Source organism: Amaranthus tricolor, chromosome 14 (genome assembly GCF_026212465.1).
Source record: "Amaranthus tricolor cultivar Red isolate AtriRed21 chromosome 14, ASM2621246v1, whole genome shotgun sequence".
Taxonomy (NCBI): domain Eukaryota; kingdom Viridiplantae; phylum Streptophyta; class Magnoliopsida; order Caryophyllales; family Amaranthaceae; genus Amaranthus; species Amaranthus tricolor.
Window position 1 is genome coordinate 20,917,084 of NC_080060.1, and position 72,089 is coordinate 20,989,172.

A 72,089-nucleotide genomic window follows, 5' to 3' on the forward strand; every position below is an offset into this window, starting at 1 on the left:
TGCAGAGGTAGGTAGATGAATTAATGCAAAGAGGATATGTGAGGGAGAGTTTAAGCCCTTGTGTTGTACCTACTTTACTGGTTCCAAAGAAGGATGGTACATGGAGGATGTGCATAGATAATAGAAGTGTTAATAACATTACTATTAAGTATAGATTCCCCATCCTAAGAATTGATGATATCCTAGATGAGTTGTCTAGATCACAGTGGTTTAGCAAAATAGATTTGAGGAGTGGATATCACCAGATAAGAATGAAGGAAGGTGATGAGTGGAAGGCAGCATTCAAGACCAAGTATGGGTTGTATGAATGGTTAGTTATGCCCTTTGGTTTGACAAGAGCACCTAGCACATTCATGAGGTTAATGAATGAAGTTTTAAGACCTTTCTTAGGCAAGTTTGTTGTAGTTTACCTTGATGATATCTTAATATACAGTAGAGAGTTGGGGGAACACCTAGATCATTTGAGACAGCTTTTTGAAGTGTTGAGAAAACAAAGATTGTATGGGAAATTGGAGAAGTGCAGCTTCCTCCTACCTGACGTGAGTTTCTTAGGTTATATTACTGGAAGAACAGGAGTGAAGGTAGATCCCAACAAGGTGAAAGCTATACAAGACTGGCCTGTACCAACCATACTGACACAAGTGAGATCTTTTCATGGCTTAGCCTCATTTTATAGGAGATTCATTAGGAATTTTAGCTCCATCATGATTCCCATCACAGAGTGCACTAAGAAAGTAAAAATTGAGTGGACTATAGAGGCACAAAAGACTTTTGAAAACATCAAAGAGCACATGTGTAGGGCACCTGTTCTTAAGCTACCAGACTTCACAAAACCATTTGAAGTAGAGTGTGATGCATGTGGGACTGGAATTGGGGTAGTGTTAGTTCAAGAGGGGAGACCAGTAGCCTTCTTTAGTGAGAAACTCAACAAAAGCAGGATCAACTACTCTACCTATGATAAGGAGTTTTATGCTATTCTTAGAGCACTAGAGCACTGGCCACACTACCTTAGGATCCATCCCTTTGTTCTTTACACAGGCCATGAATCTTTGAAGCACATTAATGGACAACACAAACTCCGTGGAAAGCATGTCAAATGGGTAGACTTCTTGCAAACCTTTGATTTTGCAACAAAGTGTAAAACAGGGAAAACCAATTTGATAGCTGATGCCTTGAGTAGGAAGTACAACATGCTTAGTATACTAGGAGCCAGAGTCTTAGGGTTTGAAATGATTCAAAACCAATATAAGCAATTCCTGATTTTTCTCATATGTACAAGCAATGTCAGACTGAGCCCCAGGGAATGTTCTTTGTGCATCAAGGTTTTTTGTTTAAGGGAAATAAGCTATGTATACCAAAAATACCATTGAGAACAGTTTTAGTGAAAGAAGTCAATGAGGGAACCTTAGGAGGGCATTTTGGGATACAGAAAACCCTTAATACGATAACACAACACTTTTATTGGCCAAGGATCCTAGGAATAGTAGGAAAACAAATCTTGAGGTGTGAGACCTGCCTTAAAGCCAAGGTCACCTTTCATAAGGGAGAGTATCTACCTTTACCAGTAGTTAATAAGCCTTGGGAGCATATTAGCATGGATTTTATGATGGCCCTACCTAGGACTAGGAGAGGTAAAGATTCAATCATGCTGTTTGTGGATAGGTTCTAAAAGATGGCACACTTTATAGCTCGTTCTAAAGTTGATGATGCACAAAACATAGCAAGATTGTATTTTTCAGAAACTGTAAGACTACATGGAGTCCCTAAAACCATTATATCTGATAAGGACAGCAAGTTTTTGAGCTATTTTTTGGAAGACCTCGTGGAAAATAATGGGTACAAAGCTCATGTTTAGTACTGCTTATCATCCACAAACTGATGGGCAAATTGAGGTGATTAACAGGACCTTGGTCACCCTTCTTAGGGTCTTGGTCAGTAAGAACCTCAAGGATTGGGACTTAAAGTTGTGTCATGCTGAGTTTGCATATAACAAGAGCCCCAGCTATGCCACCAAGCACTCACCCTTTGAGTGTGTTTATGGCACAAACCCTTTATTACCTATATCACTAATTGACTTTCCTTGCTTGGACAGGATGAATACTGATGCAGTAGCTCAAATCAGAGACATGGAGACTTTACATAAGCAGATACATGAGCATATAACAGAAACCAACAGGAAGTACAAGATGAAAGCTAATAAACACAACAGGGCTAAGCAACCTATCAAGGAGGGAGACCTTGTTTGGGTGCACATCAGAAAGGAAAGATTCCCACACTTGAGGAAGAAAAAAATCATGCCAAGAGCCATAGGCCCCTTCCCAGAGATGTAGCAATATGGGAACAATGCCTTCAAAATAGGTCTGCCAGATGAGTACAATATATCCCCTACATTCAACATAGGAGACTTGACCCTGCATTCTCCTACTGAAGAATTGAGGACAATTCTTTCCAAAGAGGGAGGAGTTAAAACAAACATGGTTGTTTCAAGTAAGGATACCAGCCCAGCCCCAAATACAAGCCAAGATTCCAATACATCACAAGAGGAAGAGGAAAACAACATTCTGTCAGAAACAAAATACACTCAACAAAGTCCCTGCCATACTACCTTACATGGACTAAAAACGAGGGGAGCAAGAACTTTCCTGATCAATCAAAGGGGAATAGAGCTAGATTGCATGAAAAACTACAAGGGAGAGCAATAAACAAGGAACAGGAATAAAAGCACGTGATAGAAAACGTGGGCAAAGGAGCCATGTCAGACAGAAATCAAAGCCTCCTGTTTCTGTTGTCTTTTTTCTGTTTTATTAGTTTAAACCACGTGTATTAGGCGTGATGACTTGTAACGGCTAGTAATAATTCATAAACCTTTATAAATACATAAGTTCTCATTGTATGAACACTCAAGTTTTTTAATAAAATTTCAGAATTCATTTCAGAACAAGTGTTCTTGTGTTTAGGAAGTATTGTGTGTGCAATCTTCTTCAAGAGGTGTGGAGCATTTCATTGGGATTCTTTTGATTGTAGAGCAATCACCAGAATTTCAAGAACCTATACAGCACAAGGGAGTGACCTTGAATTGTATAGAAGGATTAGGGAGGCGTGGTGAGTGAAGCCAAATCTGACTAATCCACAATAAGCAGCCAAGAATCAGTTTCTTGGTTTTGTTTGTGATTGACAGTGGCTATATTGATCAGTCCTTAAAGGAGTTCATTGTGTTTCAAAGCCATTGATTGGGTTAATTTACATCTATGCAATTTAAAGGATCTGATTTGCTTTAAATTTGCATCAGAGCTGCTAATGTCAACTGTATTTTATTTTAGTATATTATAAAGATTTGGTTGAAACAACTTTGTTGTCAACTACTGGTGGACAAAATCGAATTGGAATTGAATATTTCATAATCCAAAACCTCAATTAATCATCGTTAAATTATGGCAGTGGATCTATTTTTTTATTAAAAAAAATAAAAAAAATAAAAAATAAAAAAAGCGATTAGCTAAAAACAGTGGCTTTCCTCGAACTACGTAGTAGGCAGCAGCATACCGCAATTAACTCTTCACAAGTTTCATGCACCGTACTAGGATAGTTGACTCGTTGGAGTACCAAATTTCTCAATGTTCAAATTTTCTATTCAACTTAAAAATCATTAAAAATCAGCCACGTAGACTATACTTATTCTTTCTCAATTATTTTCTTTGTTTTTAAAAGATTGTCACCATTTTTTTTTATTTTCTTATGTTTTTTTCAACTTGTAACATTTTTATTTTAGGCTATGTTTAAATTATTTTTTAAAAAAAATTTCTATATATATTTTCTCACTTTCCATCACTTTTAATTTTATTTTCACAATTTATTAAGATTTTTTTTTCTTGGCAATTGTGTCATTGCACATTGTTACGGTACACTTCTTTGAATGGATTAACACAAAAGTTCATTTAAATTTTACAGTTCACATGAATGTAAGAAGAAAATGTTGACATTTGATTTAAAATTAAAAAAAAAATATCTAGAATGATCTAATATTTTCATGATTTTTCTATAATAATTACACTGATTGATTAAGCATGAATAATCCAAACTTTAAGAAGTATTTTTCTAGAATAAACTTGAGAACCGGATGACTTACTATAGCAAGTTTTATCTTTTTTTTAAAACAATAAATGTTGAAGTGTTTTTCTTGAATATATGAGATTTTAATAATGAAAAGTAACATTTAATCACTATTTAATTTTGTAAAATGATATAAAACTATTTTAGTATACTTACCACTATTATAATTAGAAATATTGACTTTATTGAAAATTATAAGTTTGACTTGTTTTAAAACTAGACATATTGATTTTTGTGACATTATAAGTTTTATTTGTTTTATAAGTAGAATGTTTATTTTTGCAAATCTAGTAAATTTACTTATTTTTCTAAACTTGAAATATTGATTTTTGGTGAACTTGTAGATTTTGAAAACTTGACCAAATGATGCAATTTTAACTTAAATTTTAATTAGAATATTTTTTTAATTGAAAAGTTGAAAATGTTGATTTTGAGAACTTATTTAAAGAGAAATACATTTTAGTTGCTACTTGTGAGAAATATTGGAGACTATTAATAGAATATTAAATTATTAGTGTGAATTTAGTGAACTATTAAAAATAAAGTTATAAATAAAATTTAATGTGTAAAAATTTAATAATGAATGTATAAAGACATAAAGGTTAATTTTACGTTAACTTAAGTTGATCAAAGTCAAAGTCAAATTGTAGTAATATAAATATGATGTACTTGTGTGAATGAATATTGATTGAATGACACTGATAGTAAGGTAATGTCGAACCATGGATCGACATGTAAAATCTCGCGCCCGTGTTGGTCGGCACATAAAATGCGGAGTAAGACAGCGGGTTAGCTACCTATCCTGTAGAGCTCAAGCATAAATTGTATTGGAGGGGTGACGACTCCTACAACAATTAGGGTTTGAGACTACGGTCCTCACCTAACCAAACCCTTACATATCTGGTTTCATATTGTTGTCCTTGTTGATCAGTGATAAACTTGATTAGTGTTAATGCAATGATGCATGGTACGGTTATGAGTTTTAATCAAATTGACTTACTTAAGTGTTTAGATGGCCACCAAGGAACGAGTACAACAATCACAAGTACCAAATAAGGCCCTTTTGACTTGGAGGTCTTGTGTGGTTGGGCACCCTGCACACCTTCAAAATCGCCCCTGGTTGGAGCATATCTCAGACCCCAACACATATTTTTCAAAAATTCTATAGACCATGACACTCCGTATGGATCCTAGGTGGTTGGATGTCAATTCAGTTCGAATCCGCCCTAATTCGACTCGATTCCAGAAATTTAATTTGATTCGAGTCCAACAAAAACTATTCAACTCTGAATCCAATTATAAAGTTCGAGATGGATCGGAGTTGGACATCATAAATAATCCAAACTCCAACCCGACTCCGACTCGACTCGACACTCAACTTCGAATTTAAATTTAATCTAATTTTTAATTTGAATAAATTCGAACTTCGTATTATATAAAATGAAAATAAGTTGTCCAAACCAAATTTACATACTTCACATCGGAGTCATAGATTAAATTTCAAATTCAAGTAAAAAGTTTAAGCTCAATTTTCGTTTCATATTATGTTAAATTGTCAAGTGCACAAAACATATGTTTTAACATCAGTTAATAATATAATACTTAAAGTTTTAAACACAATTTTTGTTTTCATAATTGAATATTAAAAGAGACATCACATAAATTATAGCAAATGTTGTTAAAAGTGTGAATTTAACTTAAATCAAAAACAAATCTAAGAATTAAATTGTTGAATCGAATCTTATAATAGAATGATTTATGAATTTTGAAAAATAAGTTGTAGTTGCTTACGTATATTGTTTAGCCATTTTTTACTGTAAAAGACACTTAAAATATTCATTTAATATTTCAAAAACTTTGTTATTATTAAAAAATACATATATATACTTCTTATTTGTTTTCTTTTTTCTATTATTTTTATAAATTAACAAACAAAAAAAGATATACACTAATCATGTAATTACTAATTTAGTAAAACAAACACACCAAATAGATACAATAACAATGATCCTTATTAAATTAAGCAACGCCAAATAGAATGGTCTTGTTATTGGTTTTTCATAGATACATTATATTGTAATAGTTTTTAAAGCCCTAGCAATTTCATAATAGTAAATGAAAAAACTTAATAATATTCACAATCAATAACTCAAAATGTATCAATTATAAACACTAATTCAATCATTCAAAAAACAGCTTTAAAGTAGCAAGATTTTTCTTTAAAAAGTTAAGAGTTTCAACTTTCAAGTGTGTCATTCATAAAATAGTCATATCATAGATAAAAGTCTCAATTTAATCACTAGAAAGCATAAAAGTTGAAATTAGGGTCTAGGGACATAGTTGATTGGGTGGGCTAAGTCCCAATTTTTCATTTTTGTGGAGTATTTTTAGTATCATGTAGATACAAAATCGTACAATTCTACTTGCGATCTAAGATCTATACAATTCTAATGATTGTAATTGTGATTCTAGAATTCAAAGGACATATTTTATTTGTTAAGTAATATTTGAAAGAATACTCTTAGTTTTTTATGCGTATAAATCATTAGTATAATATCGCTAAGAATAAAGTTTGATAATAATCCAAAGTCTATCAGAGGTCCAAGAGTCCGAGTCAGAGCAAAGTTGGAGTATTCCGACTTCGAGTGAAGGTAGACTGAAAAACATAATCTGAGTTTTATTCGGAGCAAAGTCAGAGGATAACATAATTTGAGTTGAGTCCGGCCCGTAACCATTCCTACTAGGGGTATATATGAGTGAATGTTCATAGAGATATATATATAGGTATATTTTGTGGCCTTTATATTGCTTTTTTATTTTATGATTTTGTAGGTCATGTGGTGAATATGAAACTTTTCATGTTGCTTACACTTTTCAAAATAAGTTTGTATGATACCTAAGAACTCGAATATCATCATCATCATATATACCCAGTGTATCTCGTTCATAGGAACTATAATCAGGGTCGAGAGAGGGAAGAAAGACGGCAACCCATATTTCAACTACCCGCAAGCCTTCAACTTACAACACAAGTTTGACCCTTAACAATAATTAAAAATAAAAATAAATAAAATACATATAAATAAATAATAGAAAATTAAAACAAGGAGGTAGAAAGATAAAAAAACAAAAAAATAAAAAAGCGCGTGAAAGAACGATATTTAAATGGGAAAGAATACAACAGGTAATTGGGAAAGAATCAGTAGTCTAAACATGAATTAAGACTCTTCCAACTACCCCTATCCCAAGTTAGGTCCTTAGAGATGTGTTACTCATACAAGTCACTTTTTATCTAATCCTCCCATGTTCTTCCAGGTCTTTTTCGACTTCTCTTACCCTCCACTATGATGCTTTCAATCCTTCTCACGAGGGGTCATAAGTCTTTTTTCGCACATACTCAAACCATCTCAATCTATTTTCACGCATCTTTTCAGAGAGAGATGCAACCTCTAACTTCTCCCTAAACTCCTGGTTCCTAATTCTATCCATGATTGTGTGACCACACATGCACCTCAGCATATGCATTTCTGTAACTCCCATTCTATGTTCAAAAACCTTCTTCGCAGGCCAACATTATGTCCCATACAACAAAGCAGACCTGATTGCAACTCCATAAAATTTACTTTTTAGTCTACTTGGAAACTCTCTATCATAAAGCACCCCGGTTTCTGCTAGCCACTTGAACCATCCGTATCTATTCGATGAGTAACATCTCCATTAATCTCCCAATTACTCTGAATTATCCTTCCCAAATACTTGAACTTCCCAAGCACCCCGTACATGCAACAATTTCTCCACCTATGGTCACCTCTTGCTCACATATCGGTTTTTTCCCACTAAAGTCACATCGCAAATATTCGGTCTTCATACAGCTTTTGTGCAACCCTCTACCCTCTTAAACTTCCCTTTACTCTTCCAATTTACTATTAACCTCTTCCTTAGTTTCTCCCCAACATGATACCGTCAGCAAATAGCATGCACTAGAGTACAATTTCCTAGATAGATTTAGAGATTTCCTCCATAACAACCGTAGAAATAAAAGGACTTAGTGTTGATCCTTGATGCAGTCCAATTTTAACTGGGAAACACTCTATTATCTCCACCGGCGTATAAATGTTAATCGATACTCTGTCATACATATCTTGTATTGCCTCAATGTACCTTTGTGATATACCATTAGCCTTGAGGCTATCCCAAACGATGCCTCGTGGTATGCTATCATACGCTTTCTCCAGGTTAATGAACATCATATGCAAATCCTTCTTTTGCCCCCTATATTATTCCATCAGCCTCCTCAAAATATGAATAGCCTTAGTGATCGATCTTTTTGGCATGAAGTCTAATTAGTTCTCTCTGATCATTGTCTCTTGTTTGAGTCTCCTTTCTATCACTCTTTACCACAATTTCATTGTGTGGCTTAGAAGTTTGATACCTCTATAGTTACCGCATACTTGCGCATCGTATTTGTTTATATATAATAGGATAAGTGTGCTGATCCTTCATTCTCCTGGCATCTTATGTGTCCTCAATATAGCATTAAACAGGTTAGTCAGCCAACGAATGTCCTCTTCTCCTAAACCCCTCTACATCTCAATCGAAATGTTATCAAGTCCAATTGCCTTAGTTCAATCCATCTTTTATAGAGCTTCTCCTACTTTCTTTGTGGTAATATCACTAGTTGACCCATAATCAAGTGTTCTCTGGATGTCAGAAGTACATCTTCCCTTCTCCTTTACTTCCCTAGTCTCATTGAGTTGTTGGAAAAAATACCAACGCTACCTCATTTTGATGTCTTCTTGTCTAAGGAGCACTTGTCCAGCCTTATCTTTGATGTACGTCACTATCCCTAAGTCTTGCCTATGCCTAGACCTAGCCTTTGCTAGCTTAAAAATATGCTTCTTCCCCTCTTTGGTATAAATCTTCTGATAAAGGTCCTCATACGCACAACCTTTTGCCTCTACTACTGCGTTCTTTACCACCTACTTTGCTTCTTTATAACTCTTTTTCTTATGTATCTTATTCTCCTCCTCCATGAAAGCTATAATTTCCTTAAATCTCCTATTTTTGCCTTTTATCTTCTTTTGCACCTCCTCGTTCTGCTACCACAACTCTTTATAAACTTTGATTCTCCCGTTGACACCCCCAATGTCTCTTTAGCCACTTTTTGAATGGTTTCAGCCATATTTGACCCATATTTAATTTGCATCATTAGCTTGACTTGGGTAGCCCCACAAATTGATCTTACTTGACAGGGTTGTGGCCATATCCCCTTTAAGTCTACCCCACATGATCGTTTGCCTAAATTCAATCTTCTTCTCACTAATTTTCTTTCTCATTCAAAACACCAACACTAATAACCTATGCTAGGTAGGCATCTTTGTACCCAACACCACCTTGCAATCCAAGCACGAGTTTCGTTCCTCCTTACGTGCTAAATAGTAGTTGATTTGGGTTGCATACTCGCCACTCTTATACGTAATAAAGTGCTCACTTGTCTTTCTAAAGATTGATTTTGCTATAACCAACTCTTTGGCTAATAAAAACTTGAGCAAGTTCTCTCTACTCTCGTTTTTTATATTGTAACCAAAATATCCATGAACCAATTTATAGTTGTCTGCCTCCTTGCCTATATGCCCATTGAAGTCTCGTCATATAAATACTTTTTCATCGACTAGGATGGTCCCTAGAAGGTCTTCTGTGTTAACCCAAAACTCACGCTTCACTTACTCATCAAGCCCAACTTGGAGCCCATAAGCACTAATGATTATGACCTCATTCCCACCACTATTCTAACTAGCATAATCCTTTCATTACACCTCCTTACTTCTAACATTTGCTTTAGGATATCATTAGATATAAGAATATTGACTCCGCTACGCTTCCTGTCTAAACCTGCATACCACAAGTCCACAACTTATATTCCTTTACATTTCTTGCTTTTTGCCCGTTCCACCTAGTCTCTTGAACACATGCCACACGGATTCTATATTTAAGCTCTGTCGCCAACTCCAACGACTTGGCTTATAGGGTACTATGTTCCATGTCCCCACTCTCAGTTCTAGGTTCTACTTGAATTGCCCCCTTTGACCCCTTCCATGGACCTGACTCAGGTTACCAACCGTAAAAATTTTACCTGAATATAACATCCACACTCAAATGACAGAAATAAAAAACTATTTTTATAAACTAAAAAAAAATAAACTATAAGAAACAACAAAAGTAAAAAGACTCAACTATCCTACAATTTCGTAGATCAAACAAACATGAGAAAACAAAAAACATAAATCGCAACAGATAAACAAAACGGATCTAAAAAATAAACAACACCAAACAAATACTAATTGGAAGCAACAATTTACAAACCCAAAATTGGACTATGCCAAAAGTTAAGAGATATTTAAAAATAGAGAAATTTGCAAATAACAGCTTTCAAGTTTAGAACTTTTGTGAATTACAAGCCTTAAAGTTTGTTTTTTTTGCGAATTACTGCCTCAAAAGTATCAAAGTCTGTACCATTCAGGCCAAGTGACCATTGACCAACCCAAATGACCTTTGACTAGTCTAAATGACCATTGACCATCACTAATAACATTTGACATTCGTTGACCATCCATAATCACCTTTGACTTTCCTAATTACAATAGTACCCTTATGTCTTAGCACTTTGACGTCGTTTTTACCCATCATAACGATACTTTTTCAAAAAATGAACGTCACAATTACCCTTATAGGATAACTCTTTCGGCAATCTGCTCTAAACAAATACTTATTTGTCTATTTCCCGATTCGTAGACTAAAAAAGATATTTAACGTCGTTTTTACCCATCATAACGATATTTTTTTTAAAAAACGGACATCGTGACTACCCTTATGAGATAACTCTTTTCGAAATCCGGTCGAATTAGTACTTGTTTCGACCCACAATGGGCCCCACTACTAATTAAAAAATATCCCCATTTTCCTATTTTTGACCCACAATTTATAAATTTTAAAGACTCAAAAAAAATTAAAATATACCAACATTCAGTTAAAAAAATTCTCATTAAATAGACACCCATTTTTCTATTTTTGACACACTTCAAAACTTCTCTTTTATCTGTAATTTCATAAAATTAGTATTCAAGTAGTTTAATGTTTACATTATTAGTAGAGGTGTTCATTCGGTTGATCGGGTCGGTTTCGGACGGGTGTTATTCGGTTCGGTTGCATTTCGGATCGGTTATTTTTCGGCTGTGTGTTACAACAGGTCACACTCGGGTCGAGTCGGTTAGTCACGGTTCGGTTAGAGATCGGTTATTCAAGCTATCGGGTTAGCGTCAGTTCGGTGTCGGTTGAAGTTCTTGTCGAGTGTCAATCGGTCTCGGGTTGTCATCGATTACTAATTAGTTCGGTTTTTTCGGGTACAAATCGGGTTCGAGCTTTATTTTTCGAGTAGTTATCGGTTACAGATAACTATTGATCGGATCAATATCGAAATAAGTTAATAGTCAGGTTTTTAATTGATGTATGCTCATTTACTTACAAAAAATAATTACCGATTGTTTTATCAGATATAGAAGATAGGGGTGTCAAACATGTCGGGTTGGGTCATTTTCAGGTTCGGATCATATATAAATGGGTCAATAAACCCTTAACCTGAACCTGACCCATTTAATTAATGGGTCAAAAATTGAAACCCCGACCTGATCTGTAGCAGATCGGATCAACCTGCTAATGACCCATTTAACCTACTTTTTTTTTTAGATCCTTAAATTCATATATTTCAGGTCATTTGACCCATTTAACCTTAATTAAAGGCTTCCTCCAAAAATAAACGTATGCCACTTAATGCAGCGAGCACACGGTATTCTTTAGTAAAAGGCGAAAGAATAGTTCGCTTTGTGCTCACGGCGTGGCTGCGTAAGTTGGTATGAGATCTGTGGAAGTGATTTAAAGAATTTTTCTTTTATTAGTATCTTTCATAGCCGATGTGGGACAACTTCCTTTGTTATTGAAAGTCATGTTCAGCTGACAAATCCCTTAGCCGATGTGGGACAACTTCCTTTCTTATTGAAAGTCATCTTCAGCTGACAAATCCCTCAATACATGGTAATTGGTATTATCTTAGTTTTACGAAGTATTTGGCAAATGTTGATCCGTCTTAAATTTAATAAATGGGTTAAACAGATTTTTTACGGGTTTAAATATTCAACCTGAACTTAACCCATTTAATAAACAGATCAGGTCGGGTTGACCCATTTAATTAATTGGGTCAAAAATCTAAACCCAAACCCGCTAATTTCGAGTCGGTTTCAGATCAGGTTAGCAGGTCGGGTCAGCTTTTGCCAGCCCTAATAGGCAGATCTATTTCAATTAGTTTATATATATATATATATATATATATATATATATATATATATATATATATATATATATATATATATATATATATATATATATATATATATATATATATATATATATATATATATATATATATATATATATATATATATATATATATATATATATATATATATATATATATATATATATATATATATATATATATATATATATATATATATATATATATATATATATATATTCTGTATGCAATCTCTTCTGTATAGAACTTGTGTTCTTCCTTTTTCCGTATTATTAGAAAATTGAAATTGGACTTAATTTGCTAAAATTAGGTGAAAATTTGATTCGGATTTATAATAGTTCAATTTACAATCCGTTCGAGTTTGTATCAGTTCGGGTTAAAAACAGTTCGATTAATAATCGATCGGGTTTGTATCAGTTCGGGTTAAAAACAGTTCGATCTTAATCGGTTTTAGTCAGGTTACATTCGGTTACGTGCATAATTCGGGTCGGATTTGACTTGGGTCGATCATTGTTCAGTTCGGGTAATATCGGTTAAGGTTTATATGTCGGTTATAAAATTCGGTTGCAGTTCGAGTTCGATATTGCCCTTTTCGGTTATCAAACGGTTCGAGTGAAGTATCGGTTCGGGTAATTGCGGTTCGGTAAACCTAAAAAACTTACATTTTTTCGGGTCGGATAATTTTCGATTTCGGGTCGGATTTTCGGGTCGGGTTTGTTTTGAACAGCTCTATTTATTAGTTTAATTTTGTTATTTTTAATTTTTTTGTTGTATTGGTATTTTGTCTTAATAATATTTTATGAATTACTTTTTTGTCTTATTAATATTTTTGGAAAAAGAGAGAAAAAAGGTGGAATAAAATATAAAATAGGAGAGAGTGGTGAGGAAACTTTTTTTTCCTCATGAATGGGATAAAGTTTAATAGCAAAAATTTCCACATAAAATGATGATGTCGATGAAGGAAAAAGTGTAGAGAGAGATTGGTAAAGATATTTTTTTTTACATCATTGAGAGTGCTCTAATGATGTTTCCTATATTATTGACTTGCTTCACATCGAATGTCTCAAATGCGTAAAATATAACTTTTGAAAAGAGGCACAATTCAAGATCTATTTTGAGCGCTAGATTATAATTCTCTTAAACTATGGATACATAGTTTCTAAGAGATAATTCTGTAGACATAAATCCATTACAAGCAAAATTTGACAAACAAATTTGATTTTTGAGTTAGCCGAGAATAGATTGATTATGATTAGTTTGCGAGTAGAGAGCAGAAAAAATAATTCTTAAGAAAGGGATTTTTCTGGTATGCTCGAAATGGTAAGTTTTTTTCTTCAATAAGTAACATGAACTTTGATATGTCTCTAGACCGGACATAGTTAGGAACACTAATCCAACGAGACAATCTAATTGCTCAAACGCAACTCGATCAAGTTAAACTTGAGCTACCTCAAATTGAACTTAAAATCAATTTGAGTGTTGAGACCTTAATCTTTTAATGAGACTATATTGATATGTTCAAAACTCAACTAGAAAATTCACGAGAAACTCAAATAAGAAGATAAAAAATTATAATACTTAAGTTTGCAGCAATGAATATGAAATCATAATCAACTCAAAATATTTAGTAGTTCAATTCAACTCTACTACATATTAACTCGAGCTTGTTTAAATCAGGTTAAAAATTTGTCGAAATGTGTTAGAGTATATAACGTATCTTGGGGCCTCAACCATCAGCTTAAGCTTTTGGTTGAGTTGGTTCCTTAACATGGTATCAGAAGCCAATGTGACAAAAGGTCACGGGTTCGAATCTCAACCACCCCTCATTCAAAGTGGAATATTGAGCACCATGTATGAGGAGAACATGTGTTGCATCCACACTTCTAGCCCAAAGGGCTCTCGTGTGAGGGGGCGTGTTAGAGTATATAACATATTCTGGGGCTTCAACCATAAGCTTAAGCTTTTGGTTGAGTTGGTTCCTTGACAAAATGCAACTAAAAAATGAGACTAACTCAAATCATAATCAACCCAAAATATTTATTAGTTCAATTCAATTTATGCACAAAATCTTGATTATGATTCAACTTATTATTATCACTCTTAATTGCTAATTCCTACGTTTTTTCGAAGGCTAAGTTGCCGGCATTTTCATTGTGCGGTCATTCTTTATATATTGAATTTCCAATATCGTCCTTAATGAAATTTCATAACTTTATCTCTCTAATTTCTCTCTAAAAACTCCTTGAACTAAAATTCAACTTCGAAACACTATGGCAAATAAAAATGATTACCAAAATGATTCGGTAAGCATCAATAACGATCATTAATTTTAAAAAATAATTAAAAAAATTGTTGGTGCTGAAATTTGATGCATGCCCGCTCTTTTGACTATAACGTTTGCTAGGAAAATCATACTTCCTGTGTTCTGTATTAATGCTACATTATCATGGGCACACAAATTAAGAAATCTCCTCACCTACAGTGTAGCTTACTGTTCACATTATAGGGTATAATATTTTATTGTTGTTAATTGAAAAAGAAAAAGGAAAAATAGTTTAGATTAAAAACATAATTTCAGATTAAGTAAGATTTCAGATTCATTTCCCCCGAAAAAAGATTTTCCCACCCAAATATTAGAATTTCCTCCAATATTACAAATTTTTAGCAAAAGTACAAATTTTTACACAAAAGTCCACATTAATTTTTCGACGCAGTTGATTTGTCTATAAATAGATCAAACTGTGTATAAAATTTCAACACTTCTTCATTTCAATTCCTTCATTTGCTGTCTTCCCCTTTTAAATTGTCCATAAGAATTTGGATCCAATCATATTTCTTTCATTAAGTCTACAAAACCAACAACAAGCAATCAAAAATAACAAATGGCTGAGGTTCAAATTCAAGAAGAGGAATTCATTAATCCTGATATTGAGGTATTTATTTCACAAAAAAAAAAACTAAGCAAGTTAAACATCATTCATCATTCCAATTTTCACTTGTGTACGTTTATTTAACTCTCAGATTTAACGATTAACATCATTTGAAATTGTGCAAATGTAGGTATTTCAGCCTCATCTTAGTGCTTGAAACGACAATGAGACAAAACACATTAACCATTGCGAAATCAGTAACTTTATAAAGTTTCAGCCTCATACCAAGAAATTGGTGTGGCGATGAAACAACATCAGATCGCAAGTTATACATGTGTTAATATCTCCTGCTCGTGTCAAGTAATCTAAGGTGGCAATGAAACACACTACTATGTACACATTTCATCAAGCAAATAACAATCATCATTGAGAAAGCCAACAACACAACATTTTCGATAAATATAAACATCATCAATAATAATTAAATAAAAATTAGAATGCTCATGAGTTAATAATAATTAAATAAAAGTTAGAATGCTCATGAGTTAAGACCACGGATTGTCGTCTTGCGTGGCCGCTTTGGCTTAGGTTCCACCTTATCAAATAATGCATAATCCTCCTCATCTGGTAAACCGTAGTACCAAGGTGGGGGTTCTTGATCAGGATCATCAATACAATTTAATTCCCAACAATTCAAATAATAATGATCATACCACGAACTAAAGGTATTATCATATTTCATACATTCTCTTTGGACATCAGTTAATGAGTCGCACGATTTTTCCTTTGTTTCCATCTCCAAAATAATCTTATGTAGGAACAAAAAACAGAACAGAGGAAGTACACATAATAAAAATCTTATCAATAGTAATAGACATTAAAAAAAAACTTATCGGAACTCAACCATGTACATTAGTGTAAGATAATAAATTAATATTGATTAACAGAAGTATTAGTTTACATAATAAAAATCAGAATGTGATTTACAGAAATAGGAAAAATTTGATCAATGTTAGTTAACATAACAAAAATCAGAATGTGATTATCAGAAGTATAAGTTAACATAATAAAAATCAGAATGTGATTATCAGAAGTATAATTTAACATAATAAAAATCAGAATGTGATTTACAAAAATAGGAAAAAAATTTGATCAATGTTAGTTAACATAACAAAAATTAGAATGTGATTATCAGAAGTATAAGTTAACATAATAAAAATCATAATGTGATTATCAAAAGTATAATTTAACATAATAAAAATCAGAATGTGATTTACAGAAATAAGAAAAATTTGATCAATGTTAGTTAACATAACAAAAACTAGAATGTGATTATCAGAAGTATAAGTTAACATAATAAAAATCAGAATATGTGATTATCAGAAGTATAAGTTAACATAATAAAAATCAGAATGTGATTAACAGAAATAGGAAAAATTTGATCAAAATTAGTTAACAAAAAAAAAAATCAGAATGTGAATATCAGAAGTATAAGTTTACATAATAAAAATCATAATGTGATTAACAGAAATAGGAAAAATTTGATCAATGTAAGTTAACATAACAAAAATCAGAATGTGAATATCAAAATCATAAACGTATTAAAATAAACATGAAATAAAAAAACAAAGCAGATCAAAGTTTTAAAAAATCAAAATAAGAACAACATGCAAGAGTATCATTAATGAAAACAGATTAGATCAAGTACTAAAACCAGATCATCATTTTTGGAATTTAAAACAAATCAAAAACATAATCAAAAAAATAACATAATCAAAATCATAATCATATTAAAATAAACATGAGAAAAAAAAACAGAGCAGATCCAACTTTAAAAAAATCGAAATAAGAACAACATGCAACAATATCATAAATGAAACCAGATCTGGTAAAGGACTAAAACCAGATCATGATTTTGGGATTAAAAACAGCTCAAAAACATAATCAAAAAAATAACATAATCAAAATCATAAACGTATTAAAATAAACATGAAATAAAAAAAAACAGAGCAGATCAAAGTTTAAAAAAATCAAAATAAGAACAACATGCAAGAGAATCATTAATGAAAATAGATCTGATCAAGTACTAAAACTAGATCATCATTTTCGAAATTTGAAACAAATCAAAAACATAATCAAAAAAATAACATAAACAAAATCATAATCATATTAAAATAAACATGAAATAAAAAAAAACAGAGCAGATCGAAGTTAAAAAATATCAACATAAAAACAACATGCAAGAATATCATTAATGAAAACGGATCTGATAAAGTACTAAAACCAGATCATGATTTTCGGATCAAAGCATACCAGATGACGATTAAAGCGAAATATAGATCATTGTAAAACCGAAATGGATCAAAGCAAAGAGTATAAATAATATACCAGAAGAACTAGAGAAATTTCGGAAAACCCAGATGTAACGCTTTAACCAAATACAAAACCAAAGATCAGAAACAAAACCAGATTTAATCCCTCTTTTCGTCAAATATAGTGAAAGAAAACCAAAGAAATGAAATCAGAAACAAAGCCAAAGAATTGAAATCACAAACAAAGCCAAAGAGTTTAGGGTTAGGAGTTTTCTGAGATTTGTTAGAGAAAGAGAGAATGAGAGAGATAGAGAGGGGGAAACGGCAATGGACGGGAAATGTGATTAGGGTTAGGAGTGGGTAGGGGTTAGTTTATATAGGAAATTAATCAACGGTTAGATCAAGGCCAAACAAAATCCAACGGTTGATACCAATCCCACCATTAATAGTAGGAAGTTGCGAAGGTTGGTTTAAATGGGAGAAATAATTAATTGAGATAGTGTATTTAAATGGGGGAATAATTAATTGGGATGGTGGGTTATGAGAGATTAGGTGAGTTTTTAATGAGAATAATAAATATGGAGGGAATATTAATTTTAATTGGGAATAGATAAAGATTAAATAATGATAGGTAAAAAAGTTAAAGAGGTACAGAGTAGGATAAAAATAGGGGTAGGTAGAATTTTAAATGATTGTTTTATTACTAAAATGGAAATGTAGCAAGTAATATGAAATTGCCAAAAATGGAATATGTAGCAAGTATTATGGAACGGAGGAAGTATTAATGCAATTATTACAACATTAGAAAAGAGACTTCAAGATCTTTCCAATGATATATTATATACCCAATTCCGATAACTGAGCGAGAAATGAAGATCAGTTAAAGTTTGCTTGGGCTAAAATTTAATACATGTTCACTCCTTTTGCCATAACGTTTTGTAGGATAATTGCATTAATGCAAAGTTTGCGATATTAGAAACTATATTTCAAGAGCTTTTACACAATATATTTTATGGTTAATTCCAATAACCTAGCGAGAAAAAAATGCTCGTTTAAAGTTTGCTTTGATTTTTATTTCACCCAGTCTCACAAAACGCGCGACTAGACCGCTATAGAGTCACGTGATACATCGTTTGATGTAGAGTCGTGTAAAACATGCTACTGGAACGCGTTTCAGTCGCATGTTTTATGTGACTATACCGCGGTCCAGCTGAATGTTTTAACTGCGCTCTAGTCGCGCGTTTTGTGCGACTGGATGTACTAAAAATCGGTGCAAATTTGAAACGGTCGATACTTCACTCAGTTATCGGAATTGGGAATATAATATATCTTTGGAAACCTTGTGAAGAGTATTTTCTAATGTGGCAAACCTTGTATTATGTGATTTTCCTATAAAATGTTATGTCCAAATAGTAAACATGTATCAAATTTCTGCATAAGCAAACTTTAAACAATCGTCGTTTCTGGCTCAGTTATCGAAATTGGGCATATAATACCTCATTGAAAAGCTCTTGAAGTCTAGTTTATAATGCCGCAAACATTGCATTAATGTGATCTTTTTATCATGAGTCATGGCAAATACAGCGAATATATATCAAATTTCACCACAAAACTTGCGACTAGGTCTATTTTTCAATTGGTTTAATTTTTTTATAGTTAATATTTTTAATTTTAAATAAATTATTATTAATATTTTTAGTTTAATAATAATAATTTTGATTTTATAATTAAAAATAAATTTAAAGGCATTTTTATAATTTCATTAAAAAGTGGCAGCACAATAAAAAAGGTGACGAGTTTTGAAGAATGAGTTTTTGAATTTACCACAGTAAATTAACTATAATGAAGTACTCCATTTAACATGTAATAAATATTATATTATATTTAAAAAAATAAAATAGTTATTGCGCCCTTCATAATAGCAGTGGAACATAGAATATATAGATCGAAAAATACGAATGCACGCGGCTGATAATGTAAATTGCGCGCTGCGGGATTTAGAGTCCTGCGTGTTTATAAACCAGTGTGCTAAGAAAGTTTTCAAAATTAGATTGAAATCATTTTAAAAAAAAAGGATTTATTTAGAAACCCAGGATGTACCACACTATTCTCGTACTCCAAGTGGCAAGTAGTATGCTCCTTGCTTAAACAATGCCATGATGATGTCATATGGTCAACACAACACATGTGCCTTATGCCTCTACTGTCAACTGATGCTCTGCTCGTATTATGAAACTAATATTTCTATTTTTTTTTCTCTTGTTTTGACTCTTGTTTACCTAATTTTTAAACGACCCATCATTTCACATAAAATTAGATGTAATAGAAAATAATACTATAAAAATTTTTATTGTATGAAATTCATCGCAAGTGTTTTATTTACTTTTTGAATACTATTTATCTCTTACTTTTACTTTATATTTTATTATTAATTTATAAGTTAAACATAATCAAGTAGGATCTTGTTTTATTCGTCTCAATGTAACGATTATTTATATCAACTTTTCATAATTTTTAATTATGCACAATTAGAGATATTAAAGATTGAATAAGTGCATTGGATATGGTGTATAAAGCAAATGGTTTGACACTTGTGGTGAATTGTCTTTTTTATCGAGTTTTGAGTTTTGGCCTTTTGGTTAATCAACAAACCAACAAAGTGTTCGATAAGTCAAATAAAAAGTTGACTTTTAAATCAATAAAAACTCACTTGATTATTTTTTTAATAAACAGCTAACGAACAATACATAATTATATATGATAGCTCCTTAAACAACTAGCTAGCGTAAAAGGGATCGAACAAAAGAATCCAACAATTTCATCTATTAAAATAAGCCAACTGAAAAGACCAACAACCAACAAACTTTGCCGAATGCCCATTTTATAAATTTAGATAATATTGATATTTGATAAACTTTTTTATGTTATTAAAATAAAGATAAGCATAAATACATATAAATTTACCTAAAAAAAATTTTCAACAAAGACATTCCCCATGTGTAATAACAGTTGACTAATTGTGTATTTGATATTTATCAATATTTATTGAGTAATTTTCATTATATATAAAATAAACACCCTTATTTTCATGTGGATCTAGGGGATCATATTTTTTTTCATTTTATTTTTCACAAAAACGATTCTAATTAGACCTTTCATAAGAAAATCAAAGCTAAAGAATGAATTTTTTAAAAATAATTAAAATGTGAAAATTTTAAAATAGAATCATCCAACAGTAAAAATTTTAAAAATAAACTTTTTTCTTTTTTTCATCCACTATACGATGTCTTTTCCTCAATACACATCACTTTTATTTTCCCCTTCAATGTATTTTAATCTTCAGTACCATTCAACAATAATATACTAGTACTAGTAAATCTGAATATATGTGCTACAAGTTTAGTGGGATAAACAGCAAAATAACCCAAAAGTGTATATTAAGCATAATACTATAGCTCATATGACAAAGTTTAAGTAATTAGGGTCGACTATTCAGAGTAGTGGGGGTGATCGATGGTGATGTAACACATCAAATACAAGCGGGTTTGCTCAAGTGGAGAGCACCCATTAGTGTGTTATGTGATAAGAAGTTTCCCAATAGACTAAAAGGTAAATTCTACCGAGCTATCATTAGACCTGCACTATCATATGGGATAGAATGTGAGCCTATAAAGAAATTCTTTGAACAAAAGATGGATGTAGCGGGGATGAGAATGCTGAGGTGGATGTGTGGATACATAAACATAGATAGAATTAGGAACCAATAGTCGAGAGAAAGGTTAGGATCGCTCCTTTGTTGGAAAAATTGCGCAATAACAAGCTGAGATGGTTTGAACATGTGAAGAGGAAGATTGAAGACGCCCTTATAAGAATGGTGGAAAGCCTAATAGTGGAGGGCAAGATAAGTCGAGGTAGAGCCAAAACAACGTGGGGGGAGCAAATAAAAATTGACTAGCAGGAGTTGCACCTCTCTAAGGACCAGAACGGTGAAAGAAGTTGCTGGAGGCCAGCGTAGTATCGACATTTTAGACTTCTTATAGTTTTGACCTAACTTTCTTTCTCTTTTAGAGTCTTACTTAATTTTTTTTCTTATTTACTTTATACCTCTCATTTGCTGTTGTTATCTTGACTTGATAACAATTTTAGTGTGTGAAGGGAATGACAGGTGTCTTTCCCAAGCATGTTGGGTATCAATCACATTTCTCCTATATGATCCTTATCTTTTTGGGGTAAAAATTAAGTGCACGCATTTCTCCGTGCCATCTCTTTGTAAAGGATATATATATATGATATATTCGCTATCTTCTTTTCCTCCGAGCCTTAACTTATGTAAAATACTAAATTGTTGACTATAACTATAAATAGTTGTAAATCTCAAGAAAAAATACCCCCTAAACAACTTTCTCTTAGCATTTGTAATAATCTTGGGGAAAAAGTAAATGTCTTTAATTATTATTCATATTATTACCTTTAATCTGAGCAAGGCTTAAAAATAGTAATTTTACAAGTGGATTACCTACCTACCTATAGTATATTTACATAATACCCCTTTGATTTTGCAAAAATCACTATTTTTAGAGGTCTCATCAAATATACAACATTTTTAAACAATTCTCTCAATATTTATTTTCTTTTCTTTCCATTTACTTAATCCCACTATTTCCCTTTTTTTACATAACAAAATTTAACTGGCTTTATTCCCATCACAAATTGCAACCATTAATTTCCATTCATAAAAGATACTCCCATCAAAACCATAACCATAACCGCCCCTTGGTTTAAACTTCCCCTTCACCAAGAAACCATTTCCTATATAAACCCTTCTCACAATCATTTCCCTCACATTCCAAATAAATCACACACAAAATTTCAACCCGAATTCAACACAAAAATAACCATATTTTCTCTTTCTTACAAAAAGATCCATATTTTCTCTCTCTTGCAAAAAACCAAAAAATGGACATAACAATGGGTTCCATGGACACATGCAAACCCATGAGCAACAACATATGTTGCCCAGCGAAAAACGGTGACGTCACTCATCTCCAACAATCGGCTCCCCACGCCGCGCCATTAGCTCCACCCGACTCAACACTTGGACGCCACTTAGCGCGCCGCCTTGTCCAAATCGGCGTGAATGATGTCTTCTCGGTCCCTGGAGACTTCAATTTAACACTCCTTGATCATCTTCTAGCTGAGCCGGGTTTAAACTTAGTCGGCTGCTGTAATGAACTTAACGCCGGATATGCAGCCGACGGCTACGCTCGCTCACGTGGAGTCGGCGCGTGTGTTGTTACTTTCACTGTTGGTGGGTTAAGTGTATTGAATGCTATTGCTGGTGCTTATAGTGAGAATCTTCCAGTAATTTGTATTGTTGGTGGGCCTAACTCGAATGATTATGGTACTAACCGGATTTTGCATCATACCATCGGGTTACCCGATTTCAGTCAAGAATTAAGATGCTTTCAAACTGTTACTTGTTTTCAGGTATTGTGTAATTTTTTTTTTATTCCCCCGTTTTTTCTTTTGATTCCGTTTCAGAACACCTTACCACCTTATAAGAATAACAATCAAGTTTTAATAGAAGATTAGTTATTATATATGTTAAATTTGAAATAATATTTGCATTAATTGATTGATTATAGAAATATTACATTACTTTTAATTAAATTAAATTATTTGTTCATAACCAAATTACAAGTACAATTTGATCAATGTAATTATTTTTTTCTATAAAGTTAGCATAAAGCATTGATTATTTAAGTATTTACCGAAATAACATGAAATTTGGAATCTGTAACAAAATTACAATTTAGCTCGGTGTAATTAATATGAATATCATTTATTGTTTTGTAATTTAATTTCTCCGTTTTAATTTACTTAAATAAATAGTGTCATTTAATCGAATGTTGCATATTTAAGAATGAATATGAATATTCTTATCTTTCGTTTGTTTTCGAATTATTATTTAGGATATATCATTATCCTAATTAATACTTTACTTTATTTTCGTCTATTACGATGTCTTTTTCTTTATTTTTTGTGAATTTTATAGTAAGTTTTTGATGATGAAATTAAAAAAAAATGTAGGCTGTGGTGAATAATCTTGATGATGCTCATGAGTTGATTGATACGGCAATTTCGACGGCGTTGAAGGAGAGTAAGCCGGTTTATATTTCTGTCGGTTGTAATTTACCTGCGATCCCACATCCGACGTTTAGTCGCGAACCGGTGCCGTTTTCGCTTTCCCCCAAGTAAATCCTTTTTTTCTTGGTCTTTTTAATTATGAATTTGGTTTATTTTGTCAGAAATATTTTTCTGATATGAAGTTTATTAGTTTTTTGGGATGTAATTCCTTTTGATGCTGCTGGATTGATGTTTTTGATTGATCTCTAAGGGTTCTTTGAATGCTTACAAAATATCCCTAATTAAATTGGATATTTTCAAATTACCGACATTGTTGTAAGAGATCAAAATGTAGGGGCGGAACAACAATACAATTATTTAGGCTTTTCTTCTTATATATATATATATATATATATATATATATATATATATATATATATATATATATATATATATATATATATATATATATATATTTTAAAAATAATTGGGCTAATGATAAGTGATTGTACCAAAATAATATTTATTGGGCAAATATATGATCAAGCATCTTACACATAAGATAACCCCATCTATTAATGAATGCGTTTCAATCAGTTTTTCAAAATTCATGGGGTCTTCATGAATTTTGTTTCAAAAAATTAATGATGCAACTTATGATGCAGTGTGATTGAGGGAAGAGGGGAAGATTTTCTGTTATTGGTTTTAGGTTAATGAATGACAGTGATATACAAATAAAATTTGTGAGATACAATCATTATTTTACTTTCTTACTATATTTGATGTTGCCAGTTTTGTATCATTAAACACCAAGTTTCTGGGTTATCTTCAGTATTATGATCTGATTCTAAAATATTTCGCAAATAATGTTATTTTGCCCAAATATGGATAAAAATGAGTGCACTGTTAGTAGAATGTCTGAAATAGTATTAAATTGATTATTGGGTGGAGACTAGGAGTACTCCTTTTTTCTTGTAGTAGTTATATGAAGTTGTGCGGAGAGAATACGTGCTTTTGTGTTCTATTGGATCAACCACAAGTCTACAAGTAGAAATCTTTGTTTTTTGTTTTTAAACTTTTTTTTGGTTTTAGTAAATAAGTCAAAAAAGATTGAATACAGGGGTGAGAGCTGGTAAAATAGTATGGGGTCATAGCATACTCAATAGAACAGACTGGAGTTAAAATATAATAGCAAATGTAATGAACGGCGACGTTGCAGCATAACATTAAGAATGTTCAGGATTATAAAATGTTGCGAGTGGATTTGGTGCATTTTGTTGGATCCTAGATCGGATTGCTTCAACAATCTAGTCCGTGCTTTAGGTTCCCATGTGATTTGCCGAGTATCTTCTTTAATTTACCAATAAAATACACTTATTTAAGGTACACTTGGTCTAATAGTTTGTGCGTTAGTATCCGTAATGTCCCACACGTGATCTTGTTATGTGCATTACATGTTTATTGTCCATGGTGCTTATTTGGGTTGGTTTAAAGATACGTCACTTAAAATTTGTTCGGCATTTCTGGTTGAGTTATGTAACGTTTTGATTTTCCTTCCGAAATTGATGTTTATTTAATCAAAATAATGCACGCTAAAATGCATTCAATCTATCCTGCGAATGTGACTTAGTATATGTTGTGATAGCCTTGTAGTTGTAACTATTGTCGCTGATCATTAGTGGACCCAATTGAAGAATGCACCGCAATAGTTAATTTTTAATATAATAAATATACTTAATCTTAGATTCGTTATAGTGTATATGAAATATTAAGTAGAATATCAAGGGACTAATTCAAAAAGAAAAATGAAAAATATATGTCAATTTATTAATATAGATGTATTTTCAAGTATGAGTGATGAAACAATTGAACAAAGTCTTGAAAATTTGTGAACTTGGGGACAACAATTGTAATACTTTACATAAATTTCCTCTCAATAAAATGTAATTTGTAATTTTCACTATATTTCTAAAATTGGTAATGGTTTTGTGTTGCATGTTACTTATTAAATATTATTGCACCGCCAATGTAAAAATCATGTTGCTGATATAACCTTATTGTTTTTGTTAGTCTATTTTCTATATTATATGATCTTCATTCTGCTTTAGATGAATTGTCTTTTGTTAATTTGGCCTTCTTGAAACCAGAAATAATCCTACTGCAAATACATTAAATTTGGTGTTTTACATGTGTATTCATGCGATGCAGGTTGAGTAATCAGATGGGCCTTCATGCTGCAGTGGAAGCTGCAGCGGAATTCCTCAATAAGGCTGTGAAGCCAGTCATGGTTGGTGGGCCGAAACTGCGTGTTGCAAAAGCTTCTGATGCTTTTGTGGAACTGGCTGATGCCTCGGGTTATGCTTTGGCAGTGATGCCCTCAGCAAAAGGCCTAGTCCCCGAGCACCATCCACATTTTATTGGGACTTACTGGGGAGCAGTGAGCACTGCTTTTTGTGCTGAAATTGTAGAGTCAGCTGATGCATACCTGTTCGCCGGCCCAATTTTCAACGACTACAGCTCAGTTGGCTATTCACTGCTTCTCAAGAGAGAGAAAGCAATCATTGTGCAGCCTGATAGGGTGGTGATCGGAAATGGGCCTGCATTCGGCTGTGTCCTGATGAACGACTTCTTAAGGGAGTTGGCTAAAAAGATCAACAAAAATGGCACTGCATTCGAGAATTACAGCAGGATATTTGTACCCGAAGGAAAGCCTCTCAAATGCGAGCCTAATGAGCCCCTTAGGGTGAATATATTGTTCCAACATATTCAAAATATGTTGACAAGTGATAACGCTGTGATAGCTGAGACGGGTGACTCATGGTTCAATTGCCAAAAGTTGAAACTGCCTGAGGGTTGTGGGTATGTTTTTTATGCTAACAACTTGTTTGCTCATTGTCAATTTTGTTTTACCTTTTTTGGAGTATTAATTGATAGATTTGGGTTTTCAGGTATGAGTTTCAGATGCAATACGGATCCATTGGTTGGTCTGTTGGTGCGACCCTTGGCTACGCCCAAGCTGTTCCAGAGAAGCGTGTTCTCGCGTTCATTGGTGATGGAAGTTTTCAGGTAAAAGCAATCTCTTCATTGTTTATTGAAGGCTATATCTGTGTGATCTAGTCAAATCTGGTGGAGGCAACATCCATATCTCTCTTAGTTGTATAAAAATACTAATATATAGAAGTCTCAAGTTAGCTGAATCTGGTGGAGGCCACATCAATATTTCTCAGTAAAATATATTTTATTTTTGCTTAAGTGCACTTAACCTTTTTTAAGCTGTCTATATCTGAATAAATATATTTCGGGAATCTTTGTCTCTTTACCTGCTTTTGGTCATGATGATCAGCTAGTATGTTTTTAGTAGACATATTACTACAAAATAGTTTTTCAAAAGTGACCATGTTATTGACTAGGAACACTTTTTCTACTGGGGAAACACCTGTTAGGTTTTACTTGAATGTCCAATATAATAGAAAAAATAAATTATGTTACGAGTTTCAGATTGTAAACAAGTGAACCATTGTGCAAAAGTATGGGTTTGTGGTTGTCTCTGCCTATATTTGGATCGTGGGTAGTTCAAAAACCTTAGTTATACGGTCGCGATATGGTTATCCGGTTGTTTTTGCACTATGCTTTGAACCAACATTTGGTTTTTCCTTTTTAGTGGGATTTTTGGTTAGCTTTGTGGACTGTACATGAGATAGTTTTCGTTCTTGTTCTTAATTCCTGAACCAGAAGTTACTGGGACCTGTAGAACATTTTGTACTCGGAAACGACGAGAATTAAAGAAATTTTATGTGTATCTTTCTTTTTCTTTCTTTTTTTTCGCTTTTTCTTATCGAAGTTGGTGGGTTTTTTAGGTGACGGCACAAGATGTATCTACTATGCTGCGATCTGGACAGAAAACTATTATCTTCCTAATCAACAATGGTGGATACACCATCGAGGTTGAGATCCACGACGGTCCCTACAATGTCATCAAGAATTGGAACTATACTGCACTTGTTGACGCTATGCACAATGGTGAAGGAAAGTGCTGGACTACTAAGGTATTTTTTGTAATTTGGCATGTTTACTTGTTATCTTACCTTGCCGTCAATAGTTTTGAATTTTGATTGCTGATATAATCTCGGGTATTAAATCATCTATCAGGTTACAACCGAAGAGCAGCTCGTGGAAGCGATTGATACCGCAACAGGACCGAAAAAGGATTGTTTCTGTTTCATTGAAGTGATAGTGCACAAAGACGATACAAGCAAAGAGCTGCTCGAATGGGGCTCTCGAGTTTCTGCTGCCAACAGTCGTCCCCCAAACCCTCAGTAGACCACAAACCCACTGTAGACAACTCGAGAAAAACATACTAATTGTCCCAGTTTTTGTTTCTGTTGTTTTCTGGTTGCATAAAATGTTCTTCAATTGAGTTTATGTTCAATAATCCTTAAGCTTAGCTGTGGTTTAGAAGAAGTATCATGTCTTAATCTTCGGATGCAGATCGCTTGTACATACTTTTTTTCTTTTTTTTTTTTTTTAATGAGTAGGTGTTGATTCCGCTCTAAAACATTTGATTCCGTGTGTTCTGCTTCAATTTATGTGTAATAGCCTAATAGGAATACTTCTCAAAACACACGTATGTTTATGAATTATATTTTCTCTTCATCACTTAACTTGAAATTTTAGCACTTAAATATTTAGAAAAAAAGAATAGATTAATAAAATTTCTTAATTATTCTTATTTCTCCGTTATATAAATTCAACCATTAGATTTTAAGCAATGAATATTTTATATTTTACCATTTTTATGACGTAATGTAGAGTATTTTAACTCATGTCAATGAATATATATGTAAATGTAAGTGTTTGACATGTACTTCATCCAACTTTCTTTCGTTGGTGGGCATGCGATAATGCAGTCTATCTTGGATAACAAATAGCAGGATTATATATAGGTTGGGTGCCGACTGAGATTTTAAGACTTTTTACGTTTTGTTTATTTGGACTTTTTTTCCTTTTATTAACTTGTTTTAGGCTTTCGAAATGTGAATGTTTTTTTTTTTTTTTATGTTTGGACATTTAATTTTCTGCTTAATCTTTTAATTTTTGTTAGATGGTTTCGCTATTAGCATAACACAATTCTTAGTTGTACTATAGTCTGATTCTCTAGTTCTAGTTAATGGTATGGGGGTACCATTTGGATTTAACCTAATGCGAATTGTATTCAAGTTGATTTTATCCTAATAAATACAAACATACATACCTAAACGGCTAAACCCTATCATCTTTTCTTGATGTAGGGTATAGACTAATCGGATAGAGATAATTAATCCATAATTTTCCTCTACTACTATTTTCGACGGTTCTTTGTAAGTCAATTCAAGATTATAATAATCGATATAGCTATATCTCACTGTAAGGTCAAACATTCAAATTATTTTGTATATTGTATCCTAGAATATTCATTGGTTGATTAAGAGTTCCTGAATTTGCGTTCTGTAGGTTTTGATTGTATAAAAATTGCCTAAACCCTTCAAACTTACTTTTAAGAAGGAGAAAGGTAGAGAGAAATAGCACACATGCTTATGAAAAATAATGAGCAAAGTGCATCTATTTGTACACAAATGCAACACCTCTTCACATACTCTTTTGATAGTTACATGTAACATTTATATGTAAAAATCAAATGAATTAATTTGTGATTTATCAAATCATACTAATAACTAAAAATCATACTAATAACTCCTACACTAAATCGTCCAAAACCCATCTTATGCAATTGGTATTGTTTTATCCAATCAGTAACTTATATGTGTGACTTCATAGGACCTGATCACAGTAAAAATATACTAATCTAATTAATATACAAATCAAAGTTGGCTTCTAACAAAACACTATGATCACCTAATATAATCGAATGTATTAGTCTCTATATTATATCCTATTTTTTACTAGTTACACTTGATTATTAGGACACTTATTTCTTTCAATCTCCCACATATCCTAGAACAAGTGTGTAACCTTAAATTACTTAAGTCACTTAATGTCAAAATTTGATAGCATAATGATGACTCGCGTCACCTATACTAATGTTCAAATTTATTTCTTGAAATCTGAGTATGAACTATCAAAATAAATAGTTAACTCTTTAATCCATTTGAGCACGACCATGCGTTTTCGGTCTTTACACTTCAAGAGGCCAAAGACATCAATCCTAATTAATAGGAGGAATTATTCAGTCTTGTATAACCAAAACTCCTACTTCACTTTTAGCAAACCTAAGCATTTCGTTTATAACCTTTTTTTATGGCACGACGTTTAAGAATGTCAAATCATACTAATTATTAAATGAGAAATGTGTCAAACTCATGTCAAAGGAATCCATTATATATATCAATGAAATTCTTCAAACAAATTGAAGAACACCAAGAAGGTCTATCAAATATGTATCACTATACATATCCATGTAAATGACTAGACATCTCAATGCCCCTATAGCCCATGAAACTGCGCTATCATTCAACTTACAAACTAGTCCTTTAGAAAATCATTTATGTCCAACTTAACGATTTGGATTAGAGACAAATAATATTTCAAAATAACTTCAGTTTATTTATAGGATTTCATTCATCAAATCACGTATTTGACAAACCTATTGAATGTTAATAAATTTGGACATTTTATTTGACATTAAGCCAAAATTAAACAATAACAATTATATTTATTGATAAACATAAACAAACACAACCAATTGTCTTTACATTTGTGACTAATTTTTAGAAAAATAGTACACAACTAAAGTCACTCTTCTATATGCTTTAGCCCTAAAGCCTTAGTATGACTTTCATGCTTGGGTTGAGAAAAAAGTTTAATTAACGGATCAAAAATATTGTTATACGTACTAATTTTACAAATATTCACATGTATTGGATGAACAATCTCATGAATAATGTGAAACTTCCTGAAAATGCGTTTGGATTTTGAATGTGATGGTGGCTCCTTGCTTTGAGCAATGGCATCTTAACTATCACAATGCAAGACAATCTCATTATTAACACTGGGTACTACTCCTAGATCTGAAATGAATTTCTTTATCCATAATGCCTCCTTCGCTGCATCAACAGCTACAATATATTCAGAATCTGCTATTGTGCTTTGCTTTGAACTTTTCTAACTAACAATCCCTCCATTCAAATAAAAGATGAAACCAGATTGAGATTAAAAGACATCTTTGTTTGTAAACTAGCATCAGTGTAACCTTCCACCCTTAGTTCACTTTCTCCTCCATACACTAAGAAATGATCCTTAATTATTCTCAAGTACTTTAGGATATTCTTAGCTACATTCCAATGTGCATCACCTAGATTTGATTGGTATCTGCTATACATACGCAATGCATATAAAATATCTGGCCAAGTGCAAATCAAGGCATACATAATGGACCCTATTGCTAAAGTATAAGCTATACTACTCATTAGCTTAATCTTATCAATTTCTAAAGGACATTGAGTCTTGTTTAGCGACCAACAATGTTGCATGGGGAGAAATCCTCTTTTGGAATTTTTCATCTTGAACTTTGTAAGAACCTTATCAATATGAGTTCTTTGACTAAGTCTAATCAATCATCTAGACCTAAATTTGTAGATCTTGATCCCCAAAATATACTCAGCTTCTAACATCTTTCATAGAAAAATAATTCTTTAGCCATTTCTTGTCGGAGTCAAGCATGGGATTATCGTTTCCTATGAGTAATATGTCATCAACGTATATAAAACTAAGAAGACAATACTATTCCCATTAAACTTCTTGTAACAAGGTGCATCTTCATTTTTTAGAAAACCAAAGTTTTTGATTGCCTCATCAAAATGAAGATTACAACTCTGAAATGCTTGCTTCAATCCATAAATGGATTTATTAAGCTTGCATACTTTCTTAGGATTTTTTGGATCATGAAAACCTTTTAGTTGTGTCATATACACATCCTCTTCCAAGAAACCATTCAAGAGAGCGGTTTACATCCATTTTCCAAATCTCATAATCATAGAAGGCGACAGTCGCTAAGAGTATCCGAATGGATTAAGCATTGCTGCTGGTGAAAAGGATTCATCAAAGTCAATACCATGAATTCGTTTGTATTCCTTTGCCACTAACCTAGCCTTGAAAACGCTAATGTTTCCATCCTTGATTGTTTTCAATTTGAAAATCCATTTGCAACCAATAGGTGTTACCCATTGGTAAATCAACCAAGTCTCATACTTGATTTTCAGACATAGATTGCATTTTAGAATTTATGGCTCCAAGCCATTTAAGAGAGATTTGACTTTCCAAGGAATTTATGTAGCTAGTAGATTCTTCAAGCTCTAAAGTCACTATTTCAGATATTTCACTCAACAAGAAATCCACATACTTCTTTGATGGGATTCTTGGTCTCTAGACCAACATGAGGCAGCAACAGGAAAAATATTCTTCTCAACAGTTTGAGAATTTTCGGACGAACTAGATTTTAGTGGAGCAATAGTAGGGTGGTGATGGAATCACTTCTTCTAATGTTATGTTGCGTCTTCTGAAAAACTACATCTATTTTGCAGCAGATGAACTTTTTTCCACTAGTGTTCCAACACAATGTCATACATAGGAAGAGTATCATTCACATGAAGGATTTCCTCATCCATGGCAATGGCATAAGTACTTTTACTTTTAATGTAGAGTGATGCACATCCGTTTGTTGCATATATTACTCCCACTTACCTTTTTGAAAATAAAATCTTTTTCCAAGAAAGTACTATCCTTAGCAATAAACACTTTGTTCTCATGACGGTTGTAGAAGTCATAGCCCCATGTTTCATTATGATAACCTACAAAGAAACATTTATTAGCTTTAGGAGCGACCATGGTCGGACCCACCTTGAAACAAGGGTTTGCATTTGCAATCCCATCAAAAAAATGAAAAACTATTGCTGCAATGAAGGTTCGAACCCGTGACATATTAATATAACAACCCGTCTTGTATGAGACCGACTAACGGTGATACGACTTTAAAACAAGAAGCCCACAAGCTAAAAATTTATATTATTGGACTATTTAACCCACATATATATATATATATATATATATATATATATATATATATATATATATATATATATATATATATATATATATATATATATATATATATATATATATATATATATATATATATATATATATATATATATATATATATATATATATATATATATATATATATATATATATATATATATATATATATATATATATATATATATATATATATATATATATATATATATATATATATATATATATATATATATATATATATATATATATATATATATATATATATATATATATATATATATATATATGTGGCATGGCCACGGTCCGGGTTGGGCCGGTTCCGGTTCCATTTGGAACCTGTCGCAACCGGTTCCGGTTCCGGGCAGTTCCAAACGGTTCCTTGGCGGTTCATGAGGCGGTTCCGGCGGTTCCAATTCACGGGACGGGCGGGTCGGACCATCGGTTCCATTTTTATTTTTTCTTTAAATATTTATATAATATAAAAATACTATAATATTGTGGATGTACCTTTGATGATTACTTGATTATTAGCCAAATTCATTGCTTGTCAAGTTGTCATCGTTATTAAAATATTTACTAAAAAGAATGAAAAAAATAAATTAATAAGAAACGAATCAATGATAATATCGATAAAGATGATTAATAAAAAATGAGGGAGAAAATGGACTTGAACCTAGTACCCAAAGGAATACTAAGCTGCCTACGTATCCCGAAGGAATCAAAGCCCACGTAGTTCTTTGTCATACCTTTTATTTTTAGTTGTTGAATTTTGATTTATCGTTGTCCGATTGAGCCTATTCGTCTTCGTCATCATCATCTGGTAGGTTAGATGCTTCCGCTGACTCTCCTCCTGACGATGATGCAGATGTTTCCATCATCATCCATGGATCATCATCATCATCTTGATCATCATCATTCCTTAGTCCTTGTGTTCGAATCTCCGCTTGATCCTAATCTTTCTTGCAAACACATATTTGAATACTACGTGGAGCAAGATGAGATCTCTTTTCGTCTAAAACTCTTCTACCTGCACTAAAAGCAGACTCCGACGCAATTATAGAAGCAGGAATTGCAAGGATATCCTTTGCAATTCTCGATAATATGAGAAATTTTACAGATTTTTCTTTCCACCACTCTAAAATATCATAGCTACCTTGGTCAATTTCAAAGTGGTGTTTAAGATTACTATCTAATTCTAAATATGAAGTGGAGGAAGAATAAGAAGATGATTCTACAAAACTATCATCTTGGCTCAAAATATTAGCTATTACGGAATTATAATAAGAGGGACGTGCCGAAACGCTTGCACGCCTAGACGTATCGCGTTTTGGGTTATATACACTAGTATAATAATCATAAAGTTCTGCTAAAAGTTTTTTACAACTTCCAACATAATTATGTACATCACTAGGCGGGCGATCTAATGATTGGTAGTAAAATCCAATTATTTTAGTAAGGACTTCAGTTTTAAAACATGGGTCTAAAATGGTTGCAATTCCATAAATATAAGGAAAATCGGTAAAATATGCCTTCCATTTATCCATCATATCTGCAAGAATCGGCTTTAAATATGGGTTAGTATCATCATGTGTATGTTTAAGAAGATGACAAAAAATAGTAATACACTCACTTATTACTAAGTGGACGTTCGGTTCATAAACATATGAAAAAATCTTAGTTGCATGGTCATACGCTTCTAATATTTTATGTACACCTATTGTAACAGGCTCAAATTTCTTAATCTTAATCTTCCGATTAATTATTCCGAAATTTCTTTTCGAATTCCTAATCCTTTAGTTATCTAATTCAAATCACCTTTAATTCCTAAACCTTATTCCGATTTTTGTAATTTCTTCCAAATATTAAACTTAAAATATATATATATATATATATATATATATATATATATATATATATATATATATATATATATATATATATATATATATTCTTAAATTTCTTTATAAGCACTAAAATATTATTTTATTATTTTATACTACGAAAAGTAAAATTTTAATATTATATTTACGGTTTTATTAAAACGTTACGTTTCAATTTCGTTTCCTTAAACTAACTTTACGACTTATCATTTTAACCTTACAACTTTGATTTATTTATTTTTTTAAAAATTAACTATATTTTTCTTATTAACTTTAAGTATAGTTTTAACTAAAATTTTCTAAGTAAACTATCATATTTTCATAATCAAACCTTAATCATACTTTCCCATTAATCTAAAACATTTCACTAGCATAAACTAGAACAAAAACTTGATGAATCAAAATCCTTTCTACATCAATCCATAATGTTCATCACTTACACAAGCTATCACCATTTTCTTACACAAGTTAACCTTCTTCTACACTCCAAACTCTTACACATCCACTTACACACTCCAACTCTTACACATTCACTTACACACTCTAAATCACTTACACAAGTTAACCTTCTTTTTCATACAATCTTATTAACTAAAAAGTTGCCCAAAACCCATTATAAATATTCCTCCTTAGCCATGAGATCCCTTGCACCCCCATCATCAAATATTTCTACCATTCTTTCTTATATCTTCGCTTCATTAACATCTTACTAACTTTATACCCTTTTTATTTGTTGAAGAATCAAATGAAGATGGAGCTTGATCTTATCACTTCTTAAGCCAATAATCATCAACTTTTGAAAAGTCAAGTATTATCTTTTGGAGCTTGGATATCATTTTCTTTTGGGTAATTGAAGATCTACTTCTTTGAAGCTTGGAACCTTGAAGACTTTCTCTTTTGGAGTTTATTTCCTTAAGTTCTTATTTTCCTATTATTATTCTCTTACTTGGTTTAGCACCACCTTCGGAGGAAAATGGTACACATTTTCTTAACTCTCTCGTTATGTGATATTTATTTATGGTTACTCGATAATATAAAAGCATGATCAATATGATTTTATTTTAGTCATTTAAACTTTACATGGTAATATTAAAGTTATATCCAGTTTATTGATATTTTCGTCAAAACAATAATACTTTTGGGACACTCAAAAAAAAGTCATATATATGGAAATTTTTTATCAATATGATAATATAGATATATATGAATTTTACTAGTTAAATAAACTTATGTGTTTAAAATGATTTCATATCATCTTGGTGTTTTAATATTTTTTTTTGTTGGACTCTAGTAATTATAAAGAATTATTAATCGGTTTATCGGTAAAATAGTCAAACAAATTTGTTAAAATGCTTAGCATTGTTTTTCTTGAAAACTCATTTCATATAGATTTTGGACCCTTAATAATTTGTCGGATTATGTTATTTTTATAGTGATGATAGATCCGTTTTACTATTTTACTGGTTATTTGATAAAATATGTTATTAAGTACTTAGAAATATTACCCTTGACTGTTATGATTATTTATGACACAATAATGACTTAGTTTAGCCTCAGGAATCTTAGTATAGCTACGAAAATTTGTTATTTAATTAAATATTAATTTATTAGATACTAGTAATTTGTTTCTACTAAAAGGGTAGAATTGTCAAAAATTTGACTAGTGGAAGTTTGACTTATAAGAATGTAAACTATTTCGGTTTAGAGTCTTGTCTGATAGTAAGGTAACGTCGAACCATGGACCGGCATGTAAAATCCCGGCGTCCGTGTTAGCCGGCACGTAAAATGCGGTGTCAGACAGGGGGTCCGAGAAAAACCCATCCGGTGAAGTCTCGAGCATAACAGTATTGAGAGGAGTGACGACTCCCACCACAGTTAGGGTTTAGGACTACGGTCCTCACCTAACCAGACCCTTACATATATCAGTTGTCATCTTTGTTGTGATCTTGTGATGTGCTATGATGGTAAAGCTATGAGGCTTAATTGAACTTGATTAAATAAGCATTAAGGTTACCAAGTATTTAGTAGCAGTAATGAACTTCTGCAAGTATTGAGAATGTAACTTAATGGCTTAGTAAAGGTCAATAATGAGTAATAACCTTCTATATTGTGCTTGATGATTATTTTGTAAGCATGATTTAACTATCGCATCATGAGCTTGTTGAGGAAATTGTACTCGGCTTTATCGCTGACCGATTTAATCGGCTGTCATCCGTATTATGGATGACAGTATTTTGCAGGAAAAATTAGCTCAGGTTTCGATCCAGGCCGCAACTTTAATTATTCTATCGAGGACTTAGCTTCAATGATTTTACTTGATGACTATATTGTACTTATGTTTTTTTTATCGTATTTAAGTAAACCTTATTTTATATTTTCTCAATTGTAAGATATTTTTTTTACTTATGTTTTGAACAATTTTAGTTTAAATGGTTTTTAGCAGTTCGGCGTTTTACACTTTCGCATTATTTATCTTAAGTATAATTATTAATGTTAATTATGTATCGAGAGTGCCGCTCCTGCTACACCTATAGCTAGTTCCCATGTGTCATCAGTTATATAGCTATCTGTACACTCACTATACAGTTGTGTTATAACTGGACGATAAGCAATTACCTTTCTTAATAAATCGTTGGTTGAGCCCCAACATGTAGGAGTATCTAATGACCAATACACTTTTTTTAGTTGATATTGGTCACATAATTGTTTATATCGTCTCTTTATCTTTCCAATTCTAAGCCACTTCACTATATCTCTAATTGGATCTAATAAATCGCTTAATTGTTTTATACCTGCTTGGCAAGATAAGTTAACTATATGAGCATAACAACGTATGTGTAATAAGCTACCCCCAAGGATAAAACTAAAAGCAGGCTCGTTATACAAAAGTTCCATACATTTAATGTTAGCCGTTGCATTATCGGTAGAACAACAAAATATCTTATCTAATAAGTTCCATTCTCTACATATCTCTACTAATTTATATTTTATGTTTTCACCCGTATGTCTTTCTAGCATTGTCTCAAAATCAATTATTCTTTTTTGAATAATCCAATTTTGATCTATCCAATGTGCTGTTACACACATATAAGATTCTAAATGTGGGGGAGCAGACCATATATCAGTTGTTATGCTAACCCTACCATTAAAAGTTTTAAACATTTCAATTAATTCATAGCGCATTGATTCATATAATTTAATTGTGCGTCTTTTAAGAGTGCTCCTAGGGATTGCTCTATATTGTAGTTGCAAAGTTTTTCTAGTGAAACGCTCTTGTGCCCTACTTTCACCGTGGTTAAAAGGCAATTCATCACAAATTACATACTTAGAAAATTCATCAATCATATCATTACGATTATATTTAAAAGGCATACCTGTGCTGGGAATGTCCCACTGTCGGCTTCCACTTGTGGTCCCGCTGCCGCTTGCTGCATGAGTTTCTCTTGTGATTCCATGCTTCTTTGCCAAATGTTTGTTAAAAGATCCTGTACCACCAGTCCACCACCTAACACGTATTCACAAAACAAAATAAATACGAATATATAATGTATGTATAAAAAACTGAAAAAGTATTTACCTCTGGTGAAATTGTATGAAATTAAGAGCTTTACTCCTTGACTTTCACAAATTTGACAAGTGCATAAGAAAACATCTGAATTGTCGGTTGGTTCTTTTGTAAAATACGACCACACATGTGAAACAGCTACCACTAGGAGGTGGCGTTGCCGGAAAAGGTTGTCTTACTGGTTCATCTTCATCTAAATTTAAATATAAAGACTTACTCAGATATATACCACAATATATAAATAAATAATAATTTAAAATTTAATCAATTTGAAAAATAAAATTATAAAACTAACCGATAGTTTGGAAATTGACTCGTTTACCACGAGCTTGTCTTTGTTGTTGTTGTTGTAGTTGTTCTTCATGTGATCTTGTTGATGACTGTCGAGAATTATGTATCCCAATAAGAGTCGTTGGTTCCTCTTCTTGTTCTTCTTCTTCATCAATTTGTATTTCTCTTTCCACTTCTTCTGCATAATTATGTAATTTTGGGTCGTACCCTTCTGGATAATTGGGTTCATAATTATAATTACTAATCGAAGGTGTTGTTGATACCGACGGAGTAGAAGTGGCCTTTCTTTTGGAGCTAGAACCTCCCAATGATTTTGCCACTTTAGTAACTTTTTTAGAGGCTTTTTTCAAAAAACAAGACATGATTGATAATATTGAAATAATAATAGAATTAAGAAAGAAATAAATAATTAATAGACTAATTATGTAATTAACTAAATTAAGAAATAATTAAAAGACTAATTATGTAATTAAGAGAATAATTGCGTAATTAAGTAATTAAGTAGAGAGAGTAAGTAGAGAGAGTAGGAGAAGAGATGAGTTGTGAATGAAAATGATTGAAAGTGATGGGTATTTATAGAAAATTACCCAACGGCTATAAACGGCTAGTTCCAACGGCTAGTTTCACGGTTCCATGGAACCGGTGGGCCGGTTCACCCGGACCAGTCCCGGTTCCGGTTCCATGGAACCGTTGGACCGGTTCACTGGGACCGGTTCCGGTTCCAACTCGCGGTTCTTAGGTCCGGTTCATGCAGTTTTTTTTCGGCGGTTTCACGGTTCCGGCAACTTTTTTCCGGCGGTTTCACGGTTCCGCGATTAAGGCCGGTTCGGAACCTATCGCAAACGGTTCCGGTTCCAAGCGGTTCGGTACCGGTTCGCTTCCGGGTAACCCGCCCCGTGGTCATCACTATATATATATATATATATATATATATATATATATATATATATATATATATATATATATATATATATATATATATATATATATATATATATATATATATATATATATATATATATATATATATATATATATATATATATATATATATATATATATATATATATATATATATATATATATTTTCATTTCCAAAATCTATATATTAATAAATATAACTCTAAATCTTATGCGTATTTCGAGTACACATTTTCTTAATTGTTCCGAATTTCAATGATTTGTTTGAAACCAAACTTCTAGAAATACACAATCTTATTTAAATATAATTTTCATCAATATATAATTATAATTAAACTTTTATATTAGTATGTTGGAAATACTTCACATGTGAGACAAGATTCCACATTGATAAAATAGTGGGTTGTAGACTTGCATATATATTGGTTGAGCTAATCCTCCTACCACCATATGGTTTTGGGAAACAATGAACCTCACCAAGTGTATGTGCAAGTTAACGTTCATCACAGTGAGATTATGTGATGAATTGTCACGGCCTAACATGGTATCAGAGCCGAAGGTAGTTCCTGGTATGATGTGGCTCACATGTGAGGGGGAGTGTTGGAAATACTTCACATGTGAGACAAGATTCCACATTGATAAAATAGTGGGTTGTAGACTTGCATATATATTGGTTGAGCTAATCCTCCTACCACCATATGGTTTTGGGAAACAATGAACCTCACCAAGTGTATGTGCAAGTTAACGCTCATCCTCGTGGGTTTGTGGGCCCGAGCCCACGGGTGTCCCGTGTCCACACGAGTGGGCCACAGTGAGATTATGTGATGAATTGTCACGGCCTAATATAGTATGATTTTATCAATTGAATTTGTTTTTTTTTTCAATTTAATCTCTTAAATTTTTATGTTATACAATGAAGCTACTACATAAGTGAAATTATGATAATTAATGTGTGTTAACGGATTTGAATTTTATATTTGATATTACGATTCGTTGTTGTTAAAATCAATGGTAACATAATTTATTTTGATTTTTAATAATTGATATTTACAATCTATTATTGTACTTGTGTTAAAGTATTCTACTCCTATTAAAAAATCACATTTTTTTAAAGGAGATGCCAGCTCTTAGATAATAGCGTGTGATACATAATATTTAATATATTTAATTTTACCATTATATATTTTATTGTCTTTTTGTTATTAAATTTGATTTATTAATTAGTATCGAAATCCATAAAAGATATTAATGTGATTTTTGTTTATATATCACAACTCATATTTGAATTTGTAGGTGCGTCACTAGAAGCGAGTTTGTCTGATTGTAAACATTTACATAAGTCTTGCAATCCCAAACACGTAGAAAAGAAAGACTATAAATTTTTCCTCTCGATAACTCGTACAGTCTTACCTACTGCATTTGAAGGAGTTCTGTTTAATGTAAAAATAACAGTTTAGAGAGCATATCCCCAGAATGATACTAGAAGGTCAGCGAGACTCATCGTAGACCGTACTATATCTAATAGAGTTCGATTTCTCCTCTCAGATACACAATTGAACTGCGGTGTTTCAGGTAGGGGTGTTCATAACTGGATACCCGACATTTCAGGTACCCGGAAAGTTGGGTAAGCGATTGGTCGGATACCTATTTTAACGGCCCGTGTCCCGTTCCGATTTATTCGAATATCCGGTTATTGGGTACCCGAATGAATTTGGTCGGAACACCATATATCCGACTTTATTTGTGGCATTTTTTAAAAAGATTTGAGTGCAGAATCCGTTTAATTGGTTAGGCCACAAGCTTGCAATTGCGTTTAGTATGTAGTACTGAACTTTTGGTTCAATTTTTAATTGTTTTAATTTTTTGATTTGGCTACAATTGCATTAGGCTGCACTACTGACTCGATTTATGCGCCTAAGAACAATAACAAAGCTAAATTCTAGAACAAGAAGAATGAAAAAAAAACAAGATCAAGAACCAAAAATAAGATGCCAATAAGGTTATGACGTAGTAGTCGAATACCATTTTTTTATAAAAAATTTCCAACATTTAATGGGTCAATGGGTACCCGTTAAAAATTAGTTTGTGACCCATGACCCGACCTGGTTAAGGCAGGTCGGGAACCATTCGTAATTTATAGTTTTTCTATTTTATGACCTACCATTTAAGTTGCGGGTCAGCAGTCAACGGGTCGAGTCGAGTGTGTTAGGTTTTTTTTGAATAGGCCTAGTTCCAGGTGGAGTTCGTTGTGAAAGAATCCCACAACTTTTCAAATGATCACTAATGTCTTGGCTCGAATATTCACCACCATGATCTAATCGTAATGCTTTTATTGTCTTATCAAGTCGTTATTCTCAATTTCTCTTCGGAACTCTTTGAACATTTCAAATGATTTCGTCTTATGTTTCATTAAGTAAATATTATCATATCTACTTAAATCATCAGTGAAGGTTATGAAGTAATTATAAGCACCTCTAGTTTTTGTACTCATTGGTCCACATACATATGCATTACACGTAAGAGTTCACGTTCTCTTTCACCTTTTCCAGTAAATGGTGATCTTGTCATTTTTTCCATCAAACAAGATTCACATACATTAAATGATTTATAATCAAAAGATGGTAGAAGTTCATCTTTACGTAACTTCTAAATGCGATTTCAGTTGATGTATATAAACGACAATGCCAAAAATAGGTTTGATTATTATCATTTGTTTGACATTTCTTACTTTCTATGTTAACAATGTAATTCTCTTTATTAAGTAAATATAATCAGTTAGAACTATTAGCACTGGCATAAAACATATTATTCAAATAAATAGAGAAATAACCATTCTTTATTGTAAATGAACTATGTAATTTTTTTCTTTTTAATTTTTGGTTAATTCACACTATTTTTCTTTAATTCTTAATTATTTTTTATTCACAAAGTATTTGACTTAATTTTTTATATCTCATTCACACATTTCATTCACTTTTCTGCAAAATATACTTTTATTTTTTATCATTTTTTTCACTTTCATTGATTTACAAATGAAATATGTACTTGAGGTTGATTATATAAAAAAAAACCATCTAATCTCAATTGGATCAAACATCATTTTCTCTAATATGCTCTTAAGGGCCTGTAACCAACAAAATCTTAACGGCCTGTTTAATAATCAATATTAAATGATGAAAATGGTAATGAAAAATTAGTGTAATTTTAATAGGAATATTTCTTGACAAGTTTAATTTTCATGCTTATTCTTCTACAATTTTATTTTTCTTCAATAAATTCATTCTAATGTATCACCATTATAAATTATACTTCCTCTGTCTCTCTCAATTTGCACCTCTTTTCGTTTTAGGCTCTCCTACTCATTTTGCTCCCTTTCCTTTTATAGCAGTGACCCCATTTTATTTCTTTAAATCTCATCCCCAAACTTTTTTTCTTTCCAACATAATCACTCATCCCTATCATCTACTTGTTTTTTGACTTATTCACCAACCAAATTTCATGTTTTACTAAATTTCACCAAAAACAAAATGCATTCTCATAGGGACAGATAGGGATGGTCATGGGTCCAGGACCCAGTTGGACCCGCTCCGGACACGCCCCTTTTTAAGGGTCTGGGTGTAAATTTTTAAGACCCATCGGATTCGGATCGGATCTAGATCCAAAAAATATTTGATGGGTCTGGGTCCGGGTCCTAAGGTGAAGACCCAGACCCTAAACTTTGAAATTTTATATTATGAATTTCTGATTATTAAATTCTAATATTAATTTTTTTATTATTAATATATAATAATATAATGCCTTGGGCCCTTGATCAGTTGATTACTTGATTCACTTGATTGCCTTTTCAAGTTCTTATTCTCAATCCAGTAACCCTAAGTCCCTAACTTTTTTCTCATTTACTTGATTCACTATGTTTCTCATTTAGTCTTTTATATTTTATTTTAAATTATGTATTTAGACAAGTGTTTTTACGTTTTAGTAATTATTTTGTATTTGAATTTTATGGACTCGAACTAGTATTTGTAATACGATAATAAGTTGCTTACAAAAATACAAAAAGACTCGCAAAAGGTACAATTTTGATAAATTAAAGAGGCTTTGTATAAGACCCATTAAAGACCCTAGACCCGTCAGATCCGTAGGGTTTGGGTCTGGGTCTGAACATTTTGGGCCCTAAGGGTCCGGATCCGAGTCTGGATTCATAAAAAATAAAAGGTTTTGGGTCCGAGTCTGGCCAGACCCGCCCCATGACCATCCCTAGGGACAGAGAAAGTAGCTTTTAAGTAGTAATGAAAATTTATGTACAAAAATATTTTTGTATCATTAAACTTTTATTGTCATGATAATGAGATAATATTTAAAAATGATAACCAAATTGGCACCAATGGTAGTGTCAGCAAAACCTCACAAAACAGTCATAGAAAGAAACTACAGAGCATGTGAAAAAGATAAAGTAATCATTATAATAGCAATGCGCGGGAAATTTCCTAAAAGTACTTGGTAAATAAAACCAACCTTTGATGTTAAATTTTTATTTTCAAATAGATATAGAGAAATAAAAAGTGGCAATATTACCGGCTGTAGCCCGTAAATTTGTACTAGCCTTGTAGGTGATAAATTCATTTTTACTTGATTCTTAATTCATTTTTAGGTCAATTTTGGATTAAGTTTTAGAGTTGATACAAAATTGTTTTCGGTCTATATTGATTTTAATGAAATTAAATTTATTTTAAAGTCGATTCAAATGGAGTTTAATTATAAAGTCGAGTAAATGTTAGATTGTTAAATCTCTTTTAAACACCTCTAAGCGTAAGGTAATTATAGGGTAGTTGTTACCCTACCTGACATAATAAATTTTTGTTGTGGATAGTCATAATTGTACTATTATAGCTATTAGATTTTAAATGTCGAATTAGCTATGTAAATTATTATTGTTCGGTAAAATGAGCGATTATGATTGCCAAGATTGTTTAAATCGAGATTTTAATTACTTTAAAATTGAAAGCAGCTCTCAGGTTTAAATCATAAAATCGAATTGTAAAAACAATTGATCGTACAAATTTGCAGATTTGAAACGTAATAGCTATTTGTATTTATTTTAAGACATTTTGAATGTACAAGAACACTAAGATTCATTTTTATCATTTATTTTTGTAATAATTCATGCATACAATATCTAATTTTCACAATGTAATTGACTTAGAATCTACACAAACGTGAACAACAATGTGCACAAATTAATTTTTACCCTCAAGAAACTTTAATTTTGTACTTAAGAACTTTAAGTGTATTACAAAAACAATTAGTAGCAATATCAGACAAACAATATATTTATGTTACATAGATAGAGTCAAAATAAATAACATAAAATGAAAAAAAATAAAATCAAAGGATGTAGTTTAAATCAAAATTAAAATAACACATTATCAAAATCATAACAAAAAAACTCAAATCATGATTGACAATGGCAACTTGGCATGAAATGAAAAAATGAATAACATAAATGAACATAATTCGAAATCAAAATGAAATGACTGTAGGAAAATAAGGAAATAATTTTATTAGTATAATTTGATTTTATTTTATTCCAGTATTTTACATTTAAGGAATTTAAGATATTATTATTTTGTTTCCATATTTCTAGCTTTTATCTTTATATTTATACGGGTGTTTTCCTCTACTTTGATGAATAAGAAAAACTAAATGATTCAAGTCTAAACCCTAAACCAAACTTGTGTAATTAATTTCTTCATGGTATCAGAGCCATAAAGTGTATTCTAGGACTGACAACACCTTTTTTTGGTTCTCATTATCTACTTTAAACCCTTTACCTCTTTATCAACAATGGCTAAACAAGAAAACCAAAATAACCAGCAAATGATTTCAATTACTCAAATGGAACAAATAGTTCAATAAATTTTCATACAAATTAATACAAATACCCAAACCAAAACCACACGTATTGAAACCGCAGAATTGAGAGTGACCGAAAAATTAACATATCATAACTACACAACATGGTGTAAACTCATCTCCACAACATTAGAATCTCGAGGAAGGCTTAATCACATTACCCCTGAGTCCGACAAAGCCGTCATACACAAAATGGAAACAAATGGATTCTCTTATCTTTTCATGGCTTATTTCTAATATTAGTTCAGATCTTGTGAATCAATTTCTTGATTATACTACATCTTGGGACTTATGAAAAGGTATTGAAACACTTTTAAGCAATGGAAGAGATGAACTTCAAATCTTCGATCTAAGTTCTAAAGCAGCATCTCTCAAACAAAACCAAGAACCAATAGAATTTTTCTATACAAAACTCAATACTTTATGGAAGGAGATTGACCGACGAATGCCGAATCCAATGAAACAAAATGATGATATCGTTTTTAATGGTTTTATTCAAAGGCAGGGACTTTACTAATTTTTAGTCAGAATAAATAACACCTTTGATAAGGAATGTCGGGATGTGCTCAACCAAGACCCACTACCCAATGGTTGAATATGCTACCATTCGCAAAGAAATTAATCGACGTGGTATTATGTCCGACGCTTCATCATTGGGAAGGATTCTCTCAAAAATAGAAAGTGGGCATACGGTCAAACATCAGTCAGACTGCACATCATTCCGGCGAGAAACCGTGGACAAGTCTCAACTAACATGTGACCATTGTGGTTGTTCTCAGCACACATAAGAAGGGTACTTTAAACTAATCGGTTACCCAGACTGGTGGGAGGATTTAAAGCAACGATAGGCTGGTGCTAAGACACCGGTTACCCAGGTCGGTGGCAAGGCACAGTTCATCACTACCATCACACCACCTGAAGCAACACCACAAATAGAAGAGACACATCAAGAATCGGGTCCAAGTATGAAATCATGAGCATGTATGGGGGTGATACAACCAAATCTGCCACCACCACAAACCCACTACCCTTAGATTCCAAACCCAAAAAACCAAACTCATTTGATCCAAAACCAATTTTTCAATCAACAAAATGTACCCAGATCCGTTACTAACAAATTTACAAACACAAAAACCGAATCTAATGGCCAAAGCAAAGAAAGAATAATCCAAATGTCATATCCCAACTGGTACAAGAACAATTTGTTCAAAAACCAAAAAATAATGTCATTAAACAGAAACCACAAAAAATGAAATCCACATCTCAAAACCATACCAAAAATGACACACAACAACATGAAGACTCGGCATATCAACCATGGATGACAGCCACCATGGTGCCGACAAACCGGACCAACAGCCTTGTCAACCTCAGTGAGCATATCGGAGCCGATTCAGAGGAGGGAGGAGAGAGATCAAAGAATAGAGGAAGGGGGAAGTGTGAACTTTCCATAAATAACACTATTTATAGAGAGACCACATAAAAAACCCTAAGGAGTCCCTTGACCTGTCCCACGACCCGCATGTCCCAATATGGTTGCCCAGGGATCCGCGTCCAAAATCCAAACCCAAGGTCCTCTTCATCTAAAAACCCTAATGTTCACTTAAGTCCATAATCTAAAATAAATAACTCCCATCAAAATTATTCAAACCCTTGGATTTTTGATTGCGGGGCAACCAATTCTATGACTTTTGACCCTCTAATATCTTAACTTGTGACCTCACCACCCTTACTCACATTAAACTTGCCAATGTTGACTGTGTCCGTGTGGATCGGGAGGGCCCGATTGATATTTCCTCGTCTCTCAAATTAAAACATGGCCTTTTTAATCCTAATTTGTTCTATAAATTGTTATCCATTAGTCAACTCACCAAGGAAGTTAACCGTATTGTTCTCATGACCGCTCATGATTGAGTTGTGCCGGATGGCCAAACCCAGAAGATCATTTGTCATGCTACTAAAAATGGCAAATTGTACTATCTGGATAATGCTAGCTTGGTTCTCAGTAGAGGTGTTCATGGGTGGGTTTGGACAGGTAGCGGACTGGGTAGTACCTAAAAAATCTACCCGCGGGCTCAAATATTTAAAATCCCGCCTGCATTTGCGGGCACATTTTTTTGTTGTTACCCGCCTACTTTTAAAGCGAGCGGGACCCGCGGGTAGGCGGGTATTTATTATATAAAGGTTAAACATATGATACAAATTATAAAATTAAGTTTTAATAACAATTAATATACAATGTGTTGTCCAAAATACTTCAAATACAAGAAAAGTCTCAAAATACTTAAATTACATGAATATAAACATTATGTTGGATAATCCAACAAAAGCATTGCATCATCGATTTATCTTACTACAGAGTACGAAATTCAGACATTGACTTCTCAAATCTTAATAAATTAAAAAATTATTAAAGTGGATATGGACTCTAATTACTAAAGTTGGGCATGTAGTAGACTAGTTGTATAAATTCTGGGATGTTACACTAGTAGTAATAGATACTAGACTACTAGTTTCATAATCAACATAATTAATTATTTAATAATTAATATATTAACTTAGCGGGCGAGCGAGTATATCCGCAAGTATTTTTTTGGCGTTGCTACCCACCCATTTATCTTGGCGGGCGGGTATTACCCGTCCAAATTTAATTTTTTTTTTCAAAAACATTGTCCAAGTCCGCTCATTTTTCGAGCCGGGTGGCTCGAGCCTGGCGGGTTAGCTTTCTCGAACCAGTCAAAGAAGTTTTTTCTGGGCAAGTTTGGTTTCGGTCATCCCCAGACCAAACTTGAGGGTGAGTGTAAGAAAATAAGGAAATAATTTGATTAGAATAATTTGATTGGATTTTATTCCATGATTTTACATTTTAGGAAGTTAAGATATTGTTATTTTGTTTTCATATTTGTAGCTTTTATCTATTTATTTATAGGGGTGTTCTACTCTACTTTGATGAATAAGAAAAACTAAATGATTTAAGCCTAAACCCTAAACCAAACTTGTGTAATTAATTTCTTCAACGACCTTTAATTCGAATCAAAATCAAAATAAAACAAGACTCCCTTCTATTCACCTTAAATGTCCTATTTTTTAAATTTTCTTATTGAGTTAAGTCACTTTATAAAATGTCTCATCTCTATTTTGGGTAAATTAAAATCAAAATTAAAAAATAATATAAATTTAAAAAATTGAAAATAAAAGAAAGAAGAAAGGGGAATAAAAAAAGTTGAGAAAAATTGCAAAAAATGATGAAGAAAAGTGAAAAAAAAAAGATGTGAAAATACATTTTCCAGTTTAAAAATATCAAACAGGTCAAGAAATGTTGCTTGACCTATAATATTTAAAAATTGTCATGCGAAATGTCTCGTTTGCGAAATCATTAAAATTGAATGATTCTTTGATTTTAACGATTTTAGTTGATTCCAACGATTTTGTTGAAAATTTTAACGAGGTATGATGTTAACCTCAATTCAATTTGGTTCGTGCAATTGAGACGGTAGAATCTTATGATTCAACGATTTAGATCTCAATTTTAACAAACTTGATAATAGCTGTTGAAATATAATTTAACAAACTTGAAAAATACTTTTAATGAATTGTAACATTATAAAAATAGTTGTCTAGATCACTAAACACTACATAAACTAGTACTTTTACCAAATAGTAACAATATATATATATATATATATATATATATATATATATATATATATATATATATATATATATATATATATATATATATATATATATACATATATATATATATATATATATATATATATATATATATATATATATATACATATATATATATATATATATATATATATATATATATATATATATATATATATATATACATATATATATATATATATATATATACATATATACATATATATATATACATATATATATATATATATATATATATATACATATATATATACATATATATATATATATATATATATATATATATATACATATATATATATATATATATATATATATATATATATATATATACATATATATATATATATATATATATATATATATATATATATATATACATATATATATATATATATACATATATATATATATATACATATATATATATATATATATATATATATATATATATACATATATATATATATATATATATATATATATATATATATATATATATATATATATATACATATATATATATATATATATATATATACATATATATATATATATATATATATACATATATATATATATATACATATATATATACATATATACATATATATATATATATATATATATATATATATATATATATATATATATATATATATACATATACATATATATATATATATATATATATATATATATATATATATATACATATACATATACATATACATATACATATACATATACATATACATATATATATACATATATATATATATATATATATATATATATATATATATATATATATATATATATATATATATATATATATATATATATATATATATATATATATTCTTAGCCTCATCATACCATTAACAAATAGAATTGTGTCAACTACTACGCTAGTCGCTAAAATACATATTCTTAGCCTCATCATACCATTAACAAATAGAATTGTGTCAACTACTACGCTAGTCGCTAAAATACATCAATACACATCATGACGGGGTGTTTGCAATTGGCTGTTGGTTGTTGGTTTTTTTAATTGGATTGTTTGACCAGCTGGTAGGCCTGTCAAACAGATCAGGTTGGGAGGGATTCGAGTTCGGGTTCGGATCATATATAAACAAATCAGAAAACACTTGACCAAAACCCAACCTATTGAGTTAATTGGGTCGAAAATCACAACCTTGACCCAACCTATAACAGATCAGGTTGACCTGATTTCGACCCACTTAACCCGTTTATAATTTTTTTTTTGTTTTTGTTTTAAGGTTTTTAACGTTGATTAATTCTAATTTTTAGGCTAACTTTATTTATTTTTTTTATTTTGTATTTACTATGAAAAATAAGAAAATATTAAATGAATTAAGTTTAGCTTATACTTATTAATTAATTCAAAATTAACACATTTAATTAAATGGGTTATATAGGTTTTTTTTAGGTTTAAAATTTTGACCTTACCTAACCCATTTAATAAACAAATCAGATCAGTTCGACCCATTTAATTAATTGGGTCAAAAGTCTCAAGCCAAACCCACTTAGTTCAGTTAGGTTCAGGTTGAGTTAGCAGGTCGGGTCAACTTTTGCCAGCCCTACTAGCTAGAAATGTTGGCTGTATTTGTTGGCTTTTAAGTGAGCTGAAAAAGCCAGCTATTTGTAAATATGTTTGGAAATTTTGAGTGTTGGCTGTTAGCTGTTTGTGAGAGAAAAAGTGAGCCAATAAGTTAAAAGCCAACAAAAAAGCTAACTGGAGTAGCTTTTGCATTTTGGCATAAAAGCCAGCTTTTCAGCTGTTTTAAAAGCTATTTACCAAATATTTTTTTAATGTTTAACCAACTAGCAAGCCAAAAGCCTAAAGCCAACTAAAAAATTAAACCCAACTTTGTTAGATTTGGAAGTGGTTCATGTTTTGTGAAGTATTAACTTCAAAATCTAAGACTATTGTTAACAATAATTAATGTTAGTGTTTTGATTAAAAGAAGGAAACATTACCTAGAATAGTCTAATTTTTTTCATAATTTTCATACATTATTTTTGACTATTGATTGATTATAAAGAATCCCAACTTTATGGGGGTATTTTTCTAGAGTAAACTTAAGTATCCAGATGACTTGTTATAGTAGCTAATTTTCCAAAAAAGTAAATCGAAAATTAATATAAAGTTAAAGAAAAACCTTAAAATTTACATAAAAAATTCTACTTTAACATTTTTTAAACTTTTTTTTGATATTTAAATTAATTTTGCTTTTTTAAAAAAAATAAAACTAGTTATAAAAGGTTATCGAATTGTTTGAGTTTGCTATAAGTAAATACCCCATAATATTGAGATTATTCATGGTTAATCAATAGATATATTATCGTAGAAAAATAATGAAAATATTATATTATTCTAGTTAATTTTTTCTTAACAGAATAATAAAAGAAAAAAAATTGATAAACATGAAAAGATGGATTATGGAGTAGGAGAGAGAACCAAGGAATTGGGAAAGCCTTTTTTTAGTTAAACAATTCAAGATATTTTGTACAACTTAACCGAATACTCTCTCTATTCCTTAAAAAAAAGTTTAGTTACTCTTTTGAGAGATCGTCTCTTAAAGAGACAATCACAAAACATTAAGCCCATATTTTTATTTCCTCTTTAAGGTGTGTAATTGGGCTATTTAGTCCATTTATGTAATGCGTTTTTCGGAGAGAACGTCTCTTACAACAATTTGTGAAAAACGGTTTCTATTAATCATTTTAGATGTTCTATTTGTCGTTCCTATAAAGAATATTTCTATTTATATTACAAATTTTCGACAAAATTAACCATGTTCATTCTCATTTTAATATTCTAATAATGCTTATGATCTCCACATATCTTCTATTAACTTCATTTTAACATTTTTATATTTACTTATGGTTTTCATATGTTTTCATTAATTTTCTTTTAAAATTTTTTTAATGATTATAATTTTTATTTTTCCTCTATTAAATTTATTATTTGATAAAATAATGTGGGGCAAAAAGAACTTTAGTCATTGTTATTTGTTAGCATTATTTTAGTGTTTTTCGATATAATAATAAATTAATTGGATAAGTAGTAAAAACAGCTTAAGAAGGTATTTTCGTCTTCAAAAATTCTAGGAAAATTTGCAAAGAAACACCTTATAAAACCAGTTTTTTGTTTAAAATTTTTTTTGTAAAAAAACACCTTTTAAGAGACTTTTGTCAACTTTCAGGCGTTGACTATGCTATATCAGGTGCATAATACGCGAGTGATTGCAAACTCAGGGAAGTATAATGATACACAATACTTCGTGAGTTTCTACTGCATCTTCCTCAACTTCATTTCCTTGCCTCCACATACTCTTCTCTTGTCTGATTGTGGTCGTCCATTTACTGCTTCTCCAGCCTGTCACTTTGTCTGGTTTCTCATTTGTCACCATTGTAGATTATGACCGAAGATTCATAGCGCTTTTACTTCCTCTCAACTGTAAAAGGTAAGGTTTTTTTCCCCCTTAAAGTTACTGCCTTTTCATTTCTTTAATTGGGTTTAGTGGCAATGTTACTCTCGAACCGTATGCTTTTTGATGTCATTTGCATTGTTAATTGAATTGTTTATTGACTTGTTAATTAGTATGCATTAGTATATTGTATTTGTAGAGTTCTAAAGTTAGGGTTTGTAATTGGTAATTGCGCAGATGAGAACAAAAAACCCTTTATTTAATCCTTTAACTGGAATCAAAATCATTTTCAACCTAAAAATATGGCATGAGGGACGGTTTATTATTAAGAAGAAAACGAGGTTGTATGATGATGGGTGCCTTGATATCAAAGTGGTTTGTTCTGAAATTAATTATTTTGGTATTGTACAATCAGTTAGGAAGGTGATTGAGAGGGAAAATGCTCAGTTTACTGTATATTATAGGTGTAAAGGGAGGAGCTTGATGAATGGTTTAATTGAATTTACACCCAACACACCTTTAGTTGATGTATTGGCAACGAAAGATGAGAATAATTTCATTACTGTATTTGTTGAGTATGATCAGAGTATATTTGTTGTGGGATCTTGTGTTGCTGGTGGTGGAGGTGAGAAGGATAATGATCATGATGGATTTGAGGAGGATAATGATGATGATGGATGTCAGGACAATTTTAAATATGAAGATGCTGAAAAGAATATGGACAATGAAGATTGTGGTTGGGGCCAATTTGATGATGAGTTGTTGAACAACATTAACTTTGAATTGTATTGGGCTGGGTCTAAGGTATTAGAAGGTTGCCAAAGTACTTTTGTTGGCCCAGAAGTTGAGTTAGACCACAATAAACTGGGATATAAAAGCAAAGACCCTCAGTCCAAAAAAGCAGAAAAAACTAGCAGCCTTGAGGAGAAAAACAAAGGCTTCTGTTCAACAACTAACCATTGAACAACCAGAACCCCAGATTGAACCAGAGGATGATCTATTCTATGATGGAGCGACAAATGAAGATAGACCAGTAGGTGGGGATTTTTTTTCAGAGGGTGTCACCATGAACTTGGACAGTAGGGTTGAGAAGGGCTTGCAACAGCACAAGTTCCCTCAATTGACTGTTGGGGATGAACAAGTTCAAGTCAGAGAAGATGATGATTTGAATGAAGACTCAGAGGAGGAAGGCAGTGGAGCAGATTCAGATGAGGATAAGGTGGATGAGGGACCAGTTTTCAACCCTAAGATTGACTTAAAAAAATGTGGAGTTGAAGAAGGGAATTAGATTTGAAACTATGGAGGATCTTAGGAAGGCAATTAGGCACCATGCTATTATGAACAGGTATGATTACTATTTCTTGCATACCACTAGAAGAAGAGTTAGTGTTTACTGTAAACATAGATGCAAGTGCCCTTTGAAGTATGGTAGGTATATAGAATGCATATGTGATGAGCAGAAGTGTTTATTTAGAATTCATTGTAGAAACTTGAAATTGGAGGAAACTTGGCAGATTAAAAGTCAGCCATGCTGTTTTGAGGGAGTGCAGAAACAAACCAATATTGAGCATGATGGAGTGGATAAGAAGATATGTCATGGCAAGGGCTTTCAAAAAAGGGAGGGAGTTAGAAATTATCAAGGGTCAATCATGCCAGCTGCTTTGAAGGTGCTCAAAACTGCACAAGAGATGGCCAAGAACTGCTTTGACACAATTTCTGACATTGACTTGTTTGAGGTGGATCATGATGGAGATAGATGGGTGGTGACTTGAAAAAGAATTCATGTGGTTGTTTCAGGTGGGATTTGACAGGAATCCCTTGCTGTCATGCATTCAAATGCATCATGGCATTCAGGGGCAATCCTGAATTATATGTGCACAAGGTATACAGTAAGGACATGTATGCCTTAGCGTATGCACCTATTTTCCAACCAATGCTTGGAATGAAGCAATGGGATTCTACAGACCATCCCAAACCTAACCCCGTGGTCTTAGAAAGCTCCTTGGAAGACCATCACAAAAAAAAAAGAATCAAAGAGAAGGGTGAATGGGAAGCTGAACCTGAACCTCCAGTGCTGAGAAAGAGGAAGCCGAATGCATTCAGTAACTATGGAGGTCTAGGCACAATAAGAGCAAGTGCAAGAACCCACATGCACTCCCTAAACCTACAGCAAAAAGAGGAAGGCCAATGGCTGATGGTGTTCCAAAACAAGCAATACAAAAGAAAAGGGGAGGTATGAGCCAATGTCAAGAAGAGGTCAACACCAACTCTTCACAACCACTAGAAGCATCTCAAACATCTCACACATGAATGTAATAGCTTTGATGTTAGTTTGTGAAAAATTATTAGTGTTTATTAGTTTATCAATGACTTTAGTATCTCTGATGTTATTTTGTGAACACATGAATGGATTATTAGTATTTATTAATAAAGTCAACGCTATGTATGACTTGAGGATGTAGCTAATGAACCTTATGTAGTTTCATGTTATGGATGATATGCATTATGAAATTTGGTTCAATAATTCAACTGTACATTATGAAATGGAGGCAAACACAAAAACAACCAACCAAACTAGTCCATAATCTTAAATAGAGTTCCTAAAAATAAAACAACCAAAAAAGCCAAAAATTGAGCTTTGCTGCACTTTTTGGCCAGCTTCAACCTCCCAACATGCCCACCGTCAAATCCATCACCAGCAACCTTTGCAGCAGCCTTCGCAACCTCTAATCCTAACTCAGCAATAAGACATGATTTCTCATACTCCGACCTACTCAACCGACTCCTCAGCACATTCACTTCATTCCTCAGTTCCTTCTTCGCCTCCACCAACTCATTAATAGTAACCCTTTGCCACTCTACTTGATTAGCATCAATCCACCTGAAGAACGAGCAACCCCTTCTTCCACTTTCAATGTCATATAATTTACAAACCATGAACCTACGACCAGGATTTTTGGGGGTCCAAGACCTCATCATCGCAATTTGCATCCCACAGTAGCATCTAGTAGGTTGTGAGTTCCCAATGGCACGAGAAGAACCACTAGAAGAAGACATACTACACCAAACAAAAAAACAGAGCAACATTGTAAACAGAACATCAAAGCATCAAATTTTCAAAAAAAATGGAGAAAACTTCTACAACAACGCACATACCTTCAGAATTTCAGAGAAGAGGTGATGAAAGTTATGAGTGATTTGAAATGGGAGTTGAGGGTGTAAATGGAGTATTTATTGAAGTTGAAATGGAAGCAGCGTGGATTAAGAAGAGTTTGCAATCACGCGCACGTATTTGGAGCTCAAATGGCATAGTCAACGCCTGAAAGTTGACAAAAGTCACCGGAAACTGATTTAAGGTGTTTTTTCAATAAAAAGTTTCTTAAAAGATGTTTTTTACAAAAAAAAATTTTAAAAGATATTTTTTTACAAAAAAACTAATTTTATAAGGTGTTTCTTTGTAAATTTGTCAAAATACTATTGCATCCCAAAAGACCTCAACTCCTCAAAATAAAAGAAAATTTTTTTGGGGTTTTCTGAAGCTCCAAATCAGACAAATCCTCCTTGTATAATAGTTTCTCTCTCATCCATCACTTTTTCTCTCTCCTTCCATTTCTCCCCCTCGGTGTTTCAATTTCTACTGACTACTGCAGACGAAGAATCCAAGTGTTTCAGCTTCTCCCTTCTTCTTCAGGTAATTAACTTTCAAATCCTAAATCATTTATCGATTAATTATAGAAGTATATGATTTATGTTTGATTATACTGAAATCGTATGCTTTTGATCTGTTGTTTGATCAAAATTGCTGAAAAGTTGGTGATAATCTTAACTTTTTTCTGAAAAGTTAACTGATTTTGGCTCTGCTTATGTGGAAAGTATTGCACTAGTTTCTTTGATTCTCGTCACTTAATTGAAGATTCATCAAATTCCCGCTCCGGAAATCTTGATTCATGGTTTTTCTCTTGATTTCGAGATTTTTTCAACAAAATTTGACGGTTTTTACTGTATCTAAATTCTAATACTTATCTAGAGTTTTAGTTGCATGCAATGAATTCAGTTTTTTTACTCAACCGTACAAAGAATTCCGATGGCATTTTCGATCTTTTTCATCTTTTTATCTCGATTTTGTTTTTATGATTTTCTGAATGTGATATATCCACTGAAATCTCGGTTTCTTACAATTTTTTAGTAACATCGTTTTTGATGTTGAATAATTAGTAGTACGTAACATTTGAGAAGCTCTTAAAATCATATGAAGAAATTATATCTATTTCCTGAAATTCAATTATATCCATATCTTGAGGTGTCATGAAATCTCCTTGGTTGATAAGGGGGCATTTTCTGGTAGACGATAATAATAAAGCAAATAATCCTTTTTATTAATAAAATCCACTTGCTTATCATTATGAAATCTAGATTTTTATTTCCAGCTGACAGTGACAAAACATAGCTTGCTAATACATTTATATAATCCAGGTACTACTTCTACTTCCCTGTCTTGAGCAGTCGAGCTTCATCAGATGTACAGAAGCTGAGAACTAGTTGAAGTAACAAGCTAGCGAAAATGACAAAGAAGCGACACCGTATCAGAAGTTCAATAAAGTCTTTTTTCGAAAAGCACACCGATCCTGAAGAACATGAGAAGCTCGAAGAAACGAGAAAAGGTATGCTCCTTTAGCTTGGAATTCTGTTCTTCAAACTTTAGAAGGATCGAGTTGTCTTCAGATTTATCCTTGTATTTTTTGGTGGCCTATGTGCATTTTGCAAGTTCAGTCTATTCGATTTTGGTGTTAGAGCTTTGGCTTTTGTAATGATAGAAAGGCTTATGATATTACGCTGTAAAAGACGCACATAATTGGAGAATTAAATCATATATTGGATCTCTGTTGGGAAAACTCATTTACTATATATCTTGTTGCAAGACGAGGGAGCCAAAATTTTATAGCTTTTTCGTTTCGGATTATAGAAGACTTTAGTAAACGATTTATTAAATTCTTTTATTATGTGTAGTTCTCGATGATGTTTTGTTACTTGATGATATTAGGGTAACAGTATTTTTGTTGCTTAGTGTATGTTGATGCATCCAACAATTGAAAATAATTTCTATCTCCTTTGCAAATTGGCAACCGTTATTGAACATCTTCGTCAAAGACGAAATGAGTTGAGCTAATTATCTCTTGGTCTTATCTTTGTCAAATTCTCATGGAAAGTACTTTTACGGCCCGTTTGATTGTTGGTAATAAATGATGAAAATGATAATGAAAAGTTGGTGTAATTTATTTTTGGGAAATTTTCTTGACAGTGGTCATACTTGCTATATATGAATGACCTTATTTTCTTGGCAAAATTTATTCCAATGTTACCATTAAAAAGGTGGTATTAAGAGATAATGTTAATTTGTGACAAGTTATTTTTTATGATGAAAGTTTCTTTATCTTGGTAATGACATGTACATTTTTTGAAAACTTACACTATAAATCATTCTCATTATCGCCATTTGGTACCAACAGCCAGTTAAGATTAAATCACTGGAATGCGTGAATTAACACGTTTCTTGTGTGTTGAAGGTATGGAGGAGAAAAAGAAAAAAATATTGGACTTTGTGAAAAACAATGAAGAAAATGATGAATCAAAAAAAGGGCCTATAGCCGAACTCATAGAGGATTTCCACAAACAGTATGAATCTCTCTTTTCTCACTATGATCGTATCACTGAAAACATGAAGGAGAAAGTTAACAGGCCGCAGCAAGAAAAAGAGAAATTCTCATCATCCTCTTCAGATTCAGAGTCACACTCTGACAATTCTTCCAATGGAAAAGACAGCAAAAATGGTAAACTTGAAGATGAACCAAATGAATTTCAGAAAGAGCTTGAAGCTGCAAAACTTGAAATTGCAGATCTCAGGAATGAAAGAGAAGAACTTAATTCAAAATTAGAGAACTCTATTAAGACAGCAACTGAACTGACTCAACAAAATAAAGTACTGATGCGAGAGCGTGATATTCTATCTACTGAGAATGAAGACGTGATGAAAAGACTTGAAGAAGAGAACCAATTAGTAGAGAAGTTGAAAGGTGAGGTTGATCAGTTGCAAAGTGAGAAAAAAGACTCTGAGCACAAATTGGAGTCGACTACCCAGGAGTCCTCTCAGATAAAAGTGGAGCTAGAGGAACTGAAAGCAGAGGCAAGTAGCTTGAAAGAAAAACTAGCTGAGCGGGAACTAGAAATCTTGTCCCTAAAGGAGATGCACAATGTACATACCAGTGGAGCTTCAGAACAAATGAAGGCATTTGAGGAACAAACAAATAGTTTGATACTTGATTTAGAGACATTGATGGGGGTAAAGAGAAAAATGGAGGAGCAGTTTGAGAGTAAAGACGCAGAAGTTAGACGATTGGCTAAAATAGGTGATGAAGCATTAACTGAAATCAAGGAATTGCAAGAGCAGATTAGCACATTAGAACATGAATTGAAGAACTTGCGGATTCAAGAACGAGAGATGAAGTTGGATCTTGAGAGAAAAGACGAGGATATTGCAGAGTATCGGATACAGATAGAAGGTTTACATGAGAAATTGAATAGCAGTGATGCGCTTCTGAAACAATTTTTTGAAGAAAAAGAAGCTTTGACAGCTCAGTTGAAGGACCGAGATCGAGAAGTAAAAATGCTTCACAGCCATAAAACGGGACTAGAAGAGCAATCAACGACAAGCAGCAGCGAGGCCGCTCAATTAAAAGAAGAGGTAAAAAGGTTGCAAGATAAGATTCAAGAATTGGAGAAGGTGTTACAAGAGGGAGAAGAAGAGTCAATTGCTGTGCAGGAAAAACTCAAGGATGAAGAGAAAGAAGCGTCTTTGAAGATTAAAGCCTTAATGGATGAGATCAGCGATTTAAAACAGAAGTTGGAAGAAGTTCAAGCCATTAATAGCCAGTTGGAGGCTCAAATTGAGGAGAAACAAGAATATATAGCAGATTTAAACCTGCTTGAAACTGAAAATTCTGAATTAAAAAACAAAATAGAAGATCATCTCAGGAAAGTGAAAGAATTAGAAGATGAGCTGAGTAACAGGAAAGAGCAGTGTGAACAGCTCGAAACTTGTGTTCAAGAGACCGAGTCAGAGCTCCAAGGAGCAGAGAGGAAAGTCAAGGAGCTGAAAGAGGAATTGGGCATGAGTTTTGAATCAAAAGATGAGAAAATTTTGGAGCTTGAGGTATTAGTTGAAGACCTGAAAAGAGATCTAGAGTTGGCTATAGATGAAGAAAAGACTGCCTGGGAGAAAACCCGCACAATCGAAGTCCAGCTTCGCTTGGCAAACCAGAAGCTTCGGATCACTGAACAACTACTTATTGAGAAAGAAGAGGTATTTAAGATTGCAGAAATGAAACATCAAGAAGAATGCTTAAAGCTAGAAAACAGAGCCACAAGGCTCTCTGAAGCACTTGCTGCTAATAAGGAAGCTTATTGTGGAATGATTATGGACATCTCAGAGAATATGAACATAGAGCTAACAAACATGGAGTCCGTCACAAAGAAGTTTGAGGATGATCACAAGAAATTTGCAAACATGATCTTCAGAATGTCGGAAGAGGTCCGAACTGTTAAGCACTGTGCAGTAGGGATGAGTGTCGAGAGAGACCAGTTAAAAGAGCAGTTAAAGAACGAAAAAGAAGAGGGACTAATGATGAACAATAAGATAGGAAAACTGGAAGTCGAGCTTGACAATGAGAAGGGAGAAAAGGAGAAGCTTTTTGCAGCAGTGAATCAGTTGAAAAAGGCAACGGGAGAGATGGATGTCACACTGAAAGAGCGAGATGAACAGAAACGGCAAGCCATTAGGCAGCTGTGCTTGTGGTGCGACAACGTGCGAACCCAATATGAGGAACTCAAGATGGCCGTCTCCAAGGCTAGTGCACAGAGAAGGCAGGGTAGATAGAATACCGTCTGGTAAATTTTTGATTTTATTTTTCGTATCATCCAATTAATTTTGGCATCGTGTATTATTCTTAATGTTTTTGCCGTCGTGTGGTGTAAAATAGGGTGTATATCCTTATGTCTTGGCTTTTTTTTATTTTCTAAAGTAGAGATTTTATTTGTTTTATCATCTAATCTACATATGTGAAGTCCCTTTGTTTTTGATCTGAAACAAATTTCTTTTTTAGTTTCTTTAATGATTTGTTTATCTGATATTTTGTTGCTCAATTAATGTTTGGATCATCCAATATATACTTATGTCTTGGCTTTTAATGTTTGGACTATCCAATTGATTTTGGTATCATATATTATTCTTAATGTTTTCTAATATATGCAAACATACCCTTTCAGTCACAGTTGCAAAGCAGAATTGTAATTAATGATTTCACAGTAAATATATCTGATATTTCAATCATGGGGAACTAAAGTAGAAATTATACAATATGGTCGAAACATGGAGACGCCACGTTGTATATTAGTTTATGTCAGCAAAATTCACTTTTTCCTATGGTACAAGTATTCACTCTAATGACAATTTGCAGCATCACCTAAGTAATTCAGCCAAGTATTAGAATCCTTTCCATTACTTTTATCTATTACTCTATATTAAGATTTAACACTTGTTTTAAAATAAAAAATAAAATCTCAAAATTCTCTGTATTTTGCTCTATCAACTAATTTTAACCATTAAATAATGTAATGGACTCTCTGTACATTTTATGTAGTAGAGAGGATCTTAACTCTTCAACCAGGATTGTCTCAGACATTTGCGAGACCTTGAGCAGGAAATAAAACACGGAACTAACAAATGTGCGTGTGTTCCATTAAGTAAATGAATAAAACTAATGTTAATTAATAAAAAAATTATTTAATTTCAAATTTACATGTTTCTCACTTGAAAATTTCCCTTATCAAACTTACTACTTTTGTTTCGGTGATGAAACGAGGAAGTGCAAGACACTTGAAATACTGGAAGTGGGAGCGTTGTCGGGAATGGCAATTCGCCGAAGGAAGTGACTTGAATTCTTGCAACACAACACGTTAGCCTTGTCCGAGGGGTGATCTCCCGGAAAACCCCTCCGACGCTCATGTTAGAACGGAAATCAAAGATTAATGAATAAATGATGAGATGGAGAATGTAGGAATATGCGTGTAGGGGCGGAAGTTGCTTGTATTTTTGGAAGGCTAGTGAAGAGGGTCGTGAGGATTTTAGAAGGGCTATTATCAGATGATCCTTCCCTTGATGCTGACTGCCTCTATTTATAATGATGGAGAGCAAGTTACTTTTGGGAGAAGGTTGGTTATCATGCATAGTGGTAGGCGGTTATCACCACTAAAGAAGAGGAACCATGATGGTGAGGAGTAAAGGGCAGGTATCAGAGGGAAGTTAGGGTTCTGGGAAGTTATTGGCTTATGGGCCAAGTAAGGAAGATGGGGATTACAGAAAAAACCCCTTGACCGAAAGTCAAGGTCAACACGAAAGATCAAAGGGTATTAAGGTAATATGACATTAATAAATTAAATAAATTAAATAAATTAAACAAATGTTACCATGACATTTAGCCTCACGCATGAAGGATGATGTGAGGAAATAGCCCCAACGATCGGAAACATCTTCCTTTATGCGGAAAAAATAATTGTCCATCAAAACCGAATTCACAAAGAAATACGGATGTGTAAGACACTCGAATGCCCAAGGAGACGAATATATCCACAATCTGGCAGATCTTCTAACGGATTATGAAAATTGGGCTCGTAAGCTTCGAATCAACTGCTCACACGTCGAATTCCGAGTTGTAACGAAAAAGTTACGACATGTTCAAAATGATCATGAGACACACAAAGTCCAAGAGGAAAGCAAACAAGGAAGTCGAGCCGCGGCTTGTAGCGTGCCGCGAGGTAGCCCCTGCCGTCCATACCATTCAGAAGCAAAAATGTAGATAAGAAGGCTTGATCCCGCAAACCAGGATGCATGCTAAGGATGCTCTAACCAATTGAGATAGTCTTATACGGATAAAATCACAATAATTTTTATTTTTTATTTTATTTTATTAATATTATTATTTTTTATTTTATTTTATTTATTTTATTTATTATTATTATTATTATTATTATTATTATTATTATTATTATTATTATTATTATTATTATTATTATTATTATTATTATTATTATTATTATTATTATTTATATTACAGTACTATTTACCGTGGAGTCTTAGGAGGATAATATGTCGCGGAAGTTAATTTGATTGGCCCACATACGCCTTAGAGTCCGAATAATAAATCATATGAGCGGCTGATGACGCGGCTTGGATTTACACTTAGATTTTTTAGTCTTCCCGGGGGGACCTAGGGGGTCCGACTCTTCTATATGACAGAACAGGTCTTTGAATAACTCCTCATCTTCACGAGCTTCTTATTTCACCATGATGCGGAATGAGTGCAATAGTCCGCATCTTCAACTATAAGGGCAATACGAAAATCCTTCCATACTTGGAATATTTCCAAAATGATTGGGAGCACCTGGGGGTCCGACTTATCGATATCACGGAATGATAAAATTACTTAGAATAATTTTACTCGTCTCAACGAGCCCCTCATCGTTCTTGACTAGTCTCATATTTTTTATGCCGTGGGATGAATGTAAGGGTCCGCGTCTTCAACCATATGGACAATACGCAAATCCTTCCGTACTTAGAATATTTCACAAAATTATGGGGGACACCTGGGGTTCCGACTCATCGACCATACGAACACCTTCCACAATGAGAACGGATTTTTTGGAACTTTGAAAAATTCGAAGCTGATCATGTAGGGGTTTGTAACGATGAGGAGGATGACGCGGCTTCATTTTTATTTCGCGGCTATCAAGAGTGACGTGGCAAAAGATTCGCCACATCTATAAGTCGGACGGTGGAATGAACAATCCTCATACTCAGATTTTTCGCAACGCTTTTACCTTTTGGGGTCTAAATTAGGGTTCGACTTATCGACCCTACGGCTTCATGAGGAAACCTGATAACTTAGAGAAATTATCGATATCTTCACACACCTTGGGAGTCCGACTTATCAACTCCCCGGACACATTCAAGTGTCTAGGTACTTAGAAATATTATCGATATTCCCCCTCTCATTGGGTGGTTCGACATATCGATGACACGGACATCTTCCACAATAATTGTTTCATACCTTATAGGAATTGTAGGGCAAGTGAACTCAGCTATATAGAACATTGCCGCGGAATAAATAATACCTACATGGACTCATTGTGGAATTTTCATAACTTAGAAAAATTGCAAGAAAGTTGGTCATATATAGAGTCCGACTTATAGAATCTACAGAAACAACCAATATTCTCGAAGTTCTATAGCCATCGCGGCTCCTTCGTGATATCTTCCGCAAGTTTTAAAGATTCAATTCAGAAGCCTCAACTACTTTTTGCATTTGTCGGGCAGTTCGTGGAAAATGGAATACTTCCGCGGATGTGTGGTGAACGCTTCTGTTAGCAAATGAATTCAGGACTAAATAGTATAAGGGGCCCGATTTGTCGAATTTACGAACTGGCCGTATTGGTGCCTGCCATGTTGGTGGCGACTTAGGTTAGCGGTTGAAGGAATTGTGACAAAGTGCAACGTTCAAGAGGATGACGTGACTTCAACACCTTCCACGGCTAGCATGGATGATACGGCAACTGACCACTCACGTCTATAAGTCGGACGAATTATGGGAAATTCTTTCATACTTAGATTTATCCCAAGGTGCTTAGCTTTTAAGACCCATTTTGGGGTCCGACTTTACAGATGCCACTTATTTCTGCCGAGTCTATGGATAACACTGATTTTAACAAGATTTGCAATAAGGAAGTTTAGTGGGCGTCTGATACTTGATAACTTAAGGCTGTGTTAACGGATGTCGAGTACGTTCAACAACTCTACATTTTGAAGACTAGATAATTATGAGAAAGTAGAATATAACACCGAATAATTGGAAACGTTGGAACTTGACGTTGGATGATGAATAAATTGTTGAAACTTCTGTTATATTGAAATTGAAATTGTGACGGACAAACAATTGTAACTGATGAATGAGAGCTATTGTCTAATTCTACTAACGCTGCTTTTAGTTGAAATTGAGACTGATGAATGAGGGCTATTGTCCATCTATACTTATGACGGATGGAGACTTTTCTCCCCTTCCTCTTTTGGAGGGGATGACGGAAGTTCCTCGTTTCATGGTGTTGATGAGGCATTGGCGGGCCATTAGCTGATGTAGGATACGCTTGAGTTTGCGACATTGGGCCAAGGTATGGCCATGTTCTTTGTGGTAATCACACCACAAATTGTAGTTGCGACGATCAGAGGGGGTGGCAGTAGGAGGTGGAGTTGGCAACTCGTCCGGTATGGCGAAGAATATGTCTTTTCTGTTGCGGTTGAACATCGGGTCGTTACCTCCGTCGAGCAAATTCCGTGTCCTGGCTTCCCCTTCCGTGACATATACATGTCTGGATCGTGGAGGTCCCATGTCTGATGGGAGTTCCGGATGACGCGGCATGTAGTTTTTGTCTCTTCTTGATGGATTTTCCTCTCTATTCCTTGAGGTGTGATGGGAGAATATTGGATCCTTCTTCTCTGACTTTTGCTTTTTGGGGTCAAGTGCCTGACATATCTCAGAGGCCGTGACGTAGCTTTGACACTGTTTCATGGCCTCCGCGTATGTCTTCACTTGACTCTCGATCAACTGGAACTTCAGCCTTTGAGCCTTCATTCCGTTGATAAGGACGTTTAAGGCGACTGATTCTTCCAAATCCGTTACCTCCAGCACTGCCTCATGAAATTTCCTTAGATACGATGATATGGATTCCCCTTTCAGTTGCGTTATGCTAAGCAAATGGAAGTTTGATTTCTCCTGCCTTCTGGATGCCACAAAGTGACCCAGGAATTTGTTCTCTAATTGGGCAAAAGTGTGGATACTTCTCCCTGGAAGAGAGGTGTACCACGTCAAGACTACTCCTGTGAGAGTAGTTGGGAATAATTTGCACCACAATGCTGGGTTGGTGGTGTACAGCAACATTAAGTTTTTGTATGCCATCAAGTGTTCCTCGGGGCAGGATGTTACATCGAAGGCCGTCATATTTGGGATCTTTATTTTCGCTGGATTGGGAGTATTCAGCACTTTCGGAGCCAACGGAGAGCTTATTGGCCTGGGGTCTTCGGGAAGATTACCCTCGCCAGTCTCACTCCGCGGCATTATGACGGAGCTGGTGGGATGGCTAGATCTCGTGAGTTGCGCTTTCTTCCTTTCTTCCCTCCTTTTGTCCACCAATGAATGAACACTTTCGAACGCCGTCTGCTTCTTGTTTTCCAGGTAAGTACGGGAATCTCGAGAGGCGGTTTTAGATTCACCATCTTGGGAGTCACTTCTGTTGAGGCTTGCATGGGTCCTTGATCTCTCCCGTCTCTTCTTATTTCTTCTGCTGGAACGTGACATCCCTGAGTTCCCATCCTGAAATTCGTGGATTTCGGTATCTCATTAGGGGGTTCGATTCGTTCTCGCAAATTCTTTATTTGGTCCGCCATGTCTTCCAATACTCGTTGTTGAGCAGAGTTATTATTATTTATGATGGCGCGGAGTTGTTCGGAGAAGGCAGCAGTGAGGTTTCGTGCTAGCATGTCCAGATCACGGCGAGTCACGGCTTGATTGTTAGCGTGACCCGCTGAAGTGTCTGTATCTGTGCTATGCACGGTTGCGGTTTGTGTTGGATTTCTCATGGGAGCCATGACTTTTTGTTCAACTTCCCACAGACGGCGCCAAACTGTTCTGGTGATGAAATGAGGAAGTGCAAGACACTTGAAATACTGGAAGTGGGAGCGTTGTCGGGAACGGCAATTCGTGGAAGGAAGTGACTTGAATTCCTGCAACACAACACGTTAGCCTTGTCCGAGGGGTGATCTCCCGGAAAACCCCTCCGATGCTCAAGTTAGAACAGAAATCAGAGATTAATGAATAAATGATGAGATGGAAAATGTAGGAATATGCGTGTAGGGGCGGAAGTTGCTTGTATTTTTGGAAGGCTAGTGAAGAGGGTCGTGAGGATTTTAGAAGGGCTATTATCAGATGATCCTTCCCTTGATTCTGACTGCCTCTATTTATAATGATGGAGAGGAAGTTACTTCGAGGAGAAGGTTGGTTATCATGCATAGTGGTTGGCGGTTATCAGCACTAAAGAAGAGGAACCATGATGGTGACGAGTAAAGGGCAGTTATCAGAGGGAAGTTAGGGTTCTGGGAAGTTATTAGCTTATGGGCCAAGTAAGGAAGATGGGGATTACAAAAAAAACCCCTTGACCGAAAGTCAAGGTCAACACGAAAGGTCAAAGGGTATTAAGGTAATATGACGTTAATAAATTAAATAAATTAATTAATTAAACAAATGTTACCATGACATTTAGCCCCAAGCATGAAGGATGATGTGAGGAAATAGCCCCAACGATCGGAAACATCTTCCTTTATGCGGAAAAAATAATTATCCATCAAAACCGAATTCACGAAGAAATACGGATGTGTAAGACACTCGAATGCCCAAGGAGACGATTATATCCACTTCTGGCAGACCTTCTAACGGATTATGAAAATTGGGCTCGTAAGCTTCGAATCTACTGCTCACACGTCGAATTTCGAGTTGTAACGAAAAAGTTACGACATGTTCAAAATGATCATGAGACACACAAAGTCCAAGAGGAAAGCAAACAAGCAAGTTGAGCCGCGGCTTGTAGCGTGCCGCAAGGTAGCCCCTGCCGTCCATACCATCCAGAAGCAAAAATGTAGATAAGAAGGCTTGATCCCGCAACCCAGGATGCATGGTAAGGATGCTCTAACCAATTGAGATAGTCTTACTATTGTGTAGTAACTCGCATGGATTTGTTATAAATTGATGCTTCCAACCTAATTTATGCTACTTTAATGCCGCGGAAGTTCCAATACTTAGAATATTTTTGGAACAAGATCGCCCTCAAGGGGGTCCGACTTGTCTACTATACGGATAAAATCACAATAATTTTTATTTTTTATTTTATTTTATTAATATTATTATTTTTTATTTTATTTTATTTATTTATTTTATTTATTTTATTTATTTATTTATTATTATTAATATTTTTTATATTACAGTACTACATAGCGTGGAGTCTTAGGAGGATAATATGCCGCGGAAGTGAATTTGATTGGTCCACATACGCCTTAGAGTCCGAATAATAAATCATATGAGCGGCTGATGACGTGGCTTGGATTTACACTTAGATTTTTTAGTTTTCCCGGAGGAACCTAGGGGGTCCGACTTGTCTATATGACGGAACAGGTCTTTGAATAACTCCTCATCTTCACGAGCTTCTTATTTCTTCATGACGCGGAATGAGTGCAATAGTCCTCATCTTCAACTATACGGGCAATATGAAAATCCTTCCATACTTGGAATATTTCCAAAATGATTGGGAGCGCCTGGGGTCCGACTTATCGATATCACGGAATGATAAAAATACTTAGAATAATTTTACTCGTCTCAACGAGCCCCTCATCTTTCTTGACAAGTCTCATATTCTTTATGCCGTGGGATGAATGTAAGGGTCCGCGTCTTCAATCATACGACAATATAAAAATCCTTCCATACTTAGAATATTTCACAAAATTATGGGGGACACCTGGGGGTCCGACTCATCGACCATACGAAAACCTTCCACAATGAGAACGGATTTATTGGAACTTTGAAAAATTCGAAGTTGATCATGTAGGGGTTTGTAACGATGAGGAAAATGACGCGGCTTCATTTTTATTTTGCGGCTATCAAGAGTGACGCGGCAAAAGATCCGCCACATCTATAAGTTGGACGGTAGAATGAATAATCCTCATACTTAGATTTTTCGCAACGCTTTTACCTTTTGGGGTCTAAATTAGGGTTCGACTTATCAACCCTACGGCTTCATGAGGAAACCTGATAACTTAGAGAAATTATCGATATTTTCACACACCTTGGGAGTCCGACTTATCGACTCCCCGGACACATTCAAGTGTCTAGGTACTTAGAAAAATTATCGATATTCCCCCTCTCATTGGGGGGTCCGACTTATCGATGACACGGACATCTTCCATAATAATTGTTTCATGCCTTATAGGAATTGTAGGGCAACACCAAGGCAAGTGAACTCTGCTATATAGAACATCGCCGCGGAATAAATAATACCTACATGGACTCATTGTGGAATTTTCATAACTAAGAAAAATTGCAAGAAAGTTGGTCATATATAGAGTTCAACTTATAGACTCTACAGAAACAACCAATATTCTCGAAGTTCTATAGCCACCGCGGCTCTTTTGTGATATCTTCCGCAAGTTTTAAAGATTCAATTCAGAAGCCTTAACTACTTTTTGCATTTGTCGGGCAGTTCGTGGAAAATGGAATACTTCCGCGGATATGTGGTGAACGCTTCTGTTAGCAAATGAATTCAGGACTCAATAGTATAAGGGGCCCGATTTGTCGACTTTACGGACTGGGCGTATTGGTGCCTGCCATGTTGGTGGCGACTTAGATTAGCGGTTGAAGGAATTGTGACAAAGTGCAACGTTCATGAGGATGACGTGACCTCAACACCTTCCACGGCTAGCATGGATGATATGGCAACTAACCAGTCACATCTATAAGTCGGACGAATTATGAGCAATCCTTTCATACTTAGATTTATCCCAAGGTTCTTAGCTTTTAAGACCTATTTTGGGGTCCGACTTTACAGATGCCACTGATTTCTGCCGAGTCTATAGAAAACACTGATATTAACAAGATTTGCAATAAGGAAGTTTAGTGGGCGTCTGATACTTGATAACTTAAGGTTGTGTAAACGGATGTCGAGTACGTTCAACAACTCTACATTTTGAAGACTAGATAATTATGAGAAAGTAGAATATAACACCAAATAATTGGAAACGTTGGAACTTGAGGTTGGATGATGAATAAATTGTTGAAAGTTCTGTTATATTGAAATTGAAGTTGTGACGGACAAACGATTGTAACTGATGAATGAGAGCTATTGTCTAATTCAACTAACGCTGCTTATAGTTGAAATTGAGACTGATGAATGAGGGCTATTGTCCATCTATACTCATGACGGATGGAGACTTTTCTCCCCTTCCTCTTTTGGAGGGGATGACGGAAGTTCCTCGTTTCATGGTGTTGATGAGGTATTGGCAGGCAATTATCTGATGTAGGATACGCTTGAGTTTGCGACATTAGGCCAAGGTATGGCCATGTTCTTTGTGGTAATCACACCACAAATTTTACTTGCGACGATCAGAGGGGGTGGCAGTAGGAGGTGGAGTTGGCAACTCGTCCCGGATGGCGAAGAATATGTCTTTTCTGTTGCGGTTGAACATCGGGTCGTTACCTCCGTCGAGCAAATTTCGTGTACTGGCTTCCCCTTCCGTGACATATACATGTCTGGATCGTGGAGATCCCATGTCTGATGGGGGTTCCGGATGACGCGGCATGTAATTTCTGTCTCTTCTTGATGGATGTTCCTCTCTGTTCCTTGAGGAGTGATGGGAGAATATTGGATCCTTCTTCTCTGACTTTTGGTTTTCGGGGTCATGTGCCTGACATATCTTAGAGGCCGTGACGTAGCTTTGACACTGTTCCATGGCCTCCGCGTATGTCTTCACTTGACTCTCGACCAACTGAAACTTCAGCCTTTGAGCCTTCATTCCGATGATCAGGGCGTTTAAGGCGACTGAATCTTCCGAATCCGTTACCTCCAGCACTACCTCATGGAATTTCCTGAGATATGATTATATGGATTCCCCTTCCAGTTGCGTTATGCTAAGCAAATGGAAGTTTGATTTCTTTTGCCTTCTGGATGCCACAAAGTGACCTAGGAATTTCCTTTCTAATTGGGCAAAAGTATGGATACTTCTCCCTGGAAGAGAGGTGTACCCCGTCAAGGCTACTCTTGTGAGAGTAGTTGGGAAGAATTTGTACCACAATGCTGGGTTGGTGGTGTACAGCAACATCAAGTTTTTGTATGCCATCAAGTGTTCCTCGGGGCAGGATGTTCCATTGAAGGCCGTCATATTTGGGATCTTTATTTTCGCTTGATTGGGAGTATTCAACACTTTCGGATCCAACGGGGAGCTTATTGGCCTAGGGTCTTTGGGAAGATTACCCTCGCCAGTCTCATTCCGCGGCATTATGACGGGGCTGGAGGGATGGCCTAGGGTCTTTAAGCCTCAAATTATGTTAAATCTAATTTAACGCTTTTAGATTGTTAAATCTAAAGTAACGCTTTTAGATTGTCAAATGTTTTAAATGAATAAAACTTTAAGATATTACAAGCACCACTGTAAGATTACAAGTCTATGCAACCTTATAATTTTTATTTATTTTTATTATTTTATTATTTTTTCCTTCTTAAAGAAACATGAGTTTGAGTATCAAAGGAGAAAATTATTATTCACAAGTCATTTGAGTTTTCTATTTCGTTGAGACATGATATATCATTCATACATAAGTCGGTAACTTTGTCTTGTTAAATGCTTATATGGAGTGATGGATGTTTTAATCGGATGATAATGTGAAGAAGAATCATGACAGTTTTAAAGCGTTAGCTAGATAAAATGATATTTGAAATTAAAAAGGATTCAATGATATTATAATTTGTTTTCTCATGGCCTTCTGGGCAGTTACAAGACATAAGGATAAAATAATCTGATGATGAGGTGGAATGAGCGTCTTTGTGCACATAAGATACAGTTAAATGTTTTAAGTATTTTAGAGTATCTCATTGATCACCAATTTAATAGTCCTGCCAGTCTATTGAACTGATAAGACTTAGATGAGATTCCAAATGAAGCTGACTTTACATAGGTTACTGTTTTAATAATGATTGATGTCATACGTGGTAAATTAAGTTTGGAGAGTTACCGAAGATAATGTGATCCTAATAAAAGTCAAGACGTGTTTTAAAATCTAAACATTGAAGAAACGACAATGAGTATGCGAATAGTTATAATTTGAGAGATTAATCGAGATAATGGATTATGTCTTAAACGATTATTATACAAAATCATTATCATGCGATAAATAGAGTTAAATAATATTAGCAATTGTGTTAAGAAGAGTTTTAATTTGATGTTACTAAATCATTGGATCATAGTAAGCATTTGATGAAAAGAGTTTTGAAATTTTGACGTGGTTTAATACAAACAATTATGTTATAGTTGTTAGTTCTAAGTTTCACATCTTAGGTCGAAGGGTGATTGAATCCCACTTGTTTGCGAAGGAATAATTGTGATGCATAATTTCAAGTGTTGCGTTATTTTGTTAGCTTTGTGTTGTTATACTTTAGTATAGTGTTAGGATTGTTAATGTAATAGTCATTTGGTTGCGATAACGGTGTTATAGCTAGTTAGAGGTAATGTTGTGATGGAAATATTATGGTGTAGATTGGATATTGGGAAATTAGTGTTGGTATCACAACT

At 33.5% G+C, this 72,089-nt stretch overlaps 3 protein-coding genes and 1 non-coding gene across 4 annotated transcripts; 2 read left to right on the top strand and 2 right to left on the bottom strand.

Annotated features, from left to right (window-relative positions):
• Nucleotides 1-11,891: 11,891 nt before the first annotated feature.
• Nucleotides 11,892-12,007, bottom strand: LOC130800551 (U5 spliceosomal RNA). Its single transcript, XR_009039432.1, has one exon. It is a non-coding gene; the product is annotated as a U5 spliceosomal RNA (small nuclear RNA).
• A 10,382-nt stretch (nt 12,008-22,389) lies between these two features.
• On the top strand, nt 22,390-28,442 carry LOC130799136 (pyruvate decarboxylase 2). Its single transcript, XM_057662221.1, has 6 exons — nt 22,390-23,147; nt 23,751-23,914; nt 25,995-26,645; nt 26,735-26,852; nt 27,644-27,832; nt 27,936-28,442. Exons 1-6 carry the CDS (start codon nt 22,617-22,619, stop codon nt 28,104-28,106), a joined length of 1,824 nt encoding a protein of 607 aa, XP_057518204.1. The 5' UTR covers nt 22,390-22,616; the 3' UTR covers nt 28,107-28,442.
• A 27,696-nt stretch (nt 28,443-56,138) lies between these two features.
• On the top strand, nt 56,139-60,844 carry LOC130799137 (COP1-interactive protein 1). The gene is made up of 3 exons (XM_057662222.1): nt 56,139-56,294; nt 57,077-57,264; nt 58,168-60,844. Exons 2-3 carry the CDS (start codon nt 57,165-57,167, stop codon nt 60,531-60,533), a joined length of 2,466 nt encoding a protein of 821 aa, XP_057518205.1. The 5' UTR covers nt 56,139-56,294; nt 57,077-57,164; the 3' UTR covers nt 60,534-60,844.
• A 3,878-nt stretch (nt 60,845-64,722) lies between these two features.
• LOC130799416 (uncharacterized) lies at nt 64,723-65,820 on the bottom strand. Its single transcript, XM_057662511.1, has 2 exons — nt 65,386-65,820; nt 64,723-65,229 (listed from the first exon to the last, which is right to left on the bottom strand). The coding sequence occupies exons 1-2, from the start codon at nt 65,818-65,820 to the stop codon at nt 64,723-64,725; spliced, it is 942 nt and encodes a 313-aa protein (XP_057518494.1).
• Between the last annotated feature and the right edge of the window lie 6,269 nt (nt 65,821-72,089).

Excerpts from the sequence above, each read along its gene's own strand:
- LOC130799136 (XM_057662221.1), top strand. The coding sequence starts at position 22,617 with ATGGACATAACAATGGGTTCCATGGACACATGCAAACCCATGAGCAAC. Across the intron at positions 23,148-23,750 it reads AAACTGTTACTTGTTTTCAG|GCTGTGGTGAATAATCTTGA; the intron begins GTATTGTGTAAT and ends AAAAAAATGTAG. Across the intron at positions 23,915-25,994 it reads CCGTTTTCGCTTTCCCCCAA|GTTGAGTAATCAGATGGGCC; the intron begins GTAAATCCTTTT and ends CATGCGATGCAG.
- LOC130799137 (XM_057662222.1), top strand. The coding sequence starts at position 57,165 with ATGACAAAGAAGCGACACCGTATCAGAAGTTCAATAAAGTCTTTTTTC. Across the intron at positions 57,265-58,167 it reads GCTCGAAGAAACGAGAAAAG|GTATGGAGGAGAAAAAGAAA; the intron begins GTATGCTCCTTT and ends TGTGTGTTGAAG.
- LOC130799416 (XM_057662511.1), bottom strand. The coding sequence starts at position 65,820 with ATGCCGCGGAGTGAGACTGGCGAGGGTAATCTTCCCGAAGACCCCAGG. Across the intron at positions 65,230-65,385 it reads TTCATGAGGCAGTGCTGGAG|GCACTTGACCCCAAAAAGCA; the intron begins GTAACGGATTTG and ends GAGATATGTCAG.